Here is a 72,089-nt window from a genome sequence, read left to right as displayed (position 1 = left end):
TTGTCTGCTGCTATGACAAGGCTTTTTTGCCGCTGCTCTTTCAACCTGACGTAATTGCCTGTAGGAAAGAGTCCTCAATTTGCCCTTATCAGCACGCACACGTGTGTAACGTGAATCAGCTACATACTTCTTGATTGCCAAGACACTTCATCCTGATCATCGCACAATGTTGATTGTAGTCATGCCTTGACCTAAACACTCCACAATTTGCTGCTTCTCAGCAGCCGACACATCCTTTTTCTTTCCCATTTTGGCAGAAAATGTAGGCTGCTTAATAATGTGAGACAGCCTTCTTAAGTAGTCTTGCCTTTCATTGGACACACCTGCCAAACTAATTAGCACAGGTGTCTGCAATTGCTTACAGTGATATAAAGAGCCCTGACACACATCACCATCAATGAGTTTAACTGACAAACAAACAAATTCTTCCCTTATCACTCCTAAACACTTTTTGCATAATAATTTGGAACACAGTGTACATGTGCTTTTCCACAAAACACCAGTGGTTCACGTAGTGAATCTTACAGTTCTAACTTGCCAACCGTGGTCTGTATGGAGTTGTTCAATAAAGGGCCCAAAATTAAGATAACATAGATGGGAGAGGTCTCTATGAATAGGAATTCCTAAGTATTTGATACCCTGTGAGGGCCAGGCAAAGGGAAAGTTGGACTGGATGGAATCCTATATGGATTTGGGGAGGGAGACATCGAGGGCCTCAGACTTCGCTGCATTGATTTTAAAATTTGACCATGTAACAAAGTGATCTATTTCAGCCATAACAGCATGGATGGATATATGTGATTGAGTGATATATACTAGGACATCATCAGCAAATAGAGAGCACTTGTACTCGGTGCCTCCCACCTCAATCCACCTAATATTGGGGTTATGGCGAATTGATGAGAGCAGGTGCTCCATCACTAGGATGTATAAGAGAGGGGACAGAGAACATCCCTGCCTTGTCCCATTGGTGATTGTGAAAGGTGATGAAAATGTTCTGACGCGCCCCCTGGGCCTTGGGACACCCGGAGCCGGACCCTTTTTGGTGGATGCTGGTGGTTGTAGTCTCCGTGGCGGCGACCCGGTTCCGTGGCTCAGGGCGGTCAAACCAGTGGCGGAACTATTTATGTGGTTTTGATGTTTAAATGTCCGACTACGCCACCCGTGGATTGCGGTCAGAGTGAACCGCCGCTCCAGGGCAGACCGCTGAGGCTGGTGTTGTGGGTGCAGCAGAGCGTAGCATAACTCCCAACGGGAGGAGTATAGCCTCAGGGCAGTGTATGCGGAGGATGGGGGTGATGGTGCAGGGCAGCAGCAGTAACGACATGGAGTCAGTGATGCAGTCCAGGGCCTTAACTCACAGTTCTTATTATCCAGACCACGTCTGCAGGTAACGGCTGCCCACGTCGTACTGTGCTCACCCGGTGAGGGGCTCAGACAACTCCCAGATAACTTTGGAGCGCTTCACACGACCCCCTTTGTGTGTCCTTTGCCTGGCCTTTCTTACCAACCCTTCTGTCCGGCTGCCTCGGGCCTCCTCTTGGTAAACTTGGCGCCAATTTCCCTGACCCTATGTGGTGCCTTCCTAGCGGGTGTAGCAAGGGGCTGCGCCACATAAAATGTCACAGCCTCCTGTTTCTAGCTGAGGGTCGTTTCCTGCCTCCACTAGTTTCGGGGACCGGTCTCCCCCTTTGGCCTGACCCCTCCACGCAGGTGGATTCGGGCGTGCGGTGGCGACTCGCCCGTCCGCACCCCTGGGATCCCTTCGTTCCTCGTTCCTGGAGCCTTCTCCGCTCCTCTTCCTTCCTTCTCCCTCTTCCAGGTCTGGGCCTCTGTTACTAGGCCCGCCTCCGGAGCAGAGCTCATGCAGAGCCCCTGCTCCCTGCCACTTCTGCTCAGACTTCTCTGCACTGAACTAAGATGGTGCCCACCTTTTATACTCCCTTCTCAATGCACCCAGGAACTGCTTCCTCCCTGCTCCTGCACTACAGGGTTCCCCTTCCTCAGTGTTCCCTCCCCCCACTCCAGCCAGGGACAGGGACTGTCGTGCCCATCTCAGGGGCATATTGGTCGCCCTGCCCCACGGCAATGTGGTGTAATGCATGCAGGTGTCGGGTCTTGATCCACACTACATCCTTACCTGAGAGTGAGATATCACACCTCTGGGTGAGGTGCAATACCTCTGTAGCAACCGAGCCCTCAGGGTGCTACAGTTCCATTTATCTTCAGCCTAGGTGACGTATTGCGATACAGGGCCATGATTTTGGCTATAAAAGGGTCCCCTAGACCCCTACCCCAAGCTTTTTAAGAGAATCATATATGGCGTGCCAGGAGACTCTATGGAATGCTTTCTCAGCATCCAACGAGAGTATCTAATTACAAATTTTTAACTGCATCTAGCCCAGGAAATACTTTGTGCCTAGTAGCAGTGTCTGCTAGTCAGCGGATTATCCCGGCTGTTAAGCAAGCTACACCACCTGTAGTTTGGACACTTAATTTTTTCAAAGGAAATGCTTCGGGACCACGGGATACTCAGTGAAGAGCATCAGGAGGCACCCCAAGGCATAGGGGCTGGGACTGGCAGTAGGATGCCTTGCGGTGGACAGCCGAGCTCGATCCTTATAAAAGCTTTTTAACTGCAGCAGCTTTAGTGGACGCTACTGGAGCTGGAATTACGCGGCTGCTGGCATGAGACTTGCCCTCCAATAGATCCTTGTAAATGGATTTAAAGTGTATTCATTCAAATTAGAGAGACAATTTAAATTAAAAAGCTTAGAGCTGCCTCCACCACAGGGGGGCTCGCTCGACCCACCAGCGGACAGGCACCAGTATTGGGAGAGGGAGGCTGGCCGTCAGGGTTCACCGCGGCTCTGGCACAAACCCGGCGACGCGGAGGTGGCACGGGCAGGAGCGGACTGAACGTGTCGGCTTCTCACTTTTTGGATTTTAGAAGGGCATGACATGCCTATATCTGTGTCTCCCCCTCCTTTTACTCCTCCACCTCTTTTCTTTTCGCATGACTATATGTACTTGTCACTTTTCCATGTGTTAGTTGTGTCTTCTGAGCAGTTTGTCAGCTTTTGGACACCTTTGAAGGTGTTTTCTATGTGTTTCTATGTGTTTTTGTTTGCCTGCCATTGGTTTTAACGGTGTTCGAAGGTGTTCAACAAACAGTTCGACGAACAGTTCGGCGAACACACGGGTGTTCGACGAACCGAACCGAACTCGAACACTACGGGGGTGGCTCAACACTAGTTATAATATATGTAATTTATCCAATCTACATTCTTGTCAACGGTTATTATGGGTATTATGGACTCAAATCCCGCCTTCACTTTGTCTCTTGCCTTGAATTCGTCTGGCACCCCCCTAGTCACTCCGAGGACATCAATATATATATGTGGGTCAAAACTGCCTTTGGGGTTAACTTCTCTCTTGGCCCTGTATGTACCTGCAAACGCAGCCTTTATTTCCTCTTTGGATTCCTGGGACTCAGATATAAGGTAAACAGACATTATTGCTTTAGTTAAGGCACATTCCCCAGTCATAGTAACCTATGTTTCAAGTAATTGTCAGTGACACAGATATATTGGTCATCGTCCACCCACAAAGCTCTTAACCAGTCACTACTCAATCTCTCATACCCCCTACAAGATATATCCCACAGTAATCAAATTGGAAAGTCACCACATTCAAGGAGGTGTAGTACCAGAAAATTGGAATATCATTCTCTTTAGTAATAATTGCTTGGAATGCACGTGTTACCATAACAAAGGCTTCCCCCATAGCTACCGTCATCAGAAAAAGGAACATCAGGGTTGAGGGTCTGAGACCGCCTTCTTGCAATGGGATGCGTGGACCCATGATGTTCGGCCTTCGACCTTCACAGCCCTAGGTGATGTAAGCAACACTTGGTAGGGCCCTTCAAATCTGGCATCCAGTGTGCCTCGCACGTGATTCTTTATCCATACAAAATCTCCCGGCTGGATGCTGTGAGTACCTGGTTCAAGATATGAATCTGGAATAGAAGAGTACACTGTAGCATGTGTTAGTTTTAACTCTTTAACAAGTCCAACAACAACAATTTAACAAGCTTATCATTCCCTGGACTAAGCTGCTGTGGGTAATATCGACCCATTCTAGGTGGCCCCCCAAACAAGATCTCATATGGTGTGAGCCCTGTGGGTTGTCTCGGGGTATTTTGGACTGAATATAGGGCAATAGGCAGCACCTCCAGCCATGGAAGTGACAATTCTTTACTGGCTTTAAGAATTTTGCTTTTCAAAGTGCCATTCATCCTTTAAACTTTGCCACTACTTTGAGGATGATAACGAGTATGCAGGCCCAAATCTGCCCCAATCATCTCCCAGATTGATTTGGTAACTTCTGCAGTGAAGGCGGGTCCTTGATCACTTTCAATCACTTCTGGAATCCCGAATCTGCAGATAAGTTCTGCCAGAAGCTTTTTCACTGAGTTCTAGCGGTCATGTTGGCTACTGGGTATGCTTCTGTCCAGCCGGAAAACATATCCACCACCACCATAACATATTCATATCTTCCACTCTTAGGTAATTGCATATGATCAATTTGGATTCTCTGGAAAGGATACTGTGACTTTGCCAGTTTCTTCTTTGGCACATGTTTTGTTCTTCCGGGATTACAAGTGCTACAAATCTCACAGCTCCTAGTATAGTTTGTAGTACGAACTGAGATCTCGGGTGCAATATAGAGTTTATTGATAGCTGAAATCATCTGATTGTTCCCTCTATGTTCCTTTCCATGATCCCACTGAACCACTGCAGGATACAGTGCTCTTGGCAGACATATTCTTCTTCCCACTCTGCAGATTCCGTCATTACAAAATGTTCCTCCCCGTCCGATCCATCCTTGTTTTTCTTCTTCTGTTACTGCATTCTGCCGGTCCACTAAAGTCCTGTGTGCGGGATTCTCTTCCAGTCTTTGCTGCTCTTCATCTTCCTCCTCTTCTTCTTCGAACCTCAAATTTCTCATTCCCATTTCTTCCTCATCCCCTCGTTGTCTCTGACTTCTGGTGAGCACAAACTCCTCCGTACCCCTGACACCACTGCTTCCTCTGGAAATATTGGTTCCAAAGCTGCTGCTTTTGCTGTAGTGTCAGCCATATGATTCCCCTTGGCTTCCTCCGAATTTAGTTTCCCATGAGCCTTAATTTTGATCACAACCACTTGCCTAGGTAACTTTAGAGTTTTTAGCAGACTTCTCACTGCCGCCGCATTCCGGATTGGAGCTCCACTGGCTGTCTTGAAGCCCCTCAGGGCCCATATCAGGCCAAAGTCGAGGGCAATCCCGAATCCGTACCTTGAGTCTGTGTAGATATTGGCCACTCGACTCTCTGCGCACTTTCAGGCTTTGGTCAGAGCATACATTTCGGCCTCTTGAGCTGACATACAAGATGGCAGTGGTCCAGCAGAAACAACCGTTGGTGGGGACACCACTGCATATCTGGTATGGTAAGTTCCATATTCATCTGCGTATCTGGACCCGTCAGTATACAGTATCAGATCCGCTTCAGGCAGTGGCTGTTCAGAGACAGTAGGTAGGAGAGTGGTTTCTGCCTTCATGACCTCAAGGCAATCATGGTCACTCGAATAAGGGTATTCATGGTCTTCTGAGGTCCCCCCTAAGTCTTCAGAGCAGTCCCCCCTTGACAGAGGAAGCAGAGTGGAGGGGTTCAAGACAGTACATCGCCAAAGAGCTATATTTTCTGGTAAAAGGAGCTCACATTGGATTCTGACACGACATTGCATAGATAGATGGTTGTGCTGGGTTTGTGCAAGGATAGCTTTCAAATCATGAGGGGCCAGTCTAGTTGTGGGATGGCCAAGTACAACAACTGCTGTTCTGTGGAGGAGTTCTGTAGCTGCCAACACTGCTTTGAGACATGTTGGAGCTGTTTGCGCCACTGGATCCAATTTACTGGAATAATATCCGATGGGTCTCATGTGGCCTCTATGTTTTTGTGCCAGAACTCCTGAGGCATGGCCACATGCTTCAGAGACAAATAGAAAGAATGGATATTCATAGTTGGGAATCCCCAGTGCAGGGGCTGAAATGATGAGTTCTTTCAACTGGTCCATGACATCCTCAGCTTCTTGGTCAAAATGCAGGTCAAGCTCAGAAGAGTGGACCCGATCATATAGAGGTCGCATGAGAACTGACGCGTTAGGGATCCACTGCCTGCAGTATGAGACCATTCCCAGGAAAGCTTGGAGTTGTTTGACAGTTCTTGGGTACGGGATGTCACAGATGGCAGTTTTCCGCTCTTCAGTGAGATGCTTGATACCTTGGGATATGCAATGACCCAAAAACACAACTTTGGTACAACACCATTGTAGCTTTCGCAGAGTAACTTTGCGTCCGATAGTGGCCAGAAATCGGAGCAAAGAATAGGTGAACCTGTGGCAAGTTTGGTCATCGGGACAACAGAGGAGTACATCATCGACATATTGTATCAATGTGACTTCAGGGTTCTCACTATTTCAGGGTTGGAGACAGGTAGTTAAAGCCAGTGTGAAGTTATGAGGAGAGTTCTGAGCTCCTTGAGGCAGTACATGGTCCAGGTGTACTGTACTCCTCTGTGTGTAAAAGCAAAAAGATACTGACAGTCTGGATGCAGAGGCACACTGAAGAAGGCGTTTGCCAAGTCGATTACTGTAAAATGCGTTGCCTCAGGGGGAATTTCACTGAGTAATGTATGTGGATTTGGTGCCACTGGGGTCTCCAGGATTGTAACTGCATTCACAGCTCTCAGATCTTGCACCATCCTAAATATATCCGGTTCTCCTCTAACAGTTTTCTTCTTCACTGGAAACAATGGAGTATTAGCAGGAGAAATACAAGGAATTAATGCTCCTTTCTTGAGTAATTCTTGGATCTGGGTATCTAATCACGCTTCTTGGGCTGCTTTCAGTGGGTACTGTGGGAGTTTGGGAATCAGTGCACCTTCTTTCAGGAAAACTTGGACTGGCGGGACAGGCAGCTGGCCTATATCATCAGGACCTTGAGACGAGAGTTCAGGTGGTATGCAGTCAAGATAATGCTGTGGTATGGCAGTTGGTGCAAATTGGATAACACACACTGGGAGGGCATGTACCTTTGTTTGCTCCTCTAATTATAACAGAGTGGAGACATCTAGATGCATTCCATTCTCATAATATGATATCTGAGCATTTAACTTCTGGAGTAGATCTGCTCCCAACAAATTAAGCGGGCAGGTGTCTGAAATGAGCCATCTGGCTAGCAGCTCCTGTTCTTTCCCAATAGGCAATGGAAATGTTAGTCGGGATGAGTGTGGTTTTCCATCCACTCCCACACATGAAAGGAAATCATAAGAAATAAGTGATTCATAGGGTAAATCTCTTGATCAGGTGCTGGAGCAGGCTCGGGAGCAGGCCTTGGTACAGCATTCAATTGTTTCTCTATAGCTTTAGAAATAAGGAGTACCTTCTGCGAGGACATGTCCACATATTCTGGCCTGGAGTCTGTAAGCTTCGCTGAGATTTCCTCTCTGAGTCCCCTAACAAATGAAGTGACTAGCAGATTCTGTTGGATCCTCTGACCTTCATTGAACCCTTGATCCTTGAACAGAGTATAGATTCTGGTGTAAAATTTTTCTACATTCTTCCCTGATTCTTGAGTACAGTTCAATATACTGGGAGATGAGTCTGTGAGCCGCTCCTTGGCCCACTGCTGAAGTTGTTGACAAAAGCTCCTCCTGATTAATACGTCTCCTTGTCTGTCACTTGGCTGTCATTCAGAGCTACTTGAATTATTGGCCAGAAGGTATATCCCGCTTTAATGCTAGTGATTTCATGAAGATCTTTCCAAGTGGCTGAAAAAGTTTGTTGAATTTGTCTGATTCTTCTGTAGAACACCATAGGGTGTCTGTCTGGGTCAGGTAGTTGACTAATCACGCGATAAACTTGCGAAGGTGTGAATGCCACATATCTATTATTGTAATCTGGAACTGGAGATTCGAACTGAGAAGATGTTGAGGGAGATACCGGCAACAAAGCAACTGGAGGTAGGCTTGTTTGTCCAGGAAATAGTTCATTTGGGTTATCTTCTGAGGTCATCTGGCAGCTGAGTGGGTCTGATCTAGCTGTGGCACTTTCCACAGATCGGGTGAGAATTTGAGATTTATGATAGCCATTGCTGATTAGTCTTATCTCCTCCAACCTAGTTAGTCCTGTATAGCTTGGACTATTGTTTGGACACAGTATTGCATAAAAAATCCATACATTCTAGAACTTATAGCAGGAAGAGCAATAGAAGTTAGGTTCCTTGTTCCAGCATAGTTCAGAATATTGATGATTGTAGCTCTAAGTTGTGTGACACATTGATCATGATGAACTTCATCATACACTGAACCTACAGCATGAATGATAAACCTGCATGGTAATCTCCCTGGTCTGGTGGCTACCAGATCTGTTGCCTCGACCGGTCCTGAAGAATGTACAATGCTGTTACAGTCTTCCTGAATAGCATTACCTCCGGCTTGCACAATAGTCTTAGCCACTCCTCCCCTATGTTGCAATCTAGAGTTTGCTGCATTAACTATAGCATCCACCCGCTGTGCTACCAGATCCCCCAGACCTGCTGTTAGTACCGTTGATGACTTCCAAATCATTCTTTCTGTCCACACCTGTGGGTATTCTTCATCTGAAAGGGTGGTACGGGAATCCTCCCTATCCGGAGAGAATTCTGATATTGGTGTATGAGCCGGTTTACCTTCTGGATCGCTTATTGGTGTGGACGCTGATGGTGGTGGTGGTGTTGCTGCCTCTTCATCCCATGGCTCCTCTGGTTCAATAGTTTTTCTCCTTCGGTTAAGGGCCTGCCGGAACTCAGGACTGTTAAATAGAGCTTCGGCACTAGGCAAATAAGGATAGAGAGGGACATAATCTTTTGGGACATAGTACGTACCATCCGGAGTGACAACCAGACTCGCTGGCATAGGAGTAAATATTGCAGTTGATGTTCCGGGTGTGGTTTGTATTGTGACCTGTATTCCAGGTGTGCCATGATGGCCGCCACCGGAAAGAAGCACACTACAGGAAGGGTGTGTGCCACTGGGAAGGAGCACACCCACTGACATCTGTTTAGAGGCCGGAGGTGATGCAATGGGTGTAGCAACATGGCCGCTGCAGGAAGGGTTGGAATTTTGGGCGTACATACAGTACAGACCAAAAGTTTGGACACACCTTCTCATTTAAAGATTTTTCTGTATTTTCTTGACTATGAAAATTGTACATTCACACTGAAGGCATCAAAACTATGAATTAACACATGTGGAATTATATACTTAACAAAAAAGTGTGAAACAACTGAAAATATGTCTTATATTCTAGGTTCTTCAAAGTAGCCACCTTTTACTTTGATGACTGCTTTGCACACTCTTGGCATTCTCTTGATGAGCTTCAAGAGGTAGTCACCGGAAATGGTCTTCCAACAATCTTGAAGGAGTTCCCAGAGATGCTTAGCACTTGTTGGCCCTTTTGCCTTCACTCTGCGGTCCAGCTCACCCCAAACCATCTCGATTGAGTTCAGGTCTGGTGACTGTGGAGGCCAGGTTATCTGGCTTAGCACCCCATCACTCTCCTTCTTGGTCAAATAGCCCTTACACAGCCTGGAGGTGTGTTTGGGGTGATTGTCCTGTTGAAAAATAAATGATGGTCCAACTAAACGCAAACCGGATGGAATAGCATGCCGCTGCAAGATGCTGTGGTAGCCATGCTGGTTCAGTATGCCTTCAATTTTGAATAAATCCCCAACAGTGTCACCAGAAAAGCACCCCCACACCATCACACCTCCTCCTCCATGCTTCACGGTGGGAACCAGGCATGTAGAGTCCATCCGTTCACCTTTTCTGCATGCACAAAGACACGGTGGTTGGAACCAAAGATCTCAAATTTGGACTCATCAGACCAAAGCACAGATTTCCTCTGGCCTAATGTCCATTCCTTGTGTTATTTAGTCCAAAGAAGTCTCTTCTGCTTGTTGCCTGTCTTTAGCAGTGATTTCCTAGCAGCGATTTTACCATGAAGGCCTGCTGCACAAAGTCTCCTCTTAACAGTTGTTGTAGAGATGTGTCTGCTGCTAGAACTCTGCGTGGCATTGACCTGGTCTCTAATCTGGTCTCTAATCTGAGCTGCTGTTAACCTACGATTTCAGAGGCTGGTGACTCGGATAAACTTATCCTCAGAAGCAGAGGTGACTCTTGGTCTTCCTTTCCTGGGGCGGTCCTCATGTGAGCCAGTTCCTTTGTAGCGCTTGATGGTTTTTGCAACTGCACTTGGGGACACTTTCAAAGTTTGCCCAATTTTTTGGACTGACTGACCTTCAGTAATGATGGCCCCTCGTTTTTCTTTACTTAGCTGCTTTCTTCTTGCCATAATACAAAGTCTAACAGTCTATTCAGTAGGACTATCAGCTGTGTACCCACCAGACTTCTGCACAACACAACTGATGGTCCCAACCCCATTTATAAGGCAAGAAATCCCTCTTATTAAACCTGACAGGGCACACCTATGAAGTGAAAACCATTTTCGGTGACTACCTCTTGAAGCTCATCAAGAGAATTCCAAGAACCTAGAATATAAGACATTTTTTCAGTTGTTTCACACTTTTTTGTTAAGTATATAATTCCACATGTGTTAATTCATAGTTTTGATGCCTTCAGTGTGAATGTACAATTTTCAAAGTCATGAAAATGCAGAAAAATCTTTAAATGAGAAGGTGTGTTCAAACTTTTGGACTGTACTGTAGGTATAACGGATGAGGATGGGGCACTAGGAGTGGCTTGGGAAGTAGCGAGGGCGCGTGACATGCAACACAATAATCAAGCGCAGGGAGGGGTTCAAGACAGTACATCTGGTAAAAGGAGCTCACATTGGTTTCAGCACAATAATGTCATGCGTGGGGCTCGAGACATGCAACACAATAATCTGCTGACAATGGATTCTGCTGACCACAATTAGAACACACCCAACAATTCATTGCGCCGCCATTATAGGGCCATGGCTTAGGCATCTCTCTAACATAGAAATAACCAGTTATGTTTCCTTTCTTATCCTTATCCTCAATCTCCACAAACCCTTCTTTCGATAAACTCAGCCAACCTTTTTCCACATGTATGCACTTTGCAACAACCCATTATCTTCCAGTTTTCCCCTGTTTTCACAAATTGCTGCATTCAACATCTCGTACTGTAATCTACCCCCCGGGTACAACCCACTCAATGACATTACTTTTTGGTTTCCTCTACATATTTCCTTCCTTCTCTTCTAGCAACTATATCTTTGGGGTCCTGTCGCTCCTGATTGAGCGACCCCTGTGACACAAAACAATGTCTTTTGTTTTTCCGTGATTTTAGCTCCAGGCGTTCCATCTCCTTAGACTTATGATCAGACCAGGCAGCTGATACACAAGTAGAATTGTAACAGGTCCCTACACTCCCTACCAAGAACTGAATTGATTCTTTTACGACTTAATGAAGCACTGAACACCCCGCATACCCGCGTCCTAGTGACGTCTTAATATACGGCTTAACGATGCAGTTGGCTCCCCGCGTATTCCACGTCTTAATAGAGGATTGGTTGACCCCGCGTACCCGCTCCCTAATGGCGTCTTAATACACGACTTATCAGCAACTTCACTCCCCGCATGTCCCACGACTTAATACATGACTTACCCCTTTACACGGAGGGTGGTTTGCACGTTAATGACCAGGCCAATTTTTTCAATTCTGACCATTGTCAATTTATGAGGTAAAACCTCTGGAACGCTTCAACGGATCCTGCTGATTATGAGAATGATTTTTTGTGACATATTGTACTTCATGATAGTAGTAAAATTTCTTCGATATCACTTGTGTCTATTTGTGAAAAAAACGGAAATTTGGCAAAAATTTTGAAAATTTTGCAATTTTCAAAATTTGAATTTTTATGCCCTTAAATCAAAGAGATATGTCACACAAAATAGTTAATAAATAACATTTCCCACATGTCTACTTTACATCAGCACAATTTTGGAACCAACATTTTTTTTTACTAGGGAGCTATAAGAGTTAAAAGATGACCAGCGATTTCTCATTTTTACAACAAAATTTACAAAACCATTTTTTTAGGGACCACATCACATTTGAAGTCACTTTTGGGTATTTTCTGTCATAAAGACCCCACAAAGTGACACAATTCTAAAAACTGCACCTCTCAAGGTACTCAAAACCACATTCAAGAACTTTATTAACCCTTCAGGTGCTTCACAGGAATTTTTGGAATGTGGAAGAAAAAAATGAACATTTAACTTTTTTCACAAAAATGTTACTTTAGACTTAATTTTCATTATTTTCACAGGGGTAACAGGAAAAAATGGACCCCAAAATTTGTTGTGCAATTTCCCCCGAGCACGGAGATACCCCATACATGGGGAAAAACCACTGTTTGGGCGCACGGCAGAGCTTGGAAGAGAAGGAGCGCCATTTGACTTTTTGAATGTAATATTTGCTTGAATAATTGGCGGACGCCATGTTGCGTTTGGAGAGCCCCTGATGTCCCTAAACAGTGGAAACCCCCCACAAGTGTCACCATTTTGGAAACTAGACCCCTCAGGGAACTTATCTAGATGTGTGTTGAGCACCTTGAACCCCCAGATGCTTCACAGAAGTTTAGGACATTGAGCCGTAAAAATAAAATTTTCACATTTTTCCCACAAAAATTTTTTTCAGCCCCCAATTTTGCATTTTCATAAGGGTAACAGGAGAAATTGCACCATACAGTTTGTTGTGCAATTTCTCCTGAGTAAACAGATACCCCATATGTGGGGGAAAACCACTGTTTAGGTGCACGGCAGAGCTCGGAAGAGAAGGAGCGCCATATGACTTTTGAATGTAAAATTTGCTTGAATAATTAGCGGACGCCATGTTGCGTTTGGAGAGCCCCTGATGTGCCCAAACAGTGGAATCCTGCAAAAGTGATACCATTTTGGAAACTAGACCCCTCAGGGAACTTATCTAGATGTGTGTTGAGCACCTTGATCCCCCAGGTGCTTCACAGAATTTTAGAACATTGAGCCGTAAAAATAAAATTTTCACATTTTTCCCACAAAAATGTTTTTTCAGCCCCCAATTTTGCATTTTCATAAGGGTAACAGGAGAAATTTCACCATGAAATTTGTTGTGAAATTTCTCTTGAGTTTGAAGATACCTCATATGTGGGGGAAAACCACTGTTTGGGTGCACGGCAGGGTTCGGAAGGGAAGGAGCGCCATTTAAATTTTTGAATGTAAAATTTACTTGAATACTTAGAGGATGTGCCCCTGATGTGCCCAAACAGTGGAAAAACCCCACGTGACACCATTTTGGAAACTAGACCCCTCAGGGAACTTATCTAGATGTGTGGTGAGCACCCTGAACCCCCAAGTGCTTTGCAGAAGTTTATAACATGGTGAAAATAAAAATGGACCACAAAAACGGTTGTGCAATTTCTCCTGAGTAAGCCAATACCCCATATGTGGGGAAAATACAGTGTTTGGGCACATGGCAAAGTTCAGAAGGGAATGAGCATTGTGTGACTTTTTGAAGGCAAAATTGGCTGAAATTCAGAGCGGACACCATGTCGCGTTTGGAGAGCCCCTGATGTGCCTAAAGAGTGGAAAGCCCCCATAAGTGACCCCATTTTGGAAACTACACCCCTCAAGGATTTTATCAAGGTGTATAGTGAACATTTTGAATCCAGAGGTATGACACAGAATTTGATAACATTAGGTCATCATATTGAATAAGTTGTCATTAGTCTTGAGCGCAAGTGCTCGCTACTTGAGTTTGCATCAGGTGCACAGGTATGCACCATGTATCACACGTGCTTGAGGGACATGCTCGAGTCCTCGCTCTCATGTTTCATGGTTGTTAGACACTCCAAAAAAACATGCGGGGATTGCTCGTGCATGGCAGGCAATCCCCGCAAGTTTTTTTTGGCCACGAAGCATATGGGTCAGAGACTCGAGCATGTCACTTGAGCACCTGCGATACTCAGTGCATACCCAAGCACCTGATGCAAACCCAAGTAGCAAGCACTTGCGCTCAACACTAGTCGCCATATCGTCATCTTTTTTTTTACTTTTGAAAAAAATCCCAACCCCATCACAATCCTAACCGTTACACAACCCTAACCCTAGAGTTTATTTTTTACGCCGTTCCTCATGCGGTATAAGTGATTAGACGACTTTATTCTTCGGGCCGGTTTGATTACAGCGATAATAGATCATATCAGGTTTTTATGATGGACAGCTGTCACACGCTAAAAGATGCATTTTTTTGCAAAATCTAGTTTTTGCATCTCCATATTTTGAGAGCTATAATTTTTCCATATTTTGGCCGACAGAGTCATGTGATGGCTTGATTTTTGCGGGATGAGTTGCCGGTTTTATTGGTGCCATTTTCAGGCATGTGACATTTTTGATCGCTTTCTATTCCGATTTTTGGGAGGCAGAATAAACAAAAAACAGAAATTCCAGAGTTTTTTTATGGGTTTTTTTTATGCTGTTGTGGTAAAATTGATAAGGCAGTGTTATTCTTCGGGTCAGTATGTTTACAGCGGTACCACATTTATATTGTTTTTCTATGTTTTGGCACTTTTACACAATAAAAGCTATTTTATATAAAAAAATATTTTTTTGCATCGCTTTATTCTGAGAGCTATAACTTTTTACTTTTTGGCTGATGGAGCTGTATGGCAGCTTGTTTTTTTGTGGGACAAGATGATGTTTTCAGTGGTACCATTTTTATTTATATTCGTCTTTTTGATCACGTGTTATTTCATTTTCTGTTTCGTGGTATGATGATAAAGCATTGTTTTTTGCTTCGGTTTTTATTTATTTTTTTACCGTGTTCACTGAAGGGGCTAACTAGTGGGTCCGTTTCATAGGTCAGGTTGTTCCAGACGTGGCGATACCAAATATGTGTACTTTTATTGTTCTTTTGTTTTTGTTTTTCATAATAATATTTATTGATGGGTACATTATATTTTTATTTTTGGTGGATTATTTTTTTTATTTTTTAAAAAATATTTTTACAATTTTTTTTTTTTCATTTTTTAACACTTTTTGGGCTTTTATTCTGTGTTCCACTCTGGGACTTTCACTTTTTTTATTCAAATCGCCTGTATATCACAGGAATGCATCACCATTCCTGTGCTATACAGGCTGTCAGTGCTGCACAGGGAGAATATTCTTTGGTCATGGACTGCGCATGACCAAAGAATCTTCCTGCTGTCTGGTGACCCGGATGTTGTCATGACGACATCGGGTCATCAAGGCAACATCCAGGAAGCCGCGGCAGACAGCGCTGGAGGCCGGAAGAGGAGGTGAGTATTGCGATCACATCCCCTAATGCTGCTATCGACTTCGATCGCAGCATTGAGGGTTTTAATGTGCCGGGAGCCGTGCTGGACCGCTCCCTGCACATAGTATCGGGTGTCAGCTGTGACTATCAGCCGACACCCGGCGGCGATCGCCCCGCACCACTTGTGTGCAGAGCGATTGCCATATGACCTAATAGTATGTCATTGGTCGAATCGGCCCAGGTCACGAAGACGTACTATTAGGTCATACGCCAGAAAGGGGTTAATAGAAGACCCGCGTGCCCACGTCCAAATGGCGTCTTAATACACGACTTATCAGCAACGTCACTCCCCGCGTGCCCACATTATAAACAAAGAAATTTTCCTAAATTCTCAAGTGTATACTTGTACGACCCTGTGTACAAAGTTTGTTCTAATGGGACGGAACACCTCAGAAACCACAGAGTAGCAGTTAGCCATGAGCGATGACACACCAGAGTTCTTGGAAACCCCAGCGGGGACGCGCCCAGTCACACGTGGCTGTCCCTAAGGGCCAATCTAGACACCACAAACTCATCAGAGACCGCTCAAAATACGAATAAGCACTACGGATTCATTAAATCTGCAGACTTACCATATTCAGTGATGAGCGTTAATCAGGCTCTTGCTTTGAGCAGTCCCGGCTCATCCGTAGGTGGTCCGGTGATGGGCACCCCAAGACCTAGAGTTCCCTCGAGTGTGATCCGAGTCACGGCACCATTTGTGGAGGTTTCACCAATTTAAGATACACTAGGTAACTACTCTCCTCCAAATTAAAGATGTCCTAGTGCATGCAAAGAAGCTAATCAACCAAATTTGCTTATCTGGTTGATAAACTTCACTCAGACACTGAACCACGCAAAATGGCATACTTTATTATGTAGACATGGGGTTATATAGTATTCTACTTCTAGGTGGGATTAATAAAATTCATTGCTCTTTCTGATAGCTTGGCACACTGCAATTTGCTCATCCATGTATCTCCTGGCCTCAGTAACGCCTTAGGAATTCTGATGGGAGGGGTGAAGTCATCTCTCAGCGCCATCTTTGCCAACTTGACTTTGCCTTGCTGCCCATGCGAGCTGCAGACCAGCGACTGCTCCTGATCATTGCCACGGTTGTGGCTAAGGATGCAGTGCTCCTCATGCTTGCATCACTCTGTGTCGGCACCATAACATGCAACGTAACTTCCTTGTCTTCCTCCTCCACCTCCTCAGATGAGCTACTGAGCTGCATGCCTCTGGGTTCACACCAAGTTGGATATCCCTTTCCTCGCTCTCAGAGTAACCCTCCTCTTCTTTTTGCCCTGACACCACAGTACAGTCGAGGGTCAGGAATCTGCTTGGACCCTACCTTATTTTTCCCCCTGTGTGGAGAAGAATATCTGCCCCAAACAATTTTAAGCTGAGATGCAGTCTGCTTTGTATACCCATGTTGAGTTTATCAGGTCTGTGCACCCCTGTGTTGAGATCAATATCTGCACCAAAAATTATTTTCTCTAGAGTATAACTATTGTAAAGGAGACCAAAACCTCTTCCACTGCACATGGAGGCCCAATCAGAAGTGTTCATATTTCCCTAAGTTATGGCCTAATACCACCGAAGTGGCATCAATTTCAGTACAGTAGAAATTGTACAATTAGGTGCGACACTTCTTCCCCTACTGCCAACACAGTAGATGGAGACCCAATCAGTACTGTTCCCATTTGAAAACACTTGGGCCTATAGCCACCAAATTGGCATCAATTTCACTAGAGTATAAGTAGTATAATGGGGACAGACACCTCTTCCACTACAACCAGCCCAATAAATTGAGACCCAATCAGGATTCCCCACATTTCCAAAAATTAGGGCCTAAAACCTGCAGCCGCAGCAAGAGTAGGCACACAAGCCATATCACAGACTGCAATTCCGTAAGATCAATGCAGCATACTAAAAACTACAACATCGCCTACTCTGTATAGTATACGATTGGGGTGCAAAAGTCCTTGGAGATCCATGACTTGTTCATCATGATGAAAGTTAGGCGGTCAACACTTTCATGGGACAGCCGGGTGCACTTATCCGTCAGGACACCACCAGCAATGACGGGCATGATAAAACCTCCAAGGCATGAAAGGCGAGCTCAGGCCATTCATCCATTTTTGAAGACCAAAATGTAAAAGGGTCAAAATCCTCACTGATGGTATTCGTATTGAGCTCTAGATAGTTCTCCACCATCCTCTTCAGTCGTTCTCGACGTGTCAGACTTGTACTCTGTTGTGCTAGTGCACGAGCTGGTCTAAAAAATGTGTGAAAGGACTCACAGAAATTTCTTCTACCACTTTCTTTGCTGCTTCTGCTAATGTTTTGGCACTGACAAACTGACATGCCATAGGTTGAAAGACTACAGCTGCGATGCACACTATGTGCCTCACTCCTATCTTCGGGAAAAGCTCTATTAAGGTTGCTTAAAAGCTTGTTTCGATACTCCAACATTAGCGTGTCCCTTTCCAGGGTGGGAAGCATCTGGCAAAATGTACTCTTATAACGTGGATCTAACGGAGTGGCAACTCAATAGTCAGCATTATTTTGAATCCTAACTATACGGGGATCATGTTGCAGAAAGTGCAGCAAGAACGCACTCATATGTCAGCTCTTCCAGGTGGTCCAAAGCCAGACTCTATTGTTGGCTGCGTAACACTGAAGCATGTTTTTTCCGTCCCCTTCTGCAAACAACGTTCAACAGAGATGGGAAGATTATCTCCTTTGTATTCTGACTGTTGCTCGCCCATCACCTCTTCCTCCTCCATTTGTTCCTCAGCTCTTGCACCTTCACTAACAGTTAGTGCTGAGTGATACCTTCCGATATCGGGAAATATCGGATCGGATTGGATCGGACCGATACCCAAAAAGTATCGGATATCGCCGATTCCGATACCGGAAACCAATGCAAGTCAATGGGACAGAAATATCGGAATGAAAATAAACCCTTTCTTTCCTTGTAGGTTAATTCTACATGAAGGAAAACAACTAAGAATAATGTAGAATGTATTGGGGGAAGTGGGGGAGACAATAAAGGCATAGAGGTTTAGCCCAATCAAATGGAATAGCAGGAATTAATATTTTTTTTAAGACGTTCTGAGTTCCGGAAATATTGACTATGTTAAGTATTTTTATATTTTGTCAGATATTTATGTTTCACTACTTCCATGCTCTTCACCTTCTTTTTTACTTCTCCCACACTTTCTCCTTCATCATCCTCAGCATCAGCATCTTTTTCATCAACTTCTTCTTCACCTTCTTCATCTTCTTCTTCACCTTCTTCGTATTATTCATTTTTTTACATTCTTCATATTCTTCTTATTCAACTATTATTCTTCTTCATATTCTACTTCTTCATCTTCTTCATATTTTTCTTCTTCATCACATTCTTATTTGTGACAGGCATTCCTGTAGTTGTTATCTATAAAAGTTTGAACATTACACCTTTCGTTCTGCCCGTCAGAAAAGATTTACAACAGGATTTGTCCGCGTTCAGTTTGGCCTGCAGCAGCAGGTCTTTTCCAGGGGCACCATGAGGAGGAACGGACTCACCCTCATACACTGCTTAGTCATCTTCTGCTTATAATTTAGATATTATCTTTTGCTCTGATTTTTAGTCTTATGCTTAATGTTCTTCCGCTTTTTGTTCTGCAGCTTCTTGTACTTCTGCTTCTTGGTTTTCTGTCTCTTGTTCTTCTGTATCTTGGTGGTTGTCTTCTCTTCTTTGTCCTCTTGGTCAACTTCCTCAGGGTCATCTTCTTGGTCTTCTTCGGGATGGTCTTCAGGGTCGACGTCTTCGGGGTCCTCGTCTTCAGGGTCGTCGTCTTCGGGGTCCTCGTCTTCTTTGGGGCGGTCTTCAGGGTCCTCGTGTTCAGGGTCGTCATCTTCAGGGTCCTCGTCTTCTTCGGGTTGGTCTTCAGGGTCCTCATATTCAGGGTCCTCGTCTTCGGGGTCCTCATCTTCTTCGGGTTGGTCTTCAGGCTCCTCATCTTCAGGGTTCTCGTCTTCAGGGTCCTCGTCTTCGGGGTCCTCGTCTTCTTCGGGTTGGTCTTCAGGGTCCTCGTCTTTAGGGTCCTCGTCTTCGGGGTCCTCGTCTTCTTCGGGGTGGTCTTCATGGTCCTCGTCTTCAGAGTCCTCGGCAGGGAGATCCAGAGTGATTACCAAGAACCATTTCAAAAAGTTTGAACTTGGAAATGTAGCAGAAGGTACAAGAAGGCTGAGGAACTACCGAGGACCAGCTGACGGTACTGGAACCCGGATGGGTAGCAGAAGGTACAAGAGCCAATGGAACTACCGAGGACCAGCTGACGGTACTGGAACTCAGTTACTAAGCAGGAGGTACCTGTGCCAGAAAGCACTACCAAGGACCAGCAGACATTGGTGGAACTTGGATACCGAGAAGGAGGCACCTAAGCCAAAGGCACTGCCGAGAACCAGCTGACGGTACTGGAACCCGGATGGGTAGCAGAAGGTAACCATGTAAAAAAAAGTTTCAAGGCCGCGAGCCGGCCGCAGTTACCAAAACCCACAGTCCTACAGGGGGTGCTTGTCCTATTGGCACTATGGAACCAGCCTTCATTGCCAGATCCCGCAGCCCACATAGGAGTCACCTAAACTGCAGGCACCATAAAGTCGGCTAACCCGACCGCAACACGACAGGACAACGCATTGGAGGCAAAGTGACGTTGACACTACCCGGAAACAGCTGGCGTGCTGGAACCAGGCTGGGCAGAAGGGAGTACCCGTGCCATAGACACTGCCGAGAACCAGCTGACGGTACTGGAACCCGGATGGGTAACAGAAGGTACAAGAGCCAATGGAACTACCGAAGACCAGCTGACGGTACTGGAACTTGGTTACTAAGCAGGAGGTACCTGTGCCAGAAAGCACTACCAAGGACCAGCAGACGTTGGTGGAACTTGGATACCGAGAAGGAGGCACCTAAGCCAAAGGCACTGCCGAGAACCAGCTGACGGTACTGGAACCCGGATGGGTAGCAGAAGGTACCCATGTTAAAAAAAGTTTCAAGGCCGCGAGCCGGCCGCAGTTACCAAAACCCACAGTCCTACAGGGGGTGCTTGTCCTATTGGCACTATGGAACCAGCCTTCATTGCCAGATCCCACAGCCCTCATAGGAGTCACCTAAACTGCAGGCACCATAGAGTCGGCTAACCCGACCGCAACACGACAGGACAACGCATTGGAGGCAAAGTGACGTTGACACTACCCGGAAACAGCTGGCGTGCTGGAACCAGGCTGGGCAGGAGGGAGTACCCGTGCCAAAGACACTGCGAGAACCAGCTGACGGTACTGGAACCCGGATGGGTAGCAGAAGGTACAAGAGCCAATGGAACTACCGAAGGCCAGCTGACGATACTGGAACTCGGTGAAGCGTCGGCGTCCCTGCCTCCTGCTAGGCAGGGATGCCGTTCCCCTCAACTCTCCGCTCCGTGCCCGGCATCTTCCTCCCGCTCTGCTGGCAGCGCGCGCTGCTTCCTGGTCTCTGTGCTTAGGGCGCGCGCTCCCCCTCACTTAAAGGGGCCGCGCGCGCCGTTCTAAGGAGTCCCCGGCCAATGGCCGGAGGACCTCACCATATATAAGGCACCTCCTCCAAAATGGAGGTGCCCGAGCAATGTTGTTGCAAAGCCTTTCAACTTTGCTTCAGCCCTCAGGTCCCATTACCAGTTACCTGCCAGTCACCTGCCAGATTCCTGCTTGATACCTGCCTGATATCTGCTTACCTGCTTGCTATCCTGTGGTCCGACAGTCTGCCTACCAGCACCTGCCAGTCTGTCTATGGATCAGTCCGCCTGCGGACCAGGAAGTGCCTGCCAGATACCTGCCTGATACCTGCCTGCCTGTCCAGAGACTCTTACTCGCTCACCTGGGAGCGTTCACCTGCTACCTGCCTGCTAGCCTACCTGGAGGCTTAGCCGTCACTTGCTGTGACCACCTGCCTGTCCAGAGACTCTTACTCGCTCACCTGGGAGCGCTCAGCTGCTACCTACCTGCTAGCCTACCTGGAGGCTTAGCCGTCACTTGCTGTGACCACCTGCCTGTCCAGAGACTCTTGCTCGCTCACCTGGGAGGGCTCACCTGCTACCTGCCTGCTAGCCTACCTGGAGGTTCTGCCGTCACTTGCCGTGACCACCTGCCTGTCCAGAGACTCTTGCCCGCTCATCTGGGAGTGCTCACCTGCTACTTGCCTGCTAGCCTACCTGGAGGCTCTGCCGTCACTTGCCGTGACCACCTGCCTGTCCAGAGACTCTTGTCCGCTCACCTGGGAGCGCTCACCTGCTACCTGCCTGCTAGCCTATCTAGAGACTCTTTCCCTGCTGTCACTTGCCGTTACCACATGCCCGTCTAGAGACTCTTTCCCTGCTGTCACTTGCCGTGACCACCTGCCCGTCTAGAGACTCTTACCCTGCTGTCACGTGCCGTGACCATCCGCCTGTCAAGAGACTGTCCCCGTCACTTGCCGTGACCATCCGCCTGTCAAGAGACTGTCCCCGTCACTTGCCGTGACCTCCTGCCCTTCTACCCAGAGACTGTCCCTGTCACTTGCCGTGACTACCTGCCCGCCTTTCCTGGGAGCCACCCGCTTCCTTACAAGGACTGCCCCTTTGTATAGTTGCTCAGAGGTTCCACCTCCCAGACCCGTTACAGTTTGCTCGGACCATGGAACCCGGTGGCACCCAAGCTCCCTTGCTCTCGGACCTATGCCATGAACTGTCCCGTCAGAGGTCCCAACAGGAGTCGATCCTGAGTCACCTGCGTAGTGTTAACTCCCGCCTGGACACACTGACAGCATTTTCGGGACCGGCTTCCAGTCGCACGACTCCTACCCCGGCAGCATCGCTGCCCATCAATTCCATGGCATCTCTTCCCTGTCCCCGCCTCACCGCCCCGCCTCGTTTTGGCGGAGATCCTGGTCAGGCACGGGGCTTCATTAACCTGTGCACTCTGCAGTTCGAACTGTTGGCACATCAGTTTTCCACCGACCGAGCCAAAGTAGCCTTCATCATGTCACATCTCACGGGGGAGGCGCTGGCTTGGCTAAATCCTCTATGGGAGAGAGGAGACCCCCTGGTGTCCAATCAGCCAGCCTTTCTCTCGGCTTTCCGGAAGGTCTTCGACGAACCAGGACGGAGGACCTCATCCTCCTCATCTCTGCTACGCCTTCGCCAATGAAGTCTCACCGTGAGCCAATATGCCATACGGTTCCGTACCCTTGCTTCGGAGCTTGCCTGGGATAACAATGCCCTGGTGTCCGTCTTCTGGTAGGGTCTGTCCGGCCGTATTAAAGATGATCTCGCCGGTCGGGACATTCCTACCACTCTCGACGACTTAATTACACTTGCCACCCGGATTGACATCCGGTTCCAGGAGCGCCCCAAAGAGGTCACCCGTGAGAGGAGGTTTCCACGCCTTGCCCCTACCTTCCAGAGACCCGTCACTTCCTCCGCTACTCCTCCGGCGCACTCACCCGAGCCTATGCAGGTCGACCAGACCAAGATGGTCAAGACCCATCAAGAATTAAGCCGTCCCGAGGGGAGCTGCTTCTACTGTGGCAGTAAGGGGCACTGGATCCGTTCCTGCCGGAGAGGTCGGGAAACGCCTGTGTCTAGGATCGCTCAGAGAGGTCACCCTTGACAGAAATAAACCCTCTCCATCTCTAATGCTGTCAGTCTCTATCATCTGCGGGGAGAACCATTATTTTGAACTGGCTCAACTTGACTCTGGAGCTGCCGGAAATTTCATTTCTCAGTCCCTGGTAGAGAAATACCGCATTCCCACCAAATCTCTGGCTGTACCCTTATCTGTCGCCGCCGTGGATGGGGGCCTCTTACCACATCCCATCCAACTCATCACCGAATCCATAACTCTGCAGGTGGGAATGCTGCACTCTGAGAGCATCTTCTTCCATGTTCTGCCTGGACTCTCTCACGCCCTCTTGCTAGGCCTACCTTGGCTCCAGAGACACGCACCCGTGCTTGATTGGCAGACCGGAGAAGTTCTTCGCGGGGGACAGGACTGCCATAAGACTTGTTTAGTTCCCGTTCATCCTGCTCGTCCTTCTCCTACCCCAGCCAATCTACCCGGCCTACCGGTTCCCTATTGGTCTTTTGCGGACGTCTTTAATAAAAGAGAAGCAGAGAAATTACCCCCTCATAAACCATACGACTGCCCAATTGACTTGATGCCCGGCGCTACTCCTCCCCGTGGGCGTATTTACCCTTTTGTCCGCTGCTGAGACCCGGTCGATGTCTGAATATATTGAGGAGAATTTGGCCCGGGGATTTATCCGGAAATTTACCTCCCCGGCGGGAGCAGGCTTCTTCTTCGTCAAAAAGAAGGACGGCTCACTCCGTCCCTGTATAGACTATAGAGGCCTTAACCAGATCACAGTGAAGAATAAATACCCCCTCCCTCTCATTCCTGAATTATTTGACCATCTGAGGGGGGCTAGAATCTTCACCAAGCTGGACCTCCGTGGGGCATATAATCTGGTCCGTATCCGTCAGGGGGATGAATGGAAGACAGCATTCAACACCCGGGACGGCCACTATGAATATCTTGTAATGCCCTTCGGTCTCTGTAACGCTCCCGCCGTCTTTCAAGAGTTGGTCAATGACATCTTCCGTGACCTTCTCTACTCCTGCGTGGTGGTATACCTGGACGACATCTTGGTCTTCTCTCCGGATCTTCTCACTCACCGGAGGGACGTTCGTCAGGTCCTGCTCAGGCTCAGGCAGAACCACCTGTACGCTAAATATGAGAAGTGCCTCTTTGAGCAGACCTCGCTTCCGTTTCGGGGCTACATAATCTCTCAGACCGGTCTACAAATGGACCCTGAGAAACTGTCTGCCATCCAGAAGTGGCCCCGACCAGAGGGGTTGAAGGCTATTCAGCGGTTCCTGGGCTTCGCCAACTACTACCGCCTCTTCATTCCGCACTTCTCTTCCCGGACTGCCCCTATCTCGGTGCTCACCCATAAGGGCGCTAATCCCAGAGAATGGCCGCCCGAAGTAGAGGAGGCCTTCCTTTCCTTAAAATGAGCTTTTTCCTCCGCCCCTGTGCTGCATCGTCCGGACGGCAACAAACAATTCTTTCTAGAAGTCGATGCTTCCTCCTCAGGAGCCGGAGCAGTACTTACCCAAAAGTCGTCTTCCGGAAGAATGGTAACTTGCAGCATCTTCTCCAAACTCTTCTCCTCTGCTGAGCGCAATGATTCTATAGGAGACCGAGAATTGTTGGCCATTAAGCTGGCACTGGAGGAGTGGCGTTACCTGCTCGAGGGGGCTCTTCACCCGGTAATAATTTACATGGACCACAAGAACTTGGCTTACCTCCAGAGTGCCCAGAGACTTAGCCAGCGCCAAGCCCGGTGGTCCTTGTTCTTCGCCCGCTTTAATTTCATTCTTCATTTTTGCCCGGCTGACAAAAAACATCAAAGCTGACGCCTTATCCCGATCCTTTTTGGTCTCTGATCTTGTGGAGGAGCCTAAACACACCATCGACCCCGTCAAAGTAATGCAGGTGGCCCCCGTGAATCTAAATCGTCTTCCACCCGGTAAGACGTTCGTAACTGTTCCTGATCGTGAGAAGGTTCTACACTGGGGACACTCGTCCAAGCTAGCTGGCCACGCTGGTCAGAAAAAGACCCTCCAGCTTAATACCCGGCATTACTGGTGGCCTACCCTGCACAAGGACGTAATAGACTTTGTTTCAGCCTGTGTGTCCTGCCCCCGCAACAAGGTTCCGAGACATCTGCCAGCCGGCCGTCTCCTTCCTCTTCCTGTACCTGCTGCCCCGTGGCAGCATATAGCTATGGACTTTATAACGGACCTCCCTGTCTCTGCCGGTTGTATGGTCATATGGGTGGTCGCTGACCGCTTTTCCAAAATGGCTCACTTTATTCCCCTGCTGGGTCTCCCGTCTGCATCAGAGTTAGCTAAAGACTTTATCCATCATGTCTTCCGTCTTCATGGTCTTCCTCTCCTCATCATATCCGACCGAGGGGTTCAGTTCACCTCTCGTTTTTAGCGAGCCATGTGTAAACTGCTGGGGGTCACCTTGGACTTTTCTTCTGCTTATCACCCACAGTCCAATGGCCAAGTAGAACGGATCAACCAAATTTTAACCAGTTACCTCCGGCACTTTGTTAATGCTCACCATTCCGACTGGGTAGATCTTTTACCGTGGGCCGAATTTTCTTACAATAATCACGAGAGCAAATCTTCCTCTAAATCCCCGTTTTTTGTAGTCTTCGGTCATCATCCTCGGATCCCGTTTCCCGTCTCCGCCTCGGTGGACAATCTGGCTGCGGAATCTCTCGTTAATGAATTTTCCTCCATTTGGGAAAGTAGAAGATCCACACTTCTTCAGTCATCCGAGCGGATGAAAAAACAGGCTGACAAGAGACTAGTGTTGAGCCACCCCCGTAGTGTTCGGGTTCGGTTTGGTTCGTCGAACACCGGTATGTTCGAGGAACTGTTCGTCGAACTGTTCGTCGAACACCTTAGAACACCGTCGAACACCGTTAAAACCAATGGCAGGCAAACAAAAACACATAGGAACACATAGAAAACACCTTCAAAGGTGTCCAAAAGCTGACAAACTGCTCAGAAGACGCTTTCTTTAAAAAAGCCGGCCGGCAATTCAGCAGCGGCATACACCGGTACCCGACAATTTAGACATGAAGGAATAGAGCATCACACATAGATTAGATAGATAGAAACATGTCAGTCACATATATATGAAGTACAGTGACAGTGTTGCTTACTGTACTTGTCATTTAGTGTAAAGGATTTATTAAAAAATATAATAGTGTTTTCGTGCACCGTCTCTTTAAAAAAGCCGGCCGGCAATTCAGCAGCGGTACCCGACAATTTTTAACAGACAGAATAGAGCTTCACACATAGATTAGATAGATAGAAACATGTCAGTCACATATATATGAAGTACTGTGACAGTGTTGCTTACTGTACTTGTCATTTACTGCAAAGAATTTATTAAAAAAAATAATAGTGTTTTCATGCACCGTCTCTTTAAAAAAGCCGGCTGGCAATTCAGCATCTGTACCCGACAATTTAGAATAGAAGGAATAGAGAATCACACGTAGATTAGATAGATAGAAACATGTCAGCCACATATATACGAAGTACAGTGACAGTGTTGCTTACTGTACTTGTCATTTAGTGTAAAGGATTTATTAAAAAATATAATAGTGTTTTCATGCACCGTCTCTTTAAAAAAGCCGGCCGGCAATTCAGCATCTGTACCCGACAATTTATAACAGACAGAATAGAGCTTCACACATAGATTAGATAGATAGAAACATGTCAGTCACATATATAATAAGTACAGTGACAGTGTTGGTTACTGTACTTGTCATTTAGTATTAAAATAAAGGATTTATTATTAAAAAAAATTGGCGTGGGGTTCCCCGTAATTTTAGTCTCTAGCGGAGGTTAAGCAGACGGCTGGGGCAGATGTTTGAAGCGTGGGAAGGGGGTAATACCGACGGAGCTTCCCAGGCTACTAATATCAGCCCCCAGCTGAATACCTAGCCTTTACTAGCTATTAAAATGGAGGACCCCCCCCAAAAAAATGACGTGGGGTCCCCCTTAATTTAATAGCTAGCAAAGGCTAGGCAGACAGCTGGGGGCTGATATTAATAGCCCAGGAAGGGAGCCATGAATATTGGCCCCCTCCCAGGCTAGAAACACCAGCCGTCAGCCGCCCAAGAAATGGCGCATCCATAGGATGCGCCAATTCTGGCACTTAGCCTCGCTCTTCCACGCTGCCCTGGTGCTTCTCAGTGTCTGCGGGATGACAGGCTGGATGGCAGCGTTCTGCGGCGGTCCAGCCTGTTATCTCGATGTAGCAGAGCTGAAGCTGTCGTGGGAACCATGGAAAGGTAAGGATGAGGTTGCTTTATTATTTTTCTTTTATTGCAGGAGATCGTTGGCTTCAGCTGGAATGGGCGTGACGGTAAGTATGGTTTAATTTAGAACAATAAAGGATTGTGTCTTTATTTCAATTACAGGACTTTATTCTGGGTGTTTGTGTTTTCTTTTAACTTTGACTATGGGGTTAGTAATGGGGGTGTCTTATAGACGCCTCTCCATTACTAACCTGGGCTTGATGTCAGCTGGCATTATAAGCTGACATCAACCCCAACCCTATTACCCCCTGCCACCGCACCAGGGCAGCGTGGAAGAGCGAGGCTAAGTGCCAGAATTGGCGCATCCTATGGATGCGCCATTTCTGGGGCGGCTGACGGCTGGTGTTTCTAGCCTGGGAGGGGGCCAATATTCATGGTTCCCTTCCTGGGCTCTTAATATCAGCCCCCAGCTGTCTGCCTAGCCTTTGCTAGCTATTAAATTAGGGGGGACCCCACGTCATTTTTTTGGGGGGGTCCTCCATTTTAATAGCTAGTAAAGGCTAGGTATTCAGCTGGGGGCTGATATTAGTAACCTGGGAAGCTCCGTGGGTATTACCCCCTTCCCAGGCTTCAAACATCTGCCCCAGCTGTCTGCTTAACCTCCGCTAGAGACTAAAATTACGGGGAACCCCACGCCAATTTTTTTTAATAATAAATCCTTTATTTTAATACTAAATGACAAGTACAGTAACCAACACTGTCACTGTACTTATTATATATGTGACTGACATGTTTCTATCTATCTAATCTATGTGTGAAGCTCTATTCTGTCTGTTATAAATTGTCGGGTACAGATGCTGAATTGCCGGCCGGCTTTTTTAAAGAGACGGTGCATGAAAACACTATTATTTTTTTTAATAAATCCTTTGCAGTAAATGACAAGTACAGTAAGCAACACTGTCACAGTACTTCATATATATGTGACTGACATGTTTCTATCTATCTAATCTATGTGTGAAGCTCTATTCTGTCTGTTATAAATTGTCGGGTACCGCTGCTGAATTGCCGGCCGGCTTTTTTAAAGAGACGGTGCACGAAAACACTATTATATTTTTTAATAAATCCTTTACACTAAATGACAAGTACAGTAAGCAACACTGTCACTGTACTTCGTATATATGTGGCTGACATGTTTCTATCTATCTAATCTATGTGTGATTCTCTATTCCTTCTATTCTAAATTGTCGGGTACAGATGCTGAATTGCTGGCCGGCTTTTTTAAAGAGACGGTGCATGAAAACACTATTATTTTTTTTGATAAATCCTTTACACTAAATGACAAGTACAGTAAGCAACACTGTCACTGTGCTTCTTATATGTGTGACTGACATGTTTCTATCTATCTAATCTATGTGTGATTCTCTATTCTTTCTGTTCTAAATTGTCGGGTACCGGTGTATGCCGCTGCTGAATTGCCGGCTTTTCATGTTTCACTGTGAGCACTGTTCCCATCGATTTGGGCAATCACTGTAATGCCACAACCACCATGGCTGTGGCATTACAGTGAGTGGCAGACAATCCCTGCATGATTGGTGCTCTAAATAGCGCCAGACATGCAGGACACGCTTTTGGTGCACGAACAGTTATCGAACATAACCTCGAACAGCCGAATTTTTTGCAAATCGTTCGGGTTCGTCGAACAACTCGAACACCACCCAAAACAGCTCGAATTTGAGATTGGCGAACAGTTCTAGTCGAACACCGCTCATCTCTACAAGAGACGTCTGGATCCACCACAATTCCGTCCTGGAGATAAGGTCTGGCTCTCGTCCAAATATGTCCGGCTCAAGATTCCTTCCTACAAGTTAGGGCCTCGGTTCATCGGCCCACTGGAAGTTATCAAACAAATCAACCCGGTGGCCTATAAATTGAAACTCCCGGCCAATTTGCGGATTCCTAACTCCTTCCATGTATCTCTACTCTAACCCGTGATACTTAACTCTTTTTCCAAGTCTACAGGTACGCCTCCTGCTCCGGTTTCCGCTGAAAACGAGTTTGAGGTAGAGAACATTCTGGCCACCAAAAGGGTAAGAGGAAGGACCTTTTTTCTAGTGGATTGGAAGGAGTTTGGTCCTGAGGAGAGAACATGGGAGCCCCGGGAGAACATCCATGCCCCGCTCATCCTTGATAAATTTCTGTCTGGCCTAAAAAAGGGGGGGCCTAAAGGGGGGGGTACTGTAGCATCGGCGTCCCTGCCTCCTGCTGGGCAGGGACGTCGTTCCCCTCACCTCTACGCTCCGTGCCCGGCGTCTTCCTCCGGCTCTGCTGGCAGCGAGCGCTGCTTCCTGGTCTTTGTGTTTAGGGCGCGCGCGCGCGCGCTCCCCCTCTCTTAAAGGGGCCGCGCGCGCCATCCTAAAGAGTCCCCGGCCAATGGCCGGAGGACCACACCATATATAAGGCACCTCCTCCAAAATGGAGGTGCCCGAGCAATGTTGTTGCAAAGCCTTTCAACTCTGCTTCAGCCCTCAGGTTCCGTTACCAGTTACCTGCCAGTCACCTACCAGAATCCTGCTTGATACCTGCCTGATACCTGCCTGATATCTGCTTACCTGCTTGCTATCCTGTGGTCCGACAGTCTGCCTACCAGCACCTGCCAGTCTGTTTATGGATCAGTCCGCCTGCGGACCAGGAAGTACCTGCCAGATACCTGCCTGATACCTGCCTGCCTGTCCAGAGACTTTTACTCGCTCACCTGGGAGCGTTCACCTGCTACCTGCCTGCTAGCCTACCTGGAGGCTTAGCCGTCACTTGCTGTGACCACCTACCTGTCCAGAGACTCTTACTCGCTCACCTGGGAGCGCTCACATGCTACCTGTGTGCTAGCCTACCTGGAGGCTCTGCCGTCACTTGCCGTGACCACCTGCCTGTCCAGAGACTCTTGCCCGCTCACCTGGGAGCGATCACCTGCTACTTGCCTGCTAGCCTACCTGGAGGCTCTGCCGTCACTTGCCGTGACCACCTGCCTGTCCAGAGACTCTTGCCCGCTCACCTGGGAGCGCTCACCTGCTACCTGCCTGCTAGCCTATCTAGAGACTCTTTCCCTGCTGTCACTTGCCGTGATCACCTGCCCGTCTAGAGACTCTTTCCCTGCAGTCACTTGCCGTGACCACCTGCCCATCTAGAGACCCTTACCCTGCTGTCACTTGCCGTGACCATCCGCCTGTCAAGAGACTGTGCCCGTCACTTGCCGTGACCATCCGCCTGTCAAGAGACTGTCTCCGTCACTTGCCGTGACCTCCTGCCCTTCTACCCAGAGACTGTCCCTGTCACTTGCCGTGACTACCTGCCCGTCTTTCTTGGGAGCCACCTGCTTCCTTACAAGGACTGCCCCTTTGTATAGTTGCTCAGAGGTTCCACCTCCCAGACCCGTTACAGTCGGTTACTAAGCAGGAGGTACCTGTGCCAGAAAGCACTACCAAGGACCAGCAGACGTTGGTGGAACTTGGATACCGAGAAGGAGGCACCTAAGCCAAAGGCACTGCCGAGAACTAGCTGACGGTACTGGAACCCGGATGGGTAGCAGAAGGTACCCATGTAAAAAATGTTTCAAGGCCGCGAGCCGGCCGCAGTTACCAAAACCCACAGTCCTACAGGGGGTGCTTGTCCTATTGGCACTATGGAACCAGCCTTCATTGCCAGATCCCGCAGCCCACATAGGTGTCACCTAAACTGCAGGCACCATAGAGTCGGCTAACCCGACCGCAACACGACAGGACAACGCATTGGAGGCAAAGTGACGTTGACACTACCCGGAAACAGCTGGCGTGCTGGAACCAGGCTTGGCAGGAGGGAGTACCCGTGCCAAAGACACTGCCGATAACCAGCTGACGGTACTGGAACCCGGATGGGTAGCAGAAGGTTCAAGAGGCAATGGAACTACCGAAGACCAGCTGACGGTACTGGAACTCGGTTACCAAGCAGGAGGTACCTGTGCCAGAAAGCACTACGAAGGACCAGCAGACGTTGGTGGAACTTGGATACCGAGAAGGAGGCACCTAAGCCAAAGGCACTGCCGAGAACTAGCTGACGGTACTGGAACCCGGATGGGTAGCAGAAGGTACCCATGTAAAAAAAGTTTCAAGGCCGCGAGCCGGCCGCAGTTACCAAAACCCACAGTCCTACAGGGGGTGCTTGTCCTATTGGCACTATGGAACCAGTCTTCATTGCCAGATCCCGCAGCCCACATAGAAGTCACCTAAACTGCAGGCACCATAGAGTCGGCTAACCCGACCGCAACACGACAGGACAACGCATTGGAGGCAAAGTGATGTTGACACTACCCGGAAACAGCTGGCGTGCTGGAACCAGGCTGGGCAGGAGGGAGTACCCGTGCCAAAGACACTGCCGAGAACCAGCTGACGGTACTGGAATCCGGATGGGTAGCAGAAGGTTCAAGAGGCAATGGAACTACCGAAGACCAGCTGACGGTACTGGAACTCGGTTACTAAGCAGGAGGTACCTGTGCCAGAAAGCACTACCAAGGACCAGCAGACGTTGGTGGAACTTGGATATCGAGAAGGAGGCACCTAAGCCAAAGGCACTGCCGAGAACCAGCTGACAGTACTGGAACCCGGATGGGTATATTAAGGTACAAGAGCAAATGGAACTAACGAGGACCAGCTGACGGTACTGGAACCCGGATGGGTAGCAGAAGGTACAAGAGCCAACTGAACTACCGAAGACCAGCTGACGGTACTTTAACTCGGTTACTAAGCAGGAGGTACCTGTGCCAGAAAGCACTACCAAGGAACAGGAGACGCTGGTGGAACTTGGATACCGAGAAGGAGGCACCTAAGCCAAAGGCACTGCCGAGAACCAGCTGACGGTACTGGAACCCGTATGCTTAGCAGAAGGTACCCCTTTAAAAAAAAGTTTCAAGGCCGCGAGCTGGCCTCAGTTAACAAAACCCACAGTCAAACAGGGGGTGCTTGTCCTATTGGCACTATGGAACCAGCCTTCATTGCCAGATCCCACAGCCCACATAGGAGTCACCTAAACTGCAGGCACCATAGAGTCGGCTAACCCGACCGCAACACGACAGGACAATGCATTGGAGGCAAAGTGACGTTGACACTACCCGGAAACAGCTGGCGTGCTGGAACCAGGCAGGGCAGGAGGGAGTACCCGTGCCAAAGACACTGCCGAGAACCAGCTGACGGTACTAGAACCCGGATGGGTAGCAGAAGGTACAAGAGCCAGTGGAACTACCGAAGACCAGCTGACGGTTCTGGAACTCGGTTACTAAGCAGGAGGTACCTGTGCCAGTAAGCACTACCAAGGACCAGCAGACGTTGGTGGAACTTGAATACCGAGAAGGAGGCACCGAAGCCAAAGGCACTGCCGAGAACCAGCTGACGGTACTGGAACCCGGATGGATAGCAGAAGGTACAAGAGCCAATGGAACTACCGAAGACCAGCTGGAGGTACTGGAACTTGGTTACTGAGCAGGAGGTACCTGTGCCAGAAAGCACTACCAAGGACCAGCAGATTTTGGTGGAACTTGGATACCGAGAAGTAGGCACCTTAGCCAAAGGCACTGCCGAGAGCCAGCTGACGGTACTGGAACCCGGATGGGTAGTAGAAGGTACAAGAGCAAATGGAACTAACGAGGACCAGCTGACGGTATTGGAACCTGGATGGGTAGCAGAAGGTACAAGAGCCAATGGAACTACCAAAGACCAGCTGACGGTGCTGGAACTCGGTTACTAAGCAGGAGGTACCTGTGCCAGAAAGCACTACCAAGGACCAGCAGACGTTGGTGGAACTTGGATACCGAGAAGGAGGCACCTAAGCCAAAGGCACTGCCGAGAAACAGCTGACGGTACTGGAACCCGGATGGGTAGTAGAAGGTACAAAAGCAAATGGAACTAACGAGGACCAGCTGACGGTACTGGAACCCGGATGGGTAGCAGAAGTTATCCATGTAAAAAAAAGTTTCAAGGCCGCGAGCTGGCCGACGTTACCAAAACCCACAGTCCTACAGGGGGTGCTTGTCCTATTGGCTCTATGGAACCAGCCTTCATTGCCAGATCCCGCAGCCCACATAGGAGTCACCTAAACTGCAGGCTCCATAGAGTCGGCTAATCCGACCACAACACGACAGGACAACTCATTGGAGGCAAAGTGACGTTGACACTACCCGGAAACAGCTGGTGCAGGAAGGAGTACCTGTGCCAAAGAAACTGCTGGGAAACAGCTGGAAGTGCTGGATCCCAGGGTAAATACTAAAAACAGAGTGGAGCCAGAGGCGTAATTGGTGAAACTTTAAAATCTGTAGTAGTGTGAATGTGGACAGAGCAGGAGAAATTGCCGGACACACAGATGGGGATCAGCTGACGTTACTGAACCCCAATAACACTGGAGCAAGCGTTGACTGTGCAGACGGCACTTCTGAGCAGCAACTAGCGGTATTGGAGCCCAGGGTAAATACTAAAAACAGAGGAGCCAGAGGTGTAGTTGTAGCAAGTTTTAAATCAGTAGTACAGTGGATGTGGACAAAGCAGGAGAATTTGCCAGACACACAGCTGGGGATCAGCTGATGTTACTGAACCCCAATAACACTGGAGCAAGCTTGGACTGTGCAGACGGCACTTCTGAGCAGCAACTAGCAGTATTGGAGCCCAGTGTAAATACTAAAAATAGAGGAGCCAGAGGTGTAATTGGAGCAAGTTTTAAATCAGTAGTACAGTGGATGTGGACAAAGCAGGAGAATTTGCCTGACACACAGCTGGGGATCAGCTGACGTTACTGAACCCCAATAACACTGGAGCAAGCGTTGACTGTGCAGACGGCACTTCTGAGCGCCAACTGGCGGTGTTGGAGCTCAGGGATAATACTGAAAACAGAGGAGCCAGAGGTGTAATTGGAGCAACATTAAAATCTGTAGTAGTGTGAATGAGGACAGAGCAGGAGAAATTGCCGTCCGCACAGCAGGGGAACAGCTGACGTTACTGAACCCCAATAACACGGCAGCAAGTGTTGACTGTGCAGACGGCACTTCCAAGCGCCAACTGGCGATGTTGGAGCTCAGGGATAATACTGAAAACAGAGGAGCCAGAGGTGTAATTGGAGCAACTTTAAAATCTGTAGTAGTGAGAATGTGGACAGAGCAGGAGAAATTGCCGTCCGCACAGCAGGGGAACAACTGACGTTACTGAACCCCAATAACACGGCAGCAAGTGTTGACTGTGCAGACTGCACTTCCGAGCGCCAACTGGTGGTGTTGGAGCTCAGGGATAATACTGAAAACAGAGGAGCCAGAGGTGTAATTGGAGCAATATTAAAATCTGTAGTAGTGAGAATGTGGACAGAGCAGGAGAAATTTCCGTCCGCACAGCAGGGGAACAGCTGATATTACTGAGCCCCAATAACACGGCAGCAAGTGTTGACTGTGCAGACGGCACTTCTGAGCGCCAACTGGCGGTGTTGGAGCTCAGGGATAATACTGAAAACAGAGGAGCCAGAGGTGTAATTGGAGCAACTTTAAAATCTGTAGTAGTGTGAATGAGGACAGAGCAGGAGAATTTGCCATCCGCACAGCAGGGGAACAGCTGACGTTACTGAACCCCAATAACACGGCAGCAAGTGTTGACTGTGCAGACAGCACTTCCGAGCGCCAATTGGCGGTGTTGGAGCTCAGGGATAATACTGAAAACAGAGGAGCCAGAGGTGTAATTGGAGCAACTTTAAAATCTGTAGTAGTGAGAATGTGGACAGAGCTTGAGAAATTGCCGTCCGCACAGCAGGGGAACAGCTGACGTTACTGAACCCCAATAACACGCCAGCAAGTGTTGACTGTGCAGACTGCACTTCTGAGCGCCAACTGGCGGTGTTGGAGCTCAGGGATAATACTGAAAATAGAGGAGCCAGATGTGTAATTGGAGCAACTTTAAAATCTGTAGTAGTGTGAATGAGGACAGAGCAGGAGAAATTGCCGTCGGCACAGCAGGGGAACAGCTGACGTTACTGAACCCCAATAACACGGCAGCAAGTGTTGACTGTGCAGACGGCACTTCCGAGCGCCAACTGGCGGTGTTGGAGCTCAGGGATTACAGTTCAGGTGGTAGAAACATGAACACAACAGGAGACCTGGATACTGTTGGCAACCAATTATTTATTCTGGAAGAGGACTGGCAAATTCATGAGAGATCCAGGCCTTGTTCATTTTGAGAAAAGTAAGCCGGTCAACGTTATCGGAGGATAGTCGCATGCGACGGTCTGTTAGTACACCACCTGCGGCACTAAAGACGCGTTCCGATAATACACTAGCAGCAGGGCAATCTATCACCTCCAATGCATACTGACTAATCTCTGGCCATGTATCCAGCTTACAGACCCAAAACTTGAAGGGAGAAGAGCCATCTGGGAGTACACTAAGAGGGCAAGACATGTAGTCTGTCACCATCTGACGGAAACGTTGCCTCCTGCTGACTGGAGCCATCTGTGATTGTGTGGACAGTTGTGGCGGCGGGGATACAAAACTTTGCCACATTTCGGCCATACTGGTCTTGCCTTGTGCTGAGGCGCTTCTTCTGCTCCCTCTTTGTGCAGAGCTTCCTCCACTGCCTCGACGCACTGAGCTGCTTTGTAAAGCACTAGCAGCACTGCTCTCGGTTGGAATGGAGAACATGATGGATTGCACCAGTGCGTCTTGGTACTCCCGCATTTTACGCTCCCGGTTCAATGGTGTTATGAGGCTTTGTAAGTTGTCCCGGTAGCGAGGATCTAGGAGGGTGGACACCCAATAATCAGCCGTGTTGAGAATGTGGGCGATGCGGCGGTCGTTTCTCAGGCACTGCAGCATGAAATCAACCATGTGCTGCAGACTGCCAACTGGCCAAGAAACGCTGTCCCCTGCTTGAGGCGTGATCTCTGCCTGCTCTGCATCGCTCTAGATACTGACTTCTAGAGCATTTTGTACCTCCCTCCTCTTGACAGATGTCTTCCTCATCCATTGACTCCTCCTCATCCTCCTCACAAAGTGTCCCCTGCCTAGGCCTTTGTGAGGAACCACGTTGCGCAGACTGTAGAGAAGCAGATGGCATTTGTGACTCCTCATCCTCCACCTCTTCCAAAACCTCGTCCCTTAGTGCTTGCAGTGTTTTTTCAAGCAGGCAGATAAGGGGGATAGTCATGCTGACTAGTGCATCATCTGCACTCGCCATCCGTGTGGAATAATCGAAGGCACGCAAAACGTGGCAAATGTCCTTCATAGAGGCCCACTCAGTGGTGGTGAAGTGTGAACGGCGAGCACTGCGACTTGTTTGCGCCTGCTGCAGCTGGTACTCCATTACTGCTGCCTGCTGCTCACACAACCTCTCCAACATATGTAACGTTGAATTCCACCTGGTGGGTAGGTCACATATGATGCGATGTTCCGGAAGACGTAATCGACGCTGCAGAGCTGCAATGCGTGATCTTGCGTTGCTGGAACGCCGCAAGTGAGCGCACTCTATGCGGACCTTGTGAAGCAGTGCATCAAGATCCGGATAGTCCCTCAAAAAACTCTGCATGACCAAGTTGAGCACATGTGCCAGACATGGGATGTGAGTGAGGTTGCCTAGGCCCAGAGCTGCCACCAGATTTCGGCCATTGTCACACACTACCATGCCTGGCTGGAGATTCGCTGGCACAAACCACACGTCGCTTTGCTGATTGATGGAATTCCAGAGCTCCAGCGCTCTGTGGCTTCGATTCCCCAAAGAAATTAATTTTAATACGGCCTGTTGACGTTTGGCCACGGCTGTGCTCATATCGGTCATCATAACAGGTAACCGTTCACGGGTCGATGTGGAGGTAGACCGTGACGGCTCCTGCAGCGCTGATTCAGAGGAACTGGAGTATGAGGAGGAGTCAATGTGTACAGACTGGATTCCTGCAATCCTTGGAGTTGGCAGAACACGTATAGCGCCACTCTCAAGATCTGTACCCGGCTCCACAACATTTACCCAATGGGCAGTGAGGGAAAGGTATCGTCCCTGTCCATGCTTACTGGTCCACGCATCGGTGGTCAGGTGGACCTTGCTACTGACGGCGTTTTGTAGCGCATGTTTAATTTTTCCCTCCACATGATGTTGCAGGGCAGGGACGGCTTGCCTGCTGAAATAAAAGCGGCTGGGCACGTTGTATTGTGGGACTGCCAATGCCATAAAGTTACGGAAGGTGTCAGTCTCCACCAGCATGAATGATAGCATTTGAAGGGCCAGTAGTTTAGCAATGCCAGCATTCAGAGCCTGTGCTCAGGGGTGGTTTGCCGAGTATGGGCGCCTTTTCTCCCATGCCTGTGCTAACGATGGCTGTAGACTGGCCTGGGAGTGTGAGGATGACTGGGAAAGTGTTGCTGTGGGTGGAATTACACTGTGTCACTGTACAACAGTGCCAGAGATTCTTCCATGGCGATCCTGTGAGGAAGCCGAACCAGCTGTGTGTGAGCTGGAGGAAGAGGCTACAACACGAGCTGAAGATGTGGTAGGTGGCGCTGTAGGTTGGCCTAGGTCTTCAATGTGTTTTTGAAACTCCACCACGTGCTTGGTCCGCATATGTTTCCACATATTTGTGGTATTGAGGTTGCTGACACTTTTCCCTCTTTTCACCTTCTGATTACACAGCTTGCATTTGACAAAGCAAATGTCATCTGCAACTGTGTCAAAAAAGGACCAGGCACTGCAAGTTTTGGGAGCGCCCGCTTTGGATTTTGGAAGAGCCATGCTCCTAATGGATGCCGAAGTGGAGGCTACAAGCAACCAAGTCTGCCCCCTCCCTCTCCCTCCTTTTTGGGCTGTTCGGGGAATCTCTTCCTCAGAGCTGCTCCCACCACCTTCCTGTCCCTCACGCCATGATGGGTCAAGTACCTCATCATCTACACCACCCTCTTCAAACAACTGCTTCTCCTTGGTAGTCTCGACAGCACAGTATGCACCAGAAAGTGGCACCTGAGTCTCATCATCAGATGCGTACTGAGGTGTGTTACTGACCATAGGCACTGGCCCACCCGCCTCTTCAGATTCAGAGAGACAAAACGGTTGCGCATCACTACATACTACCTCTTCTTCAAATTCTCAAATTCTGCTTGGCTGGCCCCCTCTTTCCAAGCAAAGAGATTCAGAGAACAGAAGTAGAGATGGCTCCTGTCTAGGGCTCTCTGACTGCCTGGGCAATTTGGCAGGTGGTGAAGAGACAGATGGGCGCTCTTCAGTGCTCAGGACCTGAGAGGATCTGGAACTAATTGAAGTCAATGCGTTAGCTGCCATCCATCCGACAACGGCTTCAATTTGGTCCTCCCACAGCAGTGGGGTAAGGCTAGCTCCTACAAAGCTGCGCATAAAGGACTGTTCCCTGGTAAAACTGGGGGATGCTGAGTCACTGGTGCCCGCAGCAGGCAGAGAATCCCCACGTCCTCTCCCTGCTGGCACAGAATCCTCACGTCCTCTCCCTGCAGAAACTCCAACGCCCACGACCACGATCACGACCACATGCCTTACTCCCTGCCTTCTTCATCTTGGTAGACTGATAAAGATAGGCAGAAAAGTACTAAGGGCTTAGTGTGCTTATTCCTGAACCGCTGCTAACAGGTATAAGAAACACTAATTTTATAAAGTGTGGACTAGACTTTAATATGAGCTAATGTGGCCTACACAACTGTAAAGTGGAGGGTTTGGTGAACTTTATTTAGGTTTTTTTTGTCACAAAAAGACACTGGATGTGCCCAAAGATGTAATACCGATACTATCACAAACTTTCTGTAGCTATTACAATGTAGGAAGGTAACCTGCAATGCAATAGATGAGGCTACAAAAAATAGGCTAATACTAATCTGGCTGGGGCTGCAGGGCACAATGCTGCAGAAAGGCTCCTCTAACTACTCCTATATAGTGTGATTGGAACCAATGTAGCTGAATACGGATGGAACCACCACACTAATAGGAGAAATCAGGAAAAATTATGAATTGGCAAAATAGGACAATGTATGAGGCAGTGACACACACTAAGTGCACTACAAACAGACGTGGCTGAAGCACACACTACAGGGTGAGCTGCACTCACACACACAGACCTTGCAGACAGCGGTCAACAGTGCAGATGCAGAACACTGTGCACTAGCGCTGCAAGACAAAAAAAAATTCTATATCTACTCCTATATAGTGTGTTTGGAACCAATTTAGCTGAATACGGATGGAACCACCACACTAATAGGAGATATCAGGAAATATTATGAATTGGCAAAAAAGGACAATGTATGAGGTAGTGACACACACTGAGTGCACTACAACCAGACGTGGCTGAAGCACACTACAGGGTGAGCTGCACTCACACACACAAACCTTGCAGACAGCGGTGAACAGCACAGAGAACTGTGCACTAGCGCTGCAAGGCACAGCGATTTATAAAGTAGCTTGGGTATAGCAGAATAGAGCAAATAGGTAGCTAAAACTGTCCCTCAGAACAACAGCATCCTATCCCTAACTGAATTCACAGTAGAGTGAGCTCAAAATGGCGGCGGCGGCTTTTATAGTGCATCATGACATCATTTCAGCAGCCAATCACAGCCATGCCATTAGTTAAGATGCCTACATGCCTAACAGGATGTGCCCACACTTCTTAGGATCCTCATTGGCTGAATAAAATGAAACTGGCTCATTGCATTATGGGAACTTCCGATTCCGGTATACGATATTGCTAAAGTATCGGAATTAAGTATCGGAATTCCGATACCGCGAATATTGGCCGATACCCGATATTTCAGTATCGGAATGCTCAAAACTACTAACAGTTTGTCTTGTATCACCAACCTCCCCCGATCGCAGGAAGCCATCGTCATTTGGCATCCGCCTGTGTAACGACAGTCTGGAACTTTGAGACATTCTTATTCCTTCCGCATCCTCTTCATGTTCTGGGACAACCACCTCCTGCCGCACACTATTCAAAGTGTTCTCCAGTATGTAGATGACTGGAATAGTGATGCTGATGATTATAGATGAGCGGTGTTCGACTAGAACTGTTCGCCAATCTCAAATTCGAGCTGTTTGGGGCGGTGTTCGAGTCGTTCGATGAACGCGAACGATTTGCAAAATATTCGGCTATTCGAGGTTATGTTCGATAACTGTTCGTACACCAAAAGCGTAACTGGATTTTTTCACATCATGCAGTGATTGTCTGCCACTCACTGTAATGCCACAGCCATGGTGGTTGTGGCATTACAGTGGTTGCCCAAATCGATGGGAACAGTGCTCACAGTGAAACATGAAAAGCCGGCAACTCAGCAGCTGCATACACCGGTACCCGACAATTTAGAACCGAAAGAATAGAGTATCACACATAGATTAGATATATAGAAACATGTCAGTCACATATATAAGAAGTACAGTGACAATGTTGGTTACTGTACTTGTCATTTAGTGTTAAAGGATTTATTAAAAAAAATATTAGTGTTTTCATGCACCGTCTCTTTAAAAAAGCCGGCCGGCAATTCAGCAGCGGTACCCGACAATTTATAACAGAAAGAATAGAGCATCACACATAGATTAGATAGATAGAAACATGTCAGTCACATTTATAAGAAGTACAGTGATAGTGTTGATTACTGTACTTGTCATTTAGTGTTAAAATAAAGGATTTATTAAAAAAAAAATTGGCGTGGGGTTCCCCTTAATTTTAGTCTCTAGCGGAGGTTAAGCATACGGCTGGGGCAGATGTTTGAAGCCTGGGAAGGGGGTAATACCCACGGAGCTTCCCAGGCTACTAATATCAGCCCCCAGCTGAATACCTAGCCTTTACTAGCTATTAAAATGGGGGACCCCCAAAAAAATTACATGGGGTCCCCCCTATTTTAATAGCTAACAAAGGCTAGGCAGACAGCTGGGGGCTGATATTAATAGCCCAGGAAGGGTGCCATGAATATTGGCCCCCTCCCAGGCTAGAAACACCAGCCGTCAGCCGCCCCAGAAATGGCGCATCCATAGGATGCGCCAATTCTGGCACTTAGCCTCGCTCTTCCCACTGCCCTGTAGCGGTGGCAGTGGGGTAATAGGGTTGGGGTTGATGTCAGCTTATAATGCCAGCTGACATCAAGCCCAAGGATAGTAATGGAGAGGCATCTATAAGACACCCCCATTACTAACCCCATAGTCAAAGTTACAAAAAAACACAAACACCCAGAATAAAGTCCTTTAATTGAAATAAAGACACCATTCTTTATTGTTCTAAATTAAACCATACTTATCATCACGCCCATTCCAGCTGAAGCCAACGATCTCCTGCAATAAAAGTAAAATAATAAAGCAACATCATCCTTACCTTTCCATGGTTCCCACGACAGCTTCAGCTCTGCTACATTCACATGACAGGCTGGACCGCAGCAGAACGCTGCCATCCAGCTTGCCATGCGGCAGACACTGAGAAGCGCAGGCATGCTTGCGCTCTGCAGTGTCTCTGAAGGATGGCATGCTGGATGACAGCGCTCAGCTGTGATCCAGCCTGTCATCTCAATGCCATCCCAGCGTTGGAGAATTCTCCAGCTCAAGCGCTGAGCGCTGAGAATTTTCCCACGCTGTCAGTGACGTGCATGAGGTGAGCTGAGTTCATTGGACATGAACTCGGCTCATCTGGATGCCGTCACAGCCAGACACTGAGGAGCGCAAGCATGCCTGCGCTTCTCAGTGTCTGCCGCACATGAGGAATTATATACTTAACAAAAAAGTGTGAAACAACTGAAAATATGTCTTATATTCTAGGTTCTTCAAACCTTTTGCTTTGATGACTGCTTTGCACACTCTTGGCATTCTCTTGATGAGCTTCAAGAGGTAGTCACCGGAAATGGTCTTCCAACAATCTTGAAGGAGTTCCCAGAGATGCTTAGCACTTGTTGGCCCTTTTGCCTTCACTCTGCGGTCCAGCTCACCCCAAACCATCTCGATTGGGTTCAGGTCTGGTGACTGTGGAGGCCAGGTCATGTAAAATATTGACCTCCATTTACAGTTTGTGCCAGTTATCGCTGGGAATAATAGGAAATTACAAGCCCACTATTTAAAACCGTGGCCATCCCTCAGACGTATCACATATAACTGCGGTAAAAATGCAGCCATTTGTAGCGACCGTGAAAAATATTATCCTCCATTTAAAATGGGCAAGGTGTTTGGCAAGGGACGGGGAAGTGGACATGATGGTGCACGCAGAGGCCGAGGCCATGGAGAAGCTTAAATTGTGCCACAACAAACACCCACATCTTGTTGCCCTAGCTTCCAGTGCTAATTACTAGGGGACCGCAGCACATCACTATTGAACCCAGAGAAGTGTCAAAAGGTTGTTGGTTGGATAGCAGATAATGCTTCCAGTCACTTTGCCACTACCACCACCGTGTCTTCCACTCGGTCAAGTCTCAGCAGCCGTGAGTCTTGACCACATATTCCTCACTCTGACCCTCCTTCCTTCCACCTTGCCGAGTGGTCATAGACACAAGGCGGGCAACCGTTCCCCGTAACACCAACACGACAGAAGTTGCCAGTACAACTGTTAGGTCTTTCTGAGTCTGGTTGTTTTTTAAAGACTCTGCAGATAACCCCAAAAAGGCCACTTACACCGTCTGCCAGGCAAACATCAGCATGGGTGGCAAAACTACCAGCCTGACCACCACCAGCATGATCAGGCACATGACAGCAAAGCACTTGACTAAGTGGGCCGAACGCCAGGGTCCAGAAACAGTGTCTGCGGGTGACACCACTGGTTGTTCCGCTGTTGTGCATGAACACCAATCCCCTGTCCATCTTCAATGTCTCCCACACTGCACCTGTCGTTGCGCACTCGCAATTACCACCATCAGCAACCACATCCACGTCCTTGTCCTCCTAAATTTAGGCAGCCGTTGCAGTCACTGCATACGCAATACAGTAACTGTGCAGCAAAAACGCTCCTTTCTAATGGGAACATTTTGTTACTGAGTAACCATAAGAAAGAAAAATGAGCTGCACTCACCAGTCCTTAAAAGCAGTATCTTTATTCCATAAGAATAAAAAGTCCGGCAAGCAGGGAGAGCAGGGAAGAAAAAAGCAGACAACAGCTGTTTCGCGTGAAGACGCTTCTACAGGTCTGTGTAGCTCATTTTTATTTCTTATGGTTATTTTGGACTGTTTAAACTTTTTTATGAGCTTTTGTACCTGAAATGTTACCAAGTCCTATTTAGGTGTCTGTATTGTACATGGTCAGCTTTCCACTGACTATTGCAGCTGCTTGCAGGTGGTGCAGGTTTTTCACTTTCCTTGCTGTAAGATTTTGTTACTGAGGCCCACCTCAGTATGTCTTAAAATTGGTATTGGAGTATTTCCCAAATTTAGGCAGCCGTTACAGTCACTGCATATGCAATAACTGTATAGCAGAACTTCTCCTTTATAATTAGAACATTTTGTTAAGGAGGCCCACCTCTATGTCTCTTCAAATTTGTATTGGGGTATTTCCCAAATTTAGGCAGCCATTGTAGTCACTGCAAATACAATAACTGTATAGCAGAATTGCTCCCTTCTAATGGGAACATGTTGTTACGCAGGCCTTCCTCTATGTGTCTATAAATTTGTATTAGGGCTTTTCCTACATTTAGGCAGCCATTGCAGTCACTGCATACGCAAAAACTGTATAGGAAAAATCACTCTTTTCTAATGATAACATGTTACAGAGGCCCTCCTCTATGTGTCTTTAAATTGGTATTGAGGTATTTCCCAAATTAAGGCAGAAGTTGTAGTCACTGCATATGCAATAACTATATAGCAGAACCGCTCCTTTATAATGGGAACATTTTGTTACTGAGGCCCACCTCTATGTGTCTTCAAATTGGTAGTGATCCATTTCCCAAATTTAGGCAGCTGTTGTAGTCACTGCATATGCAATTACTGTATAGCAGAACCGCTCCTTTTTAATGCGAATATTTTGTTACTGAGGCCCACCTCTATGTGTCTTCAAATTGGTATTGGGATGCGTCCAAAATTTAGGCAGCTGTTGCAGTCACTACATACGCAATAACTGCAAAGCAGAATCGCTCCTTTATAATGGGAACATTTTGTTACTGAGGCCCACCTCTATGTATCTTCAAATTGGTATTGGAATATTTCCCAAATTTAGGCAACCATTATAGTCACTGCATATACAATAACTGTATAGCAGAACTGCTGCTTTCTAGTGGGAACATTTTGTTAAGTAGGCCCACCTCTATGTCTCTTTAAATTGGTAGTGATCCATTTCCCAAATTTAGGCAGCTGTTGTAGTCACTGCATATGCAATAACTGTATAGCAGAACTGCTGCTTTCTAGTGGGAACATTTTGTTAAGTAGGCCCACCTCTATGTCTCTTTAAATTGGTAGTGATCCATTTCCCAAATTTAGGCAGCTGTTGTAGTCACTGCATATGCAATAACTGTATAGCAGAACCGCTCCATTTTAATGCGAATATTTTGTTACTGAGGCCCACCTCTATGTGTCTTCAAATTGGTATTGGGATGCGTCCAAAATTTAGGCAGCTGTTGCAGTCACTACATACGCAATAACTGCAAAGCAGAATCGCTCCTTTATAATGGGAACATTTTGTTACTGAGGCCCACCTCTAGGTATCTTCAAATTGGTATTGGAATATTTCCCAAATTTAGGCAACCATTATAGTCACTGCATATACAATAACTGTATAGCAGAACTGCTGCTTTCTAGTGGGAACATTTTGTTAAGTAGGCCCACCTCTATGTCTCTTTAAATTGGTAGTGATCCATTTCCCAAATTTAGGCAGCTGTTGTAGTCACTGCATATGCAATAACTGTATAGCAGAACCGCTCCTTTTTAATGCGAATATTTTGTTACTGAGGCCCACCTCTATGTGTCTTCAAATTGGTATTGGGATGCGTCCAAAATTTAGGCAGCTGTTGCAGTCACTACATACGCAATAACTGCAAAGCAGAATCGCTCCTTTATAATGGGAACATTTTGTTACTGAGGCCCACCTCTATGTATCTTCAAATTGGTATTGGAATATTTCCCAAATTTAGGCAACCATTATAGTCACTGCATATACAATAACTGTATAGCAGAACTGCTGCTTTCTAGTGGGAACATTTTGTTAAGTAGGCCCACCTCTATGTCTCTTTAAATTGGTAGTGATCCATTTCCCAAATTTAGGCAGCTGTTGTAGTCACTGCATATGCAATAACTGTATAGCAGAACAGTTCCTTTTAATGGGAACATTTTGTTACTCAGGCCCTCCTCTATATATCTTTAAATTGATATTTTGTTTTTTCCTAAATTTAGGCAGCCGTTGCAGTCACTGCATGCACAATAACTGTATAGCAGAAAAACTCCTTTCTAATGGGAACATGTCGTTACTGAGGCCCACATCTATGTGTCTTCAAATTGGTATTGGGGTATTTCCCAAATTTAGGCAACCATTGTAGTCACTGTATACACAATAACTGTATAGCAGAACCGCTCCTTTCTAATGGGAACATGTTGTTATGAAGGCCCTCCTTTATGTGTCTTTAAATTTATATTGAGTTTTTTCCTACATGTAGGCAGCCATTGCAGTCACTGCATACGCCATAACTGTAGAGCAGAACTGCTCCTTTCTAATGGGAAAATGTTGTTACTGAGTACTACATCTATGTGTCTTCAATTTGGTACTGGGGTATTTAAAAAATGTAAGCAACACTTGTAGTCACTGCATGGGCATTACCACTATAGGAGACCTACTCCTTTATAATGTGAACATTTTTTTTTACTGAGGCCCTCCTCTATGTCTCTTCAAAGGGATATTGGTGTGTGTCCAAATTTAAGGCAGCCCTTGCAGTCACTGCATATGCAATAACAGTATAGGAGACCCACTCTTTAATAATAGGAACAACAAAGAATAGGTGGCTGACGGCCCTCTAACAATACTGAAGGCCTACTGCTGGCCCTTTAAGAATCGTAAGGGCCCCTATAAAATAGGCTTTGTGACTTTCAGAGTCTCTCCTTCATTAATGAAACAGGATGTGTCTGTTCATGTCTCACACACCACATGGGAAGATAAGGTAGTAAAATGTTAAAATTACATTTACTGGTTAATGTATTTTTCGCCGTTGAAAGCAATGCAAAAGTGCAAAAATGCATCAAAACGCTACATGTGAACATAGCCCAAGGTGTGTAGGATAATTTTTGTTTTTGGTTATTTATTAACCTTTTTCCCAGGAAAATCCATTTTGGTTTCATTTTTGTATGTTTTATTGTGAGCCCATAAAAGTTGCGTAATACTCTGACAACATTGTTCACAACAGTGAACTGAGAATCAGAGATGCTTCCAGGGGTCTTCCCCATGCTGTTCCCATGTCATTTCAGCACTGTTCCCATCAATTTCGGCAATTTTTAGACCCTCAGCAGACCTCTAGGGGGCCGCCGGAGAAATGCTCTAGTTTCCCATAGACTTACATTGGGCTCGTTGCTCGGGTCGAGCAATCTAATTTGCTCAATTTGGGCAACGAATACCCAAGCATTTTAGTGCTCGCTCATCACTAATAATGATCTTAAATGCATGTCAAATTCTACAATAGACTACCTCAAAAGGCGCAAGCTGAAGGTTTTGCCATGGCCTTCACAGTCCCCTGATCTGAACATCATTAAAAATATGTGGCTAGACCTCAAAATAGCAGTGCATGCAAAACAACAAATGAATATCACAGAACTGGAAGAATTTTCCAAGGAAGAATGGATGAAAATCCCTCAAACAAGAACTGAAAGACTCTTGGCTAGCTACAGAGAGCATTTACAAGCTGTGATACTTTCAAAAGGGGGTACTACTAAGTACTATGCAAGCTTCCCAAACTTTTGCATCGGCCCATTCTTCTTTTTGTAATTTTTAAAACGTAAAAGATGAAAATATACAGTATATGTGAAGGATCCACACTTTGCCTGACATCACTATTACGTCAGACAGATCACGTCATATGGATCCGCACTTTGTATCAACTCTGTACCCCTCGGGGACACGTAATGTCAGATTGGTACAGTTTTACACAGACACCCCCTGTCCTCGGGGGCTCAGAAAGAAAGGTACAGGGAATGAGAAGAGATGGCCCACTCAGTCACTGACATGGCCCCACACTCGCTCAAACCCCTGACAGTTGAGAGACCCCTGACAGGTTGAGAGGCCCCTTTCACTAGCTCCAGTGAAACAAAACCTTATCAGCCTGGTATAGCCGCCATCAGTTCCCATTCGCTATAAGCACGGTCCATTAACGGGAATTACATCAGGACAGAAACCAGCCCTGGTAGCATTGGAAATTAACCCCAAAAAAAGTGTGGATTCGTGGATCGAGATAAAAGAGCAGCCCAAGGTTAAATTATATCTTTAATTGCCTTAAGGGCACACTAGACAATACACTATATACATAAGGGTTATACATAAACAGTGAAGTAAATAATTATTTGATCCCTTGGTGTTTTTGTAAGTTTGCCCACTGACAAAGAAATGAACAGGCTATAATTTTAAGGGTAGCTTAATTTTAACATTGAGAGAATATCCAAATTAAAATCAAGAAAATCACATTGTATATATTAGATACATATATTTGCATTTTGTAGTGAGAAATTAGTATTTGATTACTTTGACAACACTTAATACTTGGTGGCAAAAACCTTGTTGGCAAGCACAGCAGTCAGACATTTTTTATAGTTGATGATGAGGGTTGCGCACATGTCAGGAGGAATTTTGGTCCACTCCTCTTTGCAGATCATCTCTAAATCATTCAAATTTTGAAGCTGTCGCTTGGCAACTCGGAGCTTCAACTCCCTCCATAAGTTTTCTATGGGATTAAGGTCTGGAGACTGGCTAGGCCACTCCATGACCTTAATGTGCTTCTTTTTGAGCCACTGCTTTGTTGCCTTGGTTGTATGTTTTGGATCATTGTCTTGATGGAAGACCCAGCCACAACCCATTTCTAATGTCTTGGTGGTGAGAAGGAGGTTGTCACTTAGGATTTTATGGTACATGGCTCCATCCATTCTCCCATTGATGCGGTGAAGTAGTCCTGTGCCCTTAGCAGAGAAACACCCCCAAAACATAATGTTTCCACCTCCATGCTTGACAGTGGGGATGGTGTTCTTTGGGTCATAGGCAGCATTTCTCTTCCCCCAAACACGGCAAGTTGAGTTAATGCCAAAGAGCTAAATTTTTGACTCATCTGACCACAGCACCTTCTCCTAATAACTCACAGAATCATCCAGGTGTTCATTGGCAAACTTCAGACGGTCCTGCACATGTGCCTTTTTGAACAGGGGGACCTTGCGGGCACTGCAGGATTTTAAACCTTTAAGGCGTAATGTGTTACCAATGGTTTTCTTGATGACTGTGGTCCCAGCTACCTTGAGATCATTAACAAGTTCCCCTTGTGTAGTTTTAGGCTGATCTCTCACCTTCCTCTTGATCCAGGATATCCCATGGGGTGAGATTTTGCATGGTGCCCCAGATAGATGTTGATTGACAGTCATTTCGTATTTCTTCCATTTTCTTACTATTGCACCATCAGTTGTCTCCTTCTCACCCAGCGTCTTACTTATGGTTTTGTAGCACATTGCAGCTTTGTGCAGGTCTATGATCTTGTCCTTGACATCCTTAGAAAGCTCTTTGGTCTTGCCCATGTTGTAGAGGTTAGAGTCTGACTGATTAATTGAGTCTGTGGACAGGAGACCTTTATACTGGTGACTATGTAAGACAGCTGTCTTTAATGCAGGTAACGAGTTGATTAGGAGCATCTATCTGGTCTGTAGGAGCCAGAACTCATAATGGGTTGTAGGGGATCAAATACTTATTTCTCACTACATAATGCAAATAAATTTATCTAATTTATACAATGTGATTTTCTTGATCTTCTTTGGGATATTCTATCTCTTTCTTGATTTTGTTATGGATATTCTATCTCTCTTAAAATTATAGACCGTTCATGTCTTTGTCAGTGGGCAAACTTATATAAACAGCAAGGGATCAAATAATTATTTCCTTCACTGTATAATAGTCAGAGATGCAAATACAATAGTGGTAGGTCAAACAGTATAAGCAGATGAATCATGTCAATTACCGGTGACATCTGACCATGTGTGCACTGAGCCTCATGGGGGTCTGAGCTTCCAGCGGGTTCCTTAGTCCTTCGCAGCACGTTACTCAACGTGAACCCCCTGTTCGAAGTGGCCTCATGAATCAGAGAGAGAGAGAGGGAGCCACATGGCCTTACTCTAGCTTATATATCCTTTGGGTATCTCCCCTCCTGGACTCTAGATTGTACCTGAGTCCCTTCCCTGTGACCCTGGCAGATAATAACTTCAAAACTTCAGATGGGTCATAACTCCTTAATGGTGGGTCCTAGGGAGGCGTTTCTGGTGTCATCGGATCCAGTCAGGCCCATGCTATGCGTGGAAACAAAATACAGCTGTACTATCTGTTTCCTGCCAGATATTATACATATCTCCCCATCCTGTGAGGCCAGAACAGATAGGGACTCTGGGTGGTGTGCGGTCTGGTTTGGAGATCTCTGACATATATACGATATATGGCTAGGATGTATGATAAGTCCATATTCTCCTTATAAAATCATAGCTGACTCAGAGGACATGGTATCCACATGGCAAGCAAGCCATTTGGGATGAGGTGGCTCTGTCACTGTATCTGTATCTGTCACTCACAGTCGCTTGACTCTTGATCCCCCCCTGCTGCTGCTAGCTGTTCTGTTACAATTGCACACTGAGTATATATATATATATATATATATATATATATATATATATATATATAGTACAGATAAAAGTTTGGACACACCTTCTCACTTAATGATTTTTCTGTATTTTCATGACTATGAAAATTGTACATTCACACTGAAGGCATCAAAACTATGATTTAACACATGTGGAATTATATACTTAACAAAAAAGTGTGAAACAACTGAAATATGTCTTATATTCTAGGTTCTTCAAAGTAGCCACCTTTTGCTTTGATGACTGCTTTGCACACTCTTGGCATTCTCTTGATGAGCTTCAAGAGGTAGTCACCGGAAATGGTCTTCCAACAATCGTGAAGGAGTTCCCAGAGATGCTTAGCACTTGTTGGCCCTTTTGCCTTCACTCTGCGGTCCAGCTCACCCCAAACCATCTCGATTGGGTTCAAGTCTGGTGACTGTGGAGGCCAGGTCATCTGGCGTAGCACCCCATCACTCTCCTTCTTGGTCAAATAGCCCTTACACAGCCTGGAGGTGTGTTTGGAGTCATTGTCCTGTTGAAAAATAAATGATGGTTCAACTAAACGCAAACCGAATGGAATAGCATGCCGCTGCAAGATGCTGTGGTAGCCATTCTGGTTCAGTATGCCTTTAATTTTGAATAAATCCCCAACAGTGTCACCAGCAAAGCACCCCCACACCATCACTCCTCCATGCTTCACGGAGGGAACCAGGCATGTAGAGTCCATCCGTTCACCTTTTCTGCGCCGCACAAAGACACGGTGGGTGGAACCAAAGATCTCAAATTTGGACTCATCAGACCAAAGCACATATTTCCACTGGTCTATTGTCCGTTCCTTGTGTTCTTTAGACCAAACAAGTCTCTTCTGCTTGTTGCCTGTCCTTAGCAGTGGTTTCCTAACAGCTAGTTTACCATGAAGGCCTGCTGCACAAAGTCTCTTCTTAACAGTTGTTGAAGAGATGTGTCTGCTGCTAGAACTTTGTGTGGCATAGACCTGGTCTCTAATCTGAGCTGCTGTTAACCTGCAATTTCTGAGGCTGATGACTCGGATAAACTTATCCTCAGAAGCAGAGGTAACTCTTGGTCTTCCTTTCCTGGGGCGGTACTCATGTGAGCCAGTTTCTTTGTAGCACTTGATGGTTTTTGCAACTGAACTTGGGGACACAACTGATGGTCCCAACCCCGTTTATAAGGAAAGAAATCCCACTTATTAAACCTGACAGGGCACACCTGTGAAGTGAAAACCATTTCCGATGACTACCTCATGACTGCCTCTTGAAGCTCATCAAGAGAATGCCAAGATTGTGCAAAGCAGTCATCAAAGCAAAAGGTGGCTACTTTGAAGAACCAAGAATATAAGACATATTTTCAGTTGTTTCACACTTTTTTGTTAAGTATATAATTCCACATGTGTTAATTCATAGTTTTGATGCCTTCAGTGTGAATGTTCAATTTTCATAGTCATGAAAATACAGAAAAATCTTTAAATGAGAAGGTGTGTCCAAACTTTTAGTCTGTACTGTATATTAGCATAAAATACAAAGGAAATGTGTCATCTTCAACAATTTTCACAAGGGCTACCCAGACTTTTACATGGCACTGTATGTACCACAGCCCCTGTGTCTCCTCCTATTATGTATATACTGCAGCCCCTGTGTCTCCTCCTGAGATGTATATACCGAATGCTCTATGTCTCATACTGGGATGCACATACCACAGCCCCATGTCTCTTGTTCTGCTTGTAACCCAGCCCCATGTCTCGTATGATGTATAGACTACAGCCCCTGTATCTCCTCCTGTGATGTATATACCACAGCGCCAAGTCTCATACTGGAATGTATATACCGCAGCCCCTGTGGCTATTCCTGGGATGAATATACTGCAGCCCATGTGTCTCCTTCTGGGATCTATATACTGCAGCCCCTGAGTCTCCTCCTGTGATGTCTACATCAAATCCCCATGTCTCCTTCTGTGATGTGTATATACTGCAGCCTCATGTCTCCTCCTGTGATGTCTATACCACAGCCTAATGTCTCCTCCCGGCATGTAAATACCACAGCTCCACTTTTCCTGTAATGTATATATCACAGCCCAATGTCTACTGTGATGTATATACTGCAGCCCCATGTCTCCTCCTGTGATGTATATACTCCAGCCCCAGTGTTTCTTACGTGATGTATATACTGGAGCCCCAGTGTATCCTTATTGATGTATATACTTCAGCCCCGCTGTCTCCTATGTGATGTATGTACAGTAGTATCGGTGTCTCCTATGTGTTGTAGATACAGCAGTCTCGGTGTCTCCTATGTGATGTATATGGAAGTCACAGTGTTTCCTATAGTTTGTATATACAGCAGTCTCAGTGTCTCCTATGTGATGTATATACAGAAGCCTTGGTGTCTCCTATGTGATGTATATACAGCATGGTGATGTGCTGCAGGTAACAAAGCATTATTTTAGCACTGAACAATCATATTAATGAACATAAAAAGGCTAGTAAATGACTGCCAATCAGGCTTTTATATAGTTTATCGGCAGCCGTTTAACAGCCTGACTCGGCCCATTAAAATGGATAGTAACTAATTCACGATTATTCTGGACCATTTTAGATACCAGACTTCATGACCTATCATTGTAGACATTATTTTACATACAATCTGTATGAAAATTAGAACTTGGGATACATGTTTAAAGAATATCTATCATCACTAGCCTTGGAATCAGGCAGTTCTGAGATGTAAATCATTACAACATAGATCAATAAGTATGCAGTTCTTTGTACAATAATTAGAATAATGATTATGGTAATGTACATCATCATCATTATACACATGGATGAGATTCCCATAATGCACCAGACTAGTGATGATAGGTCTAGCAGGGAATTAGACAAACCGCTTAAGTAAAGAACATCTTCACAGTGTTCTATATTACAGTAGATCGATTCATTTGAGCCATTAAACAGGAGTGTGACAAAATGTAATTTAGCACCTCCTGGTCTCATTTTCTTTAGATACCATGTGTTAGTAGCTACAACTCCTTTCCAATCAGGTCATATAGTGTTGTAATTTTTATATGACTTGCAATTTTGAATTGCACTTTAAAAAAGATTTTTTTTGCAAATGCATTTATGTCATCTACCCTATAATGATAAGTTTGGTACAGTTTGTACCATCTTAACTGATTTTTAAATTCATTTATCCTATTCCACTATAGATAACATTTTCTCAATATTAAAACAAAATATAAAGTACGCAAAAAACTTCTCAAATATATACTGTTTGGTTTGGATTAGTATAGATTGATTAACATCACAGGCAAACTCCTGTCTTCCTCTGTACCACTTTGTCACTCATTTAATCATGTGTACTTGTTTTAATATTAGGTACTAGATGGTGGCCCGATTCTAACGCATCGGGTATTCTAGCATATGTTTCCCTCCTTTATAATGCCCCATGAAGTCACATCCCCCGTATATAATTCCCCATGCAGGATGTCACATCCCCCGCATATAATGCCCCATGCAGGAAGTCACATCCCCCGTATATAATACCCCATGCAGGAAGTCACATCCCCCGTATATAATGCCCCATGCAGGATGTCACCTCTCCCTCATATAATGCCCCATGTAGGATGTGACCTCTCCCCCCATATAATGCCCCATGCAGGATGTGACCTCTCCCCCCATATAATGCCCCATGCAGGATGTCACCACTCCCCCATATAATGCCCCATGTAGGATGTCACCTCTCCCCCCCATATAATGCCCCATGTAGGATGTCACCTCTCCCCCCCATATAATGCCCCATGCAGGATGTCACCTCTCCCCCCATATAATGCCCCATGCAGGATGTGACCTCTCCCCCCATATAATGCCCCATGTAGGATGTGACCTCTCCCTCATATAATGCCCCATGTAGGATGTGACCTCTCCCCCCATATAATGCCCCATGCAGGATGTGACCTCTCCCCCCATATAATGCCCCATGCAGGATGTCACCTCTCAACCATATAATGCCCAATGTAGGATGTGACCTCTCCCTCATATAATGCCCCATGTAGGATGTCACCACTCCCCCATATAATGCCCCATGTAGGATGTCACCTCTCCCCCCCATAAAATGCCCCATGTAGGATGTCACCTCTCCCCCCCATATAATGCCCCATGCAGGATGTCACCTCTCCCCCCATATAATGCCCCATGCAGGATGTGACCTCTCCCCCCATATAATGCCCCATGTAGGATGTGACCTCTCCCTCATATAATGCCCCATGTAGGATGTGACCTCTCCCCCCATATAATGGCCCATGTAGGATGTGACCTCTCCCCCCATATAATGCCCCATGCAGGATGTGACCTCTCCCCCCATATAATGCCCCATGTAGGATGTGACCTCTCCCTCATATAATGCCCCATGTAGGATGTGACCTCTCCCCCCATATAATGCCCCATGCAGGATGTGACCTCTCCCCCCATATAATGCCCCATGCAGGATGTCACCACTCCCCCATATAATGCCCCATGTAGGATGTCACCTCCCCCCCCCATAAAATGCCCCATGTAGGATGTCACCTCTCCCCCCCATATAATGCCCCATGCAGGATGTCACCTCTCCCCCTATATAATGCCCCATGTAGGATGTGACCTCTCCCCCCCATATAATGCCCCATGCAGGAAGTCATATCCCCTGTATATCCATCCCCCATAGTGCCCCATGCAGGTCCCCTATGGCCCCATACAAAAAAAAAAAAATCCAATACTCACCTCCCTTCTCAGCTGCTTCTCTGGACTCCAGCGTAGCCGGCATGTTGACGCTGTGCGCTGTGACCAGTCAGGAGAGAGCGCGGTGTAAAGACGTCACCGCGCCCTCTGAACTGAGACATCACAGAGCATCAGCGGAAGACACAGGAGCTGCTGTGGAGGCACGGGGAGGGGTAAGTATGTCGCCGGTGCCAGGGTCCTGATCAAGCGGGGGAGGGACGGGAGGAGAGGGGAGGGACGGGAGGAGAGGAGAGGGGAGGGGAGAGGAGGGGAGGGGTAAGTATGACGCCGGGTGCCGGGGTCCTGATCGAGTGGGGGGAGGGACGGGAGGAGAGGGGAGGGGAGAGGAGAGGAGGAGATAGGAGGGGAGTGGCGTACACTTGTCCTCGGGCGATAAGCGGCCGTAGCCGCTGATCTCCCGACGATAGCCGCATGTAGGTCAGCGGTCGGGAGACTTATGCTGCGAGTAGCCGGCTGCATCACCTGGCTGCATCGCCGCTGACCTCCGTGCCGCACATGAGCCGCTAACGGCCGCCATGTTTTTCAGAAATGCCGCATCGCTGATTGGCCGCGGCCGGACAAATCAGCGACCCGGGATTTCCAGGACAGACAGACAGACAGAAAGACAGACAGACAGACGGGATAAGACAATTATATAGTAGATTTTGTTCTGTACTGAAATCCTTTTAAATATATACAATGATCTAATATGAAAAACGCTTTAAAAAAATAATAACATAATTATATGTTTGCAAAACTACTCGAATTATCCTTTGTTTGCAAATTGTTAAGTTAATTTTTTTAGATGTAATGATTAGTGATGAGTGAGTACCATAATATTCGTAATCGCTATACTCGTAACGAGTACTTTGTAATAATCGCGTATATGTTCCGAATAGCGAGTACAATGTAAGTCAATGGGAAATGCGAGTAATTTTCTGCTGGACCCTACAAAGGGATTTGGGGGCCTGAGGAAAAGGCTGAAATGGATGGGAAAGTGATGTAACAGAATGGGAAGAGTCTGGAGAGTATGCCTGCATGCATTTCTGACTCACATATGGTTTCTGGGAATAAGTTTGTCACAGTATTACGCCACTTTTACAGACACACAAGAACAACTACCAAACCTTACCTAAATTGCATTTAACAGGCCAAAAAGGTTAAGAAACAGTTTTTCCTGAATAATCACTTGTATATAAGGCTAAATAAACCAGAGAAAACAAAAAAATATCCCTTTTAGCCTTTGTTCACACATACTATTGTGGCTTTTTTACAATCACCTTTTACAATTGGGAGGGCCCTGACATACATTTTGTAGGTCCCTATGTCATACATCATTTTAAGTTCGCTATTCCCCAGCACTTTACAAGCACAGCTAGAACGTACCATTAGGTATGCTGATCTTTGACCTGAGAGGCCTCAGGTGGCTCTGTAACATGCATTTTTGAGGGACAGCTGTTACTTAGACATTTGGGCGGTCCCTCCATCATTGACACTCAGATAGTGGAATACATATTTCATAGCAGTTTACAATGTGCCCATTGTAGTGTTGGGCTTGATCTTCCTCCTCCTCCTCTACCACCATGTGCTACTGCGGCCCTAAATTCAAATGTTCAGAGGGCCTGCAGTAGGCAGGAAAGTTGAGTTTTGTGAGAGCCCTCGTGTGGCCCTGTAACATACATTTTGAAGTGCCTTCCTCTAGAAATTTTGGCGGTGCCTCTTGTGTACATTTGAGAGTGCCCTCACTTATTCATATTGTAGGGCCCTCACTATTATTTAACTCATTTAAGGACAGAGACTACAGAGAAAATGGCCAAGAGACATGGAGAACTAGAAGGTAGCAGTGAATGAGGCCTACAATTCTATGGTATGGCTGAACTCTGTGAACCGGAAAAATAAAGCTGCACTAGTTAACTGGATGACAAGCTCAAATATATCACTTATGCAAGTCAATGGACAAAGGATATATGGTGCCCCCCATCCAGGATGGGTTGGAGAAGCTTCTCTAAATGGCTTAGAGATTTTTATTGTCAATATTCCCCAGATTATATAGGAAGAGAGGACTTCTTGATACTGTACTACTTGTTCCAGTGCAGAATGTGCATCGTATTTCCAAAAATTACTCCTGGGGCTGGGTGCTGTGTCATAGGTGCAGGAAGATTCCATGACAAAGGCCTCCCTTGACAAACATTATCTACGATGGAGTACTGTAGTAGTTGTGGACCTCAATTCAAGTTTTCAGAGGGCCATCAGTCGGTCATCAACAGTCTATTGAATATGTATCCCCTATCTCAGTCACAATGTGGCACAACCTGTGACAAGGGCCTCCAATGACAAATATTAGTTTGGTAGGACTACTGTACATTCCAGATTTGTCCACTGCACAATGTGCATAGGGTTTTTGAAAATTAGCCCTATGGGCTGAGTCATGGTTGACGCAGGAAGCCACCATCCCAAGGGCTTCCAATCACAAATAGTAGTTAGGCTGGAGTAGGAATACTGTCCTGGTTTGTCCACTGCACAATGTGCATAGGATTTGTAAAAATTAGCCCTATGAGGTGTGTCATGGTTGACTCACTATTTTGGCTGTGCCTGTGACAGCTTGCTTGTCTTGTGCCATCAACATCTGAAAATCTGTCAACAAAACCCAAAATGCCAAAAAAGCCTGTTTTTAAGGGACGTGGACGTGGTGTTGTCAGTGGTGCGTGAGAAGGCACTCAGTCTGTGTCAGGTCAGAAGAAGCTTGATGCATCCACTATGTTCCTGGAAAAAGTTCCCTTTTTGTAATGTAAACGTGTATGGAAGCCAAAAGAGTGGGAGCAGATTCTGTCTTGGATAGCAGACAAGGCCTCTACGCATTTATCAAGCAGCAACAAATCTTTCACGACCACACAGTCTACTGTGGATACACAGAAGGCTGGCCCTTCCAATCCTGAAGCTGGTTCTCCTTCCTCCTGCCATTATCAGTCACAGGAGACATATGATCCCAAGCTTGGCCACTCTGAGGATCTGTTTGGTACGTATCTCTTGGTTGGCTGTGGCCTATCACCATGCAGCATTGAAGAGGGACAAGAGGAGGTGGCATACACTGATGCTCAAGTATTTGAGGACCTAGGCCAGAAGAAAGCCACTTGGAGGAACGTCATTTACTGTCTCCAGAGGTGGAGGCTGATAATGATGAAACACAGTTGCCATCAGGTCAGCCTACAATGTCAACTGGGAAGGAGGATGAGATAGAAGATGAGGTGGTCGATGATGAGTCTACTGATCTGACCTGGACCGTTGGCACGCATAGCCATGACAGCAACACAGAGGAAGATGGATATGTAGCACCAACACAGGCACCAAGGGGTCGTGGTTAACCCAGAGTGAGAACTGGGTCAACTGTTCCCAAGAGCACTCCCACTGTGCGCCAAGTCAAGGCTTGGGGGCGTTCAGCTGCTGTGTGGAATTTCTTTTTCTGAAAGTCCTTCAGAGAAAAACATTTTTGTCTGTAGCATCTGCCATACCAAGTTGAGTAGAGGCCAGGGCAAAGGCAACCTGAGCACCACCACCAGTATGAGAAACCACATGGCAGCCAAGCACCCCAGTAGGTGGATGGAACACAAGGGTACCAAATCTGTGTCTGCCGGTTAAACCAATAATAATAATAATAATACTCCTTATTTATATAGCGTCAACCTATTCCGCAGGGCTTTACATTTGAGAGGTTCATATTCAACAGTCATAAGTAACATAGCTAAAGATAATACAATAATTAAAGCAAAAATAATGACGACCCTGCTCATAAGAGCTTACGATCTACAATGCGGTGGAGGCATAGGCGGATTATAATGAGGGCACTCTGGGCTACCGCCCGGGGCCCCGAGCCTCCTGGGGGCCCGGGGCTCTGGGGTGTCTATGGCCAGATTGCCCTCATTATATGTGCGGCGCCGCGGTACATACCGGAAGACAGTGGCGGGCGGGCCCCCGGACCGCTCCCCCCGGCAGCGGCACACGGCGCCTACTTCTTCGGCCGGGGCAGCATGGCAGCAGTTAACTTCCCTGTGCTGGCCCGGCCGCGTCACTGCGAGGAGACACGGCCCTGTGCGCGGCCGTGCCTCCTTGCTGTGACGTCATGCACTGCTGCACCGGAGAAGAGCAGGAGGACTGGAGCCGAGCCGGGGGATGGTGAGTCTGTGTGTCTGTGTAAGTGAGTGTGTGTGTGTGAGAGTGTGAGTGTGTGTATGTGTGTGTGTGTGTGTGTGTGTGCAGGCAGATATCATTGTGTGATATCTGTTTATATGTATTTTGTGTTTCAAATGTGTTTATGTGTGTATGTATATGTCTGTATATGTTTGTGTGTGTGCGTGACTGCGTGCGTGACTGCATCCAGCCTCCTGCTGAGTATAGATGGCGCCGTGCGGCTTCCCGCTGTGTATAGATGGCACCGTGCGGCCTCCTGCTGTGTATAGATGGCACCGTGCTGCCCCCTGCTGTGTATAGATGGTGCCGTGCGGCCTCCTGCTGTGTATAGATGGCTACGTGCGGCCTCCTGCTGTGTATAGATGGCTATGTGCGATCCCTGCTGTGTATAGATGGCTCCGTGAGGCCTCCCGCTGTGTATCGATGGCTACGTGCGGCCCCCTGCTGTGTATAGATGGCACCGTGTGGCCCCCTGCTGTGTATAGATGGCACCATGCAGCCTCCCACTGTGTATAGATGGCGCCGTGCTGCCCCCTGCTATGTATAGATGGCGCTGTGCGGCCCCCTGCTGTGTATAGATGATGCCGTGCCGCCCCCTGCTGTGTATAGATGGCGCCGTGCGGCCTACCGATGTGTATAGATGACACCGTGCGGCCTCCCGCTGTGTATAGATGGCTACGTGCGGCCTCCCGCTGTGTATAGATGGCTTCGTGCGGCCTCCCGCTGTGTATAGATGGCGCCGTGCGGCCTACTGCTGTGTATAGATGGCTACGTGGGGCCCCCTGCTGTGTATAGATGGCGCCGTGTGGCCTCCTGCTGTGAATAGATGGCGACGTGCGGCCTCCTGCTGTGTATAGATGGCACCGTGCGGCCTCCTGCTGTGTATAGATGGCGCTGTGCGGCCTCCTGCTGTGTATAGATGGCACCGTGTGGCCTCCTGCTGTGTATAGATGGCACCGATCGGCCTCCCGCTGTGTATAGATGGTGCCGTGCGGCCTCCTGCTGTGTATAGATGGCACCGTGCGGCCCCCTGCTGTGTATAGATGGCGCCGTGCGGCCTCCTGCTGTGTATAGATGGCTACGTGTGCTCAATATTGAGTCAAACAATTAATGTAAGGCTATGTGCCCACGATGCAGAAATGCTCCGGATTTTTTTTTAGCATTTCTGCATCTCCCTGGCAGAAAAAATGCATGCGGATTTTACATGCGTTTTTCCTGCCAGGGACAAGTGGATGTGAAGCGTTCTTCACATGCATTTCAGCATGCGGGTTGACAAGCGCTTTCCAAGCGATTTCAGCATCACTTGGAAAGTGCTTGACAACTTGGTCACATTATATAAATCCATGCAACCAGCATGAATTTATATACACCGCGTGCAGAATTATTAGGCAAATGCGTATTTTGATCACTTTGATTCTTTTTATACATGTTGTCCTACTCTAAGCTGTATAGGCTTGAGAGCCAACTACCAATTAAGTAAATCTGGTGATGTGCATCTCTGTAATGAGGAGGGATGTTGACTAATGACATCAACACCCTATATAAGGTGTGCTTAATTATTAGGCAACTTCCTTTTCCTTTGGCAAAATGGGTCAGAAGAGAGATTTGGCGTCTCGGAAAAGTCCAAAATTGTGAGATGTCTTGCAGAGGGATGCAGCAGTCTTGAAATTTACAAACTTTTGAAGCGTGATCACCGAACAATCAAGCGTTTCATGGCAAATAGCCAACAGGGTCGCAAGAAGCATGTTGGCCAAAAGAGGCGCAAAATAACTGCCCATGAATTGAGGAAAATCAAGCGTGAAGCTGCCAAGATGCCATTCACCGCCAGTTTTGCCATATTTCAGAGCTGCAATGTTACTGGAGTATCAAAAAGCACAAGGTGTGCGATATTCAGGGACATGGCCAAGGTAAGGAAGGCTGAAAAACGACCACCTTTGAACAAGAAACATGAGATAAAACGTCAAGAATGGGCCAAGAAATATCTTAAGACTGATTTTTCAAAGGTTTTATGGACTGATGAAATGAGAGTGACTCTTGATGGGCCAGATGGATGGGACAGAGGCTGGATCAGTAAATGGCAGAGAGCTCCACTCCTACTCAGATGCCAGCAAGGTGGAGGTGGGGTACTGGTATGGGCTGGTATCATCAAAGATGAACTTGTGGGATCTTTTCAGGTTGAAGATGGAGTGAAGCTCAACTCCCAGACCTACTGCCAGTTTCTGGAAGACAACTTCTTCAAGCAGTGGTTGTGCCAAATAAATTTCACGTGAACTATCACATGATCTATCACAGGGGATCATGTGACATGTCACGTGATACATCAGGTGTGTGTGTGGGGGGGGGCCCGTGCCCTCTAAACTGCCCGGGACCCTTGCTACTCTTAATCCACCACTGGGTGGAGGTGACAAAAAAGACAGGGACTTATTTACAATGATGGTCCAGCCATCTTGAGGGGATGAGGGATAGATAAAGGCTGCATGAGCTCATCACCAGCCAGTATTTGCAGTGATTTTGGGTTCAGTGGAGACTTATGACATGTTGCCTGGGCTATGTCCTTCAGAATCTGCTGTTCCAGAAGTAGGCGCTCATACCTCCTGCCCACAAGCTGCGGTTGCTCACACACAACAAACATCAACCACATCCACTTCCTTGTGCCAGCAAAGTGTCCAATTGTCCGTGACTGAGAGCTTGGAAAGAAAGCGCAAATGCCCAGCCACACACTCACAAGCACAAATACTAAACTCGCACATTGCCAAATTGCTAGCTGTGGAGATTTTGCCGTTTAGGCTTGTGGGAGTACAGTCTTCCGTGATCTCTTGGCTTTGACTGCCCCACAATACAGTGTTCCCAGCCGCCACTATTTTGCCCGGTGTGCCATCCCACCGTTACACAAGCACGTGTTAAACAATCTGAACTGTGCTCTCACCAACGCCAAAAGCCAGAAGGTCCACCTAACAACAGACACCTGGACAAATTGTTGTGTACAGGGACGATATATTTCTGTCATGGCACACTGGGGGAATCTGGTGTAGGGTGGGACAAAGGCGCAAACTGGAACATCATACATCCCACCCACACTAAGAATAGCGGGCCCAACTTCTGTCAAGGTTTCCACCTCTGCATATTCCACTTGCTATTTCTCTTTCTCCTGCTCCTCATCCTCAGCTGAATTACCCTCCCCATCACTGCCAAGCTGGGACCTGTGCAGCAGCACATCGGCAAAGTGGCAAGACGCTCTGCTGAAGCTGTTCTGTTTTGGTCAGAAAGCACACACTTCAACAGAGTTGTAGCAAGCTTTAAAACAACAGACCAATCAGTGGCTCTCCCCACTGCACCTCCAACCCGGTCTGGTCGTCTGTGATAATGGGCGTAACCTGATGGTGGCTTTAAAGATCGGCAAGCTGGTACACGTGCCATGCATGGCTCACGTGCTGACCCTAGTTGTTTAGAAATTTCTAAAAACTTTCCATGACTTGCCGTACCTACTTGAAAAGGTGCGCCGTATTAGCGCCCATTTCCACCATTCCTCTACTGCTTTTGCTGCTTTTACAGCGCTGCAAAAGCGCTTGAATTTGCCAAGTCACCGACTCATTTGCGACCTGCCCACGCGGTGGAACTTCACCTATCATTTGTTGGCGAGGACTAGTGAACAGCAGAGAACAGTAGCTGAATACCGCTTCAGATTGCCGGTCAGACTGAGAGCCAGCCATTACACATAACAACTGTCGAGTGGGTGTGGATCGCTGACATTTGGGAGGTTCTTGAGAACTTTGAGTACTGCACCAACATTGTGAGCAGTGATCAGGCTATTATCAGTGTAACCATTCCGCTGCTGTGTCTCTTGAAACAATCACTGCATAAACTCAAAGATGTAGCTTTGAATGCCCAGCATGTTGGTATGGAGCCATATTTCCCAATGGGTGATACTACCCAGCCTTGCCAACATTCTCAGGCAACATTGGGTGATGAGGAGGAAGATGAGGAGGGAGAGGACTTGTTTTTCAGTGCTACCGAGGGGACTCGTAATGCTACAGAGGGGACACCCAACCAAAGCATCATTTCTGTCCAGCCTCGATGGGCTGGAGAGGACGAGGTGGAGGAGGAGGAGGCGAGTCAGCATGAGGAGAGGATGGATACTGTTTCTACTGTTGGGGACACAGAACATTTGCCTTTTGTAGCTTGGCCCACATGGCACAGTTCATGTGTAAGTGTCTGTGGCAAGACGCTCACGTCATGCACATTTTATCCAACAGTAATAATAATAAGAAAATGTATTTATATAGTGCCAACATATTCCACAGCACTTTCCAAATAAGCGGAGACATGTACATACAATAAATTCAGTTTAAACAGTTACATTAGGAGTGAGGTCTCTGCTCACAAGCTTACATTCAACAAGGTAATGGGTGGACACAATAGATGAAAAGTGCTTGTTATTTCAGGTCAGGCAATTATAATAAGTAGGGATTTTCATATAAGACTGCATGATCCGGTCATCAGCCAGTATGTTTAAGTGCAATAATCAAGTATCGAGTGTAGTTATCGTGTGCATGGAGGGTGTGGAGACAGATGAATAGTAGGGTGCAGATTCAGAATAATATTTAGAAGGAGGAAACAGGGGAAAGTTAGTTTACTGAGTAATTGAGGTGGTAGGCTTGTTTAAAGAGATGGGTTTTTAAAGCGCGCTTGAAGACGTGGTGGCTAGGCATCAGTCGGATCGTCTGGGGTAGAGCATTCCAGAGAACTGGTGCAGCATGAGAGAAGTCTTGGAGACAGAGGTGTGAGGTTCAGATTATGGGGAATCTTAGTCTTAGGTCATTTGAACGGAGGGCACGTGTAGGGCGATAGACAGAGATGAGAGAGGAGATACAAGGCTGTGCAGAACTGTGGAGAGCTTTGTGGGTGAGAGTGATGAGTTCATATTGGACCCTATAGCAAATGGGCAACCAGTGTAAAGACTGGTATTCAAGATGGAGGCATCGATGAAGCAGCTGGACAGAGATACGACCCTGGCTGCCGCATTCAGGATGGATTGAAGTGAAGAAAGTTTGGTAAGAGGGAGACCAATCAAAAGAGAGTTGGAGTAGTCCAGACAAGAGTGAATAAGACCGACAGTAAGAGTATTAGCAGTTTCAAAGGTGAGAAAAGATCAGATTCTGGAGATGTTTTTAACGTGGAGGTGACAAGAGCGACCTATACTGATTGGTCACCTTTCTCGATCCACATGACAAGGAGAAATTTCATTCTCTCCTTTTGGAGTCAACAAAGAGTTTTACAATTGAATTGTTCAAGAGGGCCGTTGTAGATCAGTTGCTGAAAACATCACCCTCAGGCAATGCTGGTGGCAGAGGTACCGACTCTTTTCAACACCAAGGGATAATGGGGAGAGACAAGAACACCAGCTTCAACAGAGGTGGGGGAAAATGTGCACAAATTGGGCAATTTTCAATAAACCAGCACAACAGTAAAGGCTATATGTGGCTGTAACAATGCCAAGGAGGGATAAGTTGCAGAACATGGTCAAGGGGTACTTAAGTGACCATACGTGTGTCCTTTCTGACGCTTCAGTTCCATTTAATTATTGGGTGTCTAAACTGAACACTTGGCCTGACCTCTCCTTATATGCCTTGGAGGTGCTGACCTGCCCAGCTGCTAATGTGGTATCTGAGCGTGTTTTCAGTTCCACTGGGGCAATCATCACTGATAGGTGCACACGCCTCTCCACGGAAAATGCAGACAGACTTACTCTGATTAAATTCATCAAGGACTGGATATCTCCACAGTTGGTAATCCCTCCAGATGAGAGTAAGCCAACCTAAATTCACCAAAAATTCAGATTTATGCTACTGCTGTTAACATCACCCCCTTCCCATAAGAACCCGTTCCTTCCTGCGTCAACCATGACTCAGCACATAGGGCTAATTTTTAGAAACCCTATGCACATTGTGCAGTGGACAAACCAGGACAGTATTCCCTCCAGTCTAACTACTATTTGTGATTGGAGGCCCTTGGAATGGTGGCTTCCTGAGTCAACCATGACTCAGCCCACAGGACTAATTTTTACAAACCCTGCGCAGATTGTGCAGTGGACAAGCCAGGACAGTATTCCTACTCCAGCCTAACTACTATTTGTGATTGGAGGCCATTAGGATGGTGGCTTCCTGTGTCAACCATGACTCAGCCCTTAGGGCTAATTTTTACAAACCCTACGCAGATTGTGCAGTGGACAAACCAGGACAGTATTCCTACTCCAGCCTAACTACTATTTGCGATTGGTGGCCCTTGGGGTGGTGGCTTCCAAAATAGTGGTTAAAATGGCCTGGTGCTTGCTTGTAGCAGGCAGTAGGAAACATTTTGGACTACTGATTTGTGCAGGGCAATCAAAGATTTTTTACGAATACTAATACAGACAAAAGTCAGGCTGACACCCTAAAATAGTGGTTAAAATGGCCTGGTGCTTGCTTGTAGCAGGCAGTAGGAAATGTTTGCACTACTGCTTTGTGCAGGGCACTAATTCAGACAGAATGCAGATTCTGACCCCTAAAACAGCAGGGAAAATAGACCAGTGCTTAAAAAAAAAGGCAGCACACAATGCTAATTCTGTGTGTGCAGGAAAAATATTGCTTTGCCTCTGACAAGAGCTGTTTTAAGATGGACACTGGAAGAATACTTTATCCTCTTCCTAGCTAATACACAAGCTCTCCCGTGTACTCTGACTTTGTTGTGAGTCTTCAGCTCTGAAAAGAGCTATTTTTTGGTGGTATTATGGAGCTAGTGAGCGGCTCCTTTAAACACAGAACTAGCACACACTGCAGGTAGCCCTTACAAGGGCTTTTGTTTGTTCAAGAGGCCTAAACACTCTCCCTAGCAGCTCAGCGATCTCTCCCTATGCTTATAGAACACAGGCTCCAGAAGCAATGTGCACAAAATGGCGGCGGCAGGGATTAAATAGACCCTATGACACTGGGCGGCCAGTCAATCACAGTAATGCCACAATCAAGATGTCTGTGGCATTACTGTTATTGGTTAAGAAGCCCAGCATGTTTAGTGGCTGCAAAGGAGGCGCCAAAACTGCAGGGCGGGACATCCGAATATAGCGAGGCGAGTGCACAAATACTCACCGAATAACGATTAACCCGAATACCGTACTATTCGTGAGAATAGCGAATAGTAACGAATACACTCGCTCATCACTAGTAATGATACTTTCGGACAGTAGAGCTAATACAGCATTCAACATTAAAGGGATTGTCCAGTCTAAAATGACAAGTCTGCAGTCACGTAGAGGAATCCTCTTGGTGTCTGCAGTCAGGTAGAAGAATCGTCCCAGCGTACACACTGCGCACTCTGAAGATTCTGGGATGTCAGTGCAGGGAGCGGCGGTCACATGACTGCAAGAATCAGATACGCATAATCCTATCCAGAACTAGAGATGAGCGAATCTTTCAAGGTTCGATTCGGTTTTGATCAATGAATTTCCTAATGTTCACTGAACAGTTCGTCGAATGGTTCGCCGAACATATCCGTACCCCATTGGATTCAACTGAAGGCAAAACCAAACTCATAGACAACACATTCAAAGGGGCCCAAAAGCTGCTAAAACAGTTCAAATCAGTTGCAGACACCAGGAACAGTGGAATCAATTAACCCCAGTCAAAATTTTATAATGGCACAGCAGCATTCAGCCATGGGCTATGTATGAGGTATCAAGGTCTGGGCCAGCATTTACAGCTTTGAATTTAACTTCAAATTTAGATGAGGTGGGTGAGGGATTGGTGTAGATCTGCTGTTCTGGGAGCCCTGATACCTCATGCAACAGCTCAAGCTGCTTTTCTGCTCAGCCACACTCAGGTAGCACAAGCATAAGTTTCATAGAGTACTATTGGTAGAAAAATTTACACAGGTAGTTGACTGAAAGTAAGTGCAGGCATGCTGGTCTGGGAGCCCTACTGCTATAGGCAACACAAATGAAAAAGACCCAAATTGGAGTCTCCACATTTCAAAAAATTATTGCCATACACGATTAAAGTGGCATCAATTTCACCAGAGCAGACATGGTATAATGTGGACTGACACCCCTTCCACTACAGGAAACACAACAGATGGAGACCCAACCCGGAGTCTTCACGTTTCAAAAAAATTATTATCATACACCTCTAAACTTGCACCAATTTCACCAGATTAGAAATAGTATAATGGGGACTGACACCCCGTCCACTACAGGAAACACACCAGATGGATACCCAACTTGGAGTCTCCACATTTCAAAAAATTATTGATAACATCAGCGACAGTAGCATGAGCAGGCACAGAAGCCACAACAATGGTGTCACAGACTGCAATAACGCAAGATCAATGCAGCACACTAAAAACTACACCATCGCCTAGTCTGCACAGTCTGCAATTGGGGTGCAAAAGTCGTTGGAGATCCATGACACGAGATTAATAATTATCTTGATGAAAATTAGGCAGTCTAAACTTTCAGGGGATAGCCGGATGCTCTTATCTGTCAGGACACCACGAGCAGCGCTAAAGACACACTCTGAGAGAACGCTGGCTGCCGAGCATTACAAAACCTCCAAGGCGTGAAAGTCGAGCTCAGGCCACTCTTACATTTTTGAAGACCAAAGTGCAAAAGGGTCCAAACCTTCCAGATGGCATTGATATGGAGCTTGAGATACTCCTGCACCATCCTCTCCTGTCATTCACTACGAGTCAGACTTGTACTCTCTTTTGCTGGTGCACAGGCTAGTCTAAAAAATGTGTGAAAAGACTCACAGAAATTGCTACTGTCACTTAGACTGCGTCTAATGTTTATGAATTGACAAATTGATAGTACTGAGGTTGGAAGTTTTCAAATGTGATGCACATTGTGTGCCTCACTGCTGTCTTGGGGAAAACCACTCTTAAGGTTGTCTACAAGCGTGTTTTGATACTCCAGTATGCGCGCGTCTCTTTCTAGGGTGGGAAGCACCTAGAAAAAATTTACTCTTGTACCATGAATCTAACAGAGTGCAACCCAGTGGTAAGCACTATTTTGAATACCGTGATCATGTTGCAGATAGTGCCGTTAGAATGCACTCAAGTGTCGCGCTCTTCCATGAGATCCAAGTTCATGGTGACAATAGAGAGGGGATCATTTTCATCTCCTGACTGTTGGGAGACCATCACCTCTTTCTCCTCATTCTCCTCCATTTGTTCCTTGGCTCATGTAACTTCACTACCAGTTTGTCAGGTACCACAAGTTCCCCTTGATCGCTGTAATCCACCCTCTCTTGGCAAGCCTGTGCTTCCTCCTCTTCCTCTGACAGAACTGAAAGAAGCATTGGACAGGTTAGGAGCCTCCCTATAATCGTGTGAACCTATTGACTTCTGTTTTTGTGATTGACATGTGTGTCTACCAATGTTGTTAGATTTTAAGAAGGATTTCCTTTGTAGGACCTGTATGACATCACTAACCTATGTTTTATAAACCTTGGGGTCCCACCCACTTTTCATTGTAGCCTCAATCCCCTGATGAAGCCAGTGATGTCGAAACTAGTTTGGGGGGCAGCTGATCATTTTTATTAGGACCAGCACAAACTTGTGTTTTTAAACTACACAAACTGAAAAGGTGAAGAATAGATAATAAAGATTACCTTTTTAATAGTCACAGAACCTTTAGTTAGGGCTTATTTGCCTTATGCCAATTTGTAAATAAAAAATCCTCCTCTTCCTCTGGCACCACCACTTCCTCCCACAGACTATTCAAAGTGTGTTCCATCCAGCATGTATATGATCAGAATAGGGATGCTGTTGACAGCATCGTCAGAGCTAACCATCTTAGTAGTCATTTCAAAACAGTGTAGAAGTGTGCAGAGGTCCTTAATCTGTGCCCACTCCGCAAATGTGATTTTCACCACATCCGTACTATGTTGGCCCAGGTTATGCAAAATTAAATACTGCATCAGGGCTCATCGCTGCTGCTACAGTTGTTGCAACATGTGCAGAGTGGAGTTCCACCATGTCGGCACATCGCATATCAACCGATTAACCAGTAGGCCGAAAGATCTCTGTAGCGACGTAAGTTGATGACCCATGGGTTACGAATGGCGGAAGTGAGTACACAGCAACCGTGGTTTCTGCAGAAGCACATCCAGGCCAGGATAGTGGTGGAGAAATTGCTGGACCTCCAGATTGAGGATGTAAGCCATGCAAGACATTTGTGAGTTTGCCCCGGCAAAGGGCCACCACCAGGTGGCCATCATTATCGCACACAGTCTTCCCTGACTCCAGGTTCAGTGTAGACAGCCATTGCTCAAACTTAACCTGGATACCTGTGAATAGCCCAGGGGGATGGGGACGACTCGGTTCCCGGGCCTTTGCATGGCCTTTGGGGATGTCGCGGTGGTCGGCTCCCGGGCCCCTACCCTGGGGTCAGCTTTTAAAAGAGGATTATTTGTTAACTCTATAAAAGTTTGTGATGCCACCTGTGGTTTCTGGTGAGAATCACCAGCGCTGCGGCAGTCCACTGAGGCCGGTGATAAGGCAGCTCGATGGTATAGCCCCCCACAGGTGGAGCTAGTCCTCAGGGCAGCGTACTGAGAGGGGGATGCAGGACAGGCGTGACCCAACCGGGTCAGAGCAAGAACGTCGACGGACACAGTAGTCACTTCAGTACCTTTCACTGATGGTAGTTCAGGCACATCCCGGAGCACTATAGGTTGAAGGGTGCATATCAGGATCCTCCCCAATGAGCAGGTGTAGGGCCTCCTGTTTCTTGCCTCTGCGTAATAAGTTTCTGACCTGCCTGAAGCTAGGCCTAACTTTATCTCTGTCCAGCACCAGCTGACGTTGTGGTAGGGCCTTCTCTTGAAGTTCACGCTCCCAATTTGCGGGGCCTATGTGTCTCCTGGCTCTGTTTCGTATCAGCTCTCTGGTGAACCTGGGGCCTGTAGTTCTCCAGGGATTCCGGTTATGCCTTACTGGGTCGTAGAGATCCCGGTAAGCTCGGACCCCGTGTCTGGTATATGTTTAGGGGTGAGCTGGGTAAGCTCCTCTGCTCCCACTGCTACTCACTTTCCACTCGCCTTCGGTCACGCTTGGGCCCTCACTAGGCTACTCATACTAACGGCAGCTTGCCGCTCTTCACCGCTCTTACAGGTGTTGGCACACCTTGGGCTCACTTACTTGAGCTCCTGAGTCTAGACTGGGCTTCAGGACCGCTGGAGGCCTAGCTTGCCTACACAGCAACCCATGTGCTTCTCCGCACACAGCTTTTCACTCTCTGTGCACTCGAGACTAACTGAGCTCGACTCTGTATTCAGATCTGTACTCGCTGAACTCTCCAGAGGAACTGAACTGCCTAGCTTCACCTTCCCTATTTATTTCCCTAACGGGCTCCCTCTGCTGGTCTGAGGTGGAAGGTGGAGATGTGTGAATGTTTATGGGGGCCTCTTGTGAAGGATTCCATTAATGCACCCTTCTAAGATCTGTGGTACCAAGCGCAGCGGGGCGCCACACCTGTCCACAACTGTTGAGCTGTATAACTGTAAACTCCAAGGCATATTAATTTTAACACTGCCAGATTGTGGTGAGCCCTAGCTGCGCAGCATGGTGATGGGGTTGATTCTTGCTTCACTGTTTGAACATGTGTCTCACTAAGGCACAGGTTGAGGGTGCAGGTGGAGGCCCTAGAGGAGGTGGAGGCAGAAGCAGTACAGTAGAGGAAGCCCCTTCCCCCCTGTACCAACAGCCACCAGAGTCATCCAGTGCCCAGTCAGCGAGATGTAAGACCCCTGGCCATGCTTACTCGTCCAGGTGTCTGTGGTGAAATGCACACTGGCAGACATAGATTTTTTCAAGGAATGGCTGATGTTGTCTGCAACATGCTGGTGTAGCACAGGCACAGATTTCTTACAGAAGTAATGGAGACTGGGCAACTGGTAGTGGGGGACTGCAATAGCCTTCAGCTTTCAGAAACCATCTGTATCCATCAGGAGAAGAGGCAGCATTTCTGTGGCCCACAGATTGGAGATGGTGGAGTTCAAGGAAAGGAGGAAATAATCTTTTACGTGACCACAACTGCAGGATCGAGGGCTGGCTGCTGTGCCAAGACAGCATGGAGTAGGGTGAACACAACAAAATGCTGTACTGTGAGTCAGGTGCAGGCGGAGATGTTACGGTGGATTGAGAAAGATGTGGTGTGCGCAGTGAAACAAAAAAAGCAGGCATGTGCGCCTCCATAACAGCTGACAAGCTCTCACTTAGCCCAACTGGGACCGGTAAAGTGAAGGCTCTGCAACTGGAGACCTGTGTGAGAAAACTTGCCACTGTGATGGAGAAAGAATAAGTATGGGGGCGGCCAGTTGTTGGTGAGGCCAGTTAGTCCCCATTTTAGTGCAGTAAGATTCCCAGACTAACGCATGTTGATCACGCAACCCTTGCCGCCCCTGTGAATTGCAGACCCACGACCGCTGCTGGCCACAGTCAGAGATGTGGATGAAGATTCAGTGTTTGTCATGGTTGCATCACTCCATGTCTGAGAGGAGGGCTGCAACATAACCTCCTCATCTTCCCCCTTCTCTACCTCCTGTGCTGAGCTACTCAGCTGCGTGCCTATGAGTTCACACCAAGTGGGATCTACAACTACATTGTCATCCTCTCTGTTATCCCACTCTCCATCATGAGAGTCATCATCCTCCTCTTCCTGCCCTTACAGCACAGTACAGTCCTCAGGTATCTAAGTCTAATCAGGATCACATCTCCCCCCCCCCCCCCGGTGGTTAATGTCTGGTGACAAGGGTCAGGATTCTGCTTGGACCCTACTTCCACCAGCCCCGGATTCAACAAAAAAAATTTTGGGCATCAGTGCAGATGTTTTCCTGCTCTTGAGTATGTGAATGTTTGGAACAGACCTCTGAAGTCCATGTCATAGAATGTGTGATTTTCTAATGTGAACTATTGCCTGGCCAAAAAAAATACCAGCACCAAATCTTTCTATGCACAAATGTGGACTTGTTTCAGCGCCACATTATTAGCAGAAAGAATTTA

Source organism: Phyllobates terribilis, unplaced genomic scaffold (assembly GCF_046119375.1).
Source record: "Phyllobates terribilis strain yellow unplaced genomic scaffold, ASM4611937v1 Scaffold_2__4_contigs__length_985480577, whole genome shotgun sequence".
Taxonomy (NCBI): domain Eukaryota; kingdom Metazoa; phylum Chordata; class Amphibia; order Anura; family Dendrobatidae; genus Phyllobates; species Phyllobates terribilis.
This window is presented reverse-complemented; position numbering follows the sequence as displayed.